This window comes from Lissotriton helveticus, chromosome 6 (assembly GCF_964261635.1).
Source record: "Lissotriton helveticus chromosome 6, aLisHel1.1, whole genome shotgun sequence".
Classification (NCBI taxonomy): domain Eukaryota; kingdom Metazoa; phylum Chordata; class Amphibia; order Caudata; family Salamandridae; genus Lissotriton; species Lissotriton helveticus.
In genome coordinates this window covers 854,382,965-854,455,053 of record NC_136067.1, presented here as the reverse complement: position 1 = coordinate 854,455,053, position 72,089 = coordinate 854,382,965, and the positions used below count along the sequence as shown (strand labels likewise).

The window sequence follows — 72,089 nt, the reverse complement described above, 5'->3', positions numbered from 1 at the left end:
CTACATAGTGTATTAACAAGTTTGCGAAAACATTCAAATGTGTCCTGTTTTTCATTCCATGATAATGTAGTCCTTTCTCATCTGATGCTTCTAAGTCTCGTTTAGTTTGTCTCAATGCTCTCTCATGTCTTTCTACACTCTGTGTTGTCAGCTCCTCATTGTCAGTATTTACAACTTCAGTAGGGACAATGTTAGTATCTTTACTTACAGCAAAGGGAATGAAAATTGTTAATCCTATCCAGATAACTATCAGCACTACTACACTACATATACACACCTTGCAACACGTCTTAAAACGGCTGCAACTAGGACTACCATTCACTGTTGAATCAGACATTTTAGCTCAGTAGGAGTGTTCTCACCCCTCTTTTTTACTTTTTACACAACTAGCTTACTTTGTGCAAATTCACGGTGGCTCGTCTTCCTCTTCAGCTGAGTACTCTGGGACAGGTTCTCCGTCGCTTACGTCAGTTATATCAAGATCTTCAAGTTCTTCCAAAACCAGTGTCCATTCAGGAGACTTGTACTTTTTGTTTTGTCTTTTTATTCGCTCACTCCTTCTTTTGGAAGAGTCTTCTTCTTGTTCTGCTATTCGAGCACTTCTTCTTGCTTCTGCACGTTTTTCTTCCACTGTCTTTATCCTTAGTCTCAGTCTTTTTACAAACCTAGGCTCAAGGTTGTTTCTTTTCTTTAGTCTCTTAGTCGGTACTTTGACTTCACTTTCTTTTCTTATTCTCTTGTTCTCTTTATCTTGTGGTAATTCTTCTCCACTTTCTTCTTCTACTTCCCTTATCTGACTAGTTCCAGGGCTAGCATCAAATTTTTCTGCCTGGTTGCTAATCTGGCCTTGCTCAGGAATATTTTGTTTTTGGCTTTCAATTGTCTCTGTTTCTGTTTCCTGAACCCGTTTTTCTAACCCTATCTGATCCTGTTCAAGCACTTCGATCTCTTGATTTTCTTCTGCTCGAACTATTACTCTATGTCTAGTCTGTCCCTTATCCACATCAGGAGTTAGCGGAGGAGTATCAAACACTTGCTCTGTATCCTGCACTTGTTCAGTATCGGGTACTTGTTCAGTATCGGGTATTTGTTCAGTCTTATTCACTTGATCTGTATCAATCACGTGCTCTGTCCCTGTCTGACCTTCTCCTTCCTCAGTTTTGATTTGAATCTCAAGTGGCTGAGGATCTTCGCCTGTGCCTTGCTTTTCCTGACTAGTCCACTCTCTACCTTCACTAAGTCGTTCTCTTGTTCTGATAGGATCTTCGGTCAGATCAATCATCGGTATCCATTCTTCTGGCCATATGCTTGGCAGCTCGTCTTCAGCTACTCCTGGCTCAGTTTCCTGGACCTCTTCAGCAGGCTGGTTTCTTGGCAGTTCGCAGTCAACTACTCCTGGGCCAACGTCTGCTGTTCCTGCAACCTGACTGGTGCTGTGCTGCTCGTTGTCAGTTGCTACTGGTCGGACTCCTTCAGGGTCCTCTGCTGATTGCCCTGGTTCTTCAAATCCTTTGTCTGGCAATACCTTCTGGGTGTGTCCAGCGTGGATCCACTGGGGAACACCTGCGACTTTCACTGCAGTGGTTGTCACCAGGATTACTTGGCGTTTCTTTCCCCACCTTGGTGCCAGACAGCTTGATCGAGTGTGCTTCTTTATTTTGACCCAGTCTCCTGGAACCAAGTTGTGGAGAGGAGTCGTTGGATTAAGGATGCCGTCGTCTCCAATCTGGCGAGAGATAGAACGCACTTGGTCACCCAATCTTCTGCAGTATTCAAGCACCAAATCATCAGTAATACTCAACAGTTTGCTTCCTGGCACCCATGCTTGTCTCATCACTCTTCCCATAATGATTTCATGGGGACTTAGGCCTGTCTTGCGGTCTGGAACACTTCTCAGTCCCATCAGGACCAGGGGCAGGGCCTTCACCCAGGTCATGCCAGTAGCATCTGTCAGTTTTGCTAGTCTGTTTTTGATAGTTCCATTTACTTGTTCCACTATTCCAGAAGCCTCTGGGTGGTATGCACAATGGAGTTTCTGCCTTATTCCAAAGGCCTTACAGAGTTCAGCCAGTATGTCATTCTGGAAATGTCCACCCTTATCTGATTCAATAATGCATGGTATTCCGAACCTAGGTATCAGTTCTTTTAGTAAACACTTCGCTACTGTCAGTGCGTCATTTTGAGGAGTAGGGTAAGCTTCTACCCATTTTGAAAATACGCAAACAATGACAAGGACATATCGTTTCCCTTCACAACGGGGCATGGTGATGAAATCAACCTGTATCTTTATAAAGGGACCCCCTGATCTCCCAATCTTGCTCAGTTCAACCATTGTCCTCTTGCCTGGGTTCATCTGTTGACATGACAGGCACCTCTGGCAGAGGGACTCTGCTACCTTCCTGAACTTTTTACTGTACCAAGTCTGTTGAAATACCAGAATCATGGCATCCCTACCAATGTGTGATCCTTCATGTATTAATCTTGCCATTGTGCCAAGCAAGTGTCGGGGTAACACAGGCATACCAGTTGGGCCCAAGATGACACCATCCACACGTCTCGGTCTACATCCATCCTCCTTCCATTTCTCTCTTTCTTGCCAAGGAGCCGACTCCTGCCACTCTCTCACCTCATCCCATGTAGGCACTTCCTCAAACACCTGAAGCTGGCAGCTGGTTCCTGGCCCCCCTCGTTTTGGATTTACAATATACCGATCTTTGGCACACCATTGAGCCACTCGATCAGCATAATCGTTTCCCAGAGATACTCTGTCCATGCTCCTTTGATGAGCAGTACATTTTACCACTGCCAGTTCTTTGGGCAACTGGATGGCCTCTAAAAGGTCATGAACAACTTTTGCATTCCGAATGGGAGTACCTGAGGAAGTCATGAATTCCCTTTGTAGCCATAATTGGCCAAAGTCATGCACAACGCCATAACAGTACTGACTGTCAGTATACACTGTTATGCGTAAATCCTTCCCAATTTTGCAAGCCATTATCATGGCTATCAATTCGGCTACTTGTGCAGACTTGATGTTATATAGGTAACCTGCTTGTTCAATTTTTGTGAAAGACACTACTGCATAAGCAGCACTCAAGCCTCCTAATTCATGTCTTAGGCAGGAACCATCCACAAATAGTTCTTTATCATGCTCAGGCAATGGTACTTCTTTTATGTCTGGGCGTGGCTTGGTACTGAACTCTGTCAGATCAATACAATCATGTTCATCATCATCCCCACCTTCCATTTCCAAGGGGTCGGGGAGTAAGGTGGCAGGGTTCAGAATACCGCACCTAACAATGCTCACATTTGCTGCACCCACAAGAATCCTCTCGTATTTAGTCAGCCGACTAGGGGTGAGATACTGTGTCTTAGTTCTGGTCAATAAAATTACCACTCCATGTGAAACATACACGGTCACAGGATGTCCCATGACAATGGACTCACTCTGCTCCAAACTTGCACAGGTAGCAGCTACTGCTTTCAGACAGCCTGGTAACCCAGCAGCTACTGGGTCCAATGTGGCAGAGAAATAAGCCACAGGCCTTCTGGTCGTGCCATGTTCTTGAGTCAGGACTGACAATGCGCAATTATCGCGAGTGTCACAGAATAGTGCAAACTCTTTGGAATAATCTGGCATTCCCAACGCAGGGGCTGTACACAGACAGTTTTTCAATCTTGTGAAAGCCATTAGACTTTCATCGTCCCACTGTACAACATCTGGCATTCCTCTCGTGGTCATTTTTATCAAGGGCCTGGCTAAGGCTGCAAATCCCAGAATCCACTGCCTGCAGTACCCTAATACACCCAGGAACATTCTGACTTCTTTTTGAGTACGGGGCAACTGCATTTTTTGAATTATTCTCACTCTTTCTGAAGTGACTTTTCTGACACCCTTTTCTATCTGGTGTCCTAGATATTTCACTGATTTTGCACAGAACTGTAGTTTGTCAGGGGCCACTTTATGCCCTTTCTCACACAGGTGATTTAGGAGGGCAATGGTGTCAACTACACAGTCCCTGTGACTTTTAGACGCCAGTAGAAGGTCGTCTATGTACTGCACTAACACAGAGTTCCCAGGCAAGGTCAAAGTCTCTAGACATTTTTTCAAGATCTGATTAAAGATAGAGGGACTCTCTGTATACCCTTGAGGGACCCTGTTCCAACAATACACGTGACCCTCGAAAGCAAATGAGAAAAGAAATTTGCTGTCGGGGTGCAGGGGTATCGAAAAGAATGCATGACACAAATCAATCACAGTGAACCACTCAGCATCCCAAGGAATCTGGTACAGAATTACTGCAGGGTTCGGGACAATAGGGCAGCAAGGAACTACAATTTTGTTAACCTTTCTCAGGTCCTGCACTACCCTATACTTGCCACTAGGCTTTTTGATGCCCATAATCGGTGAGTTGCATGGGCTGCTCATCACTTCCTGTATGATGTTTCCTTCCAATAGTTTTTGTATTTCCAGAGTGACACCTGCTTTCACTTCAGCATTCATTCGGTAGGGCCTAGTGTTAGGATATACTGCATTGTCCTTGATGGCTATTTGTATGGGGTCCACATCTTTCATCAACCCCACATCCTTTCCAGTGAAATCCCACACCTCTGGCTTTACAGCTTCCTGTAGTTCTTGGGGCAAGTCCTGCAGGGTCAATCTTTTAATTTCTGAGTCAGGTCTAAGCAACAATAATTTATAAATGCCGTCTTCATCTGGGGTCTGTATTTCAACACCTTTTGGTGTGCAAAAGATGGTACAGTTCATTTTGCACAACAAATCACGTCCCAGTAAATTCACTGGACTGGTGTCACAGACGACAAATCTATGCATCTGTTTAAAATTTCCAATTGAAATCTCCATTGGTTCGGTAACAGGAGTACTAATCAATTGATTAGATACACCCACTACTTGGATATTTTCTCCCGAGAGGGGTAGGTTTGGAACGTCCACTGTTCTTACAGTAGAACGGGTAGCGCCAGTGTCCAACAAAAAGGTGACATCATTTCCGTCAACCTTTCCTTCAATATATGGTCCAGACTGGTCTACCGGCAAGGAAGCGCCAAGTACGCACTCCTCGTCCTCCCCTCTCAGGCCCCGTCAGTCCTGATCATTACAAAGGAAGGTATCATTCAGCAGATACTGCGAAGTTGCTGTATTTCTGTTCTCCCCGCTTTCCCAAACCTCTATCTCTTCATTTTCTGCCTGTCTTCCCCTGTATACCTGTTTGGGTGCTCGAGGCACCTGAACTGTTTTTACCTGGGGTTGAGTCTTTCTTGGTCTTTCTTTCTGCGTCTGTGGAATTAAATCAGGAGTTTTCTCATTAACATCGACTAATTGGGGACACTCGTTTCGCCAGTGTCCAATTTCGCCGCACTGATGGCAGGGAAATTTTTTCATAGCCTCTTCCCTGCTAAATTTGGGCCGGGGCTTTCCTCCACCCCCTCCCCCAGGACTTTTGTTCTCAGCATTTTTAACCATGTTACTCAATTGTTTTTCCTGTTGTTCTGCGAGCTTCACCTGAGCCCACATAACCTTCTCCTTAAGGGCCTTTTTCTTTTCTGCCATCTCGTCCTCGCAGTACTTAGCGTACCGCAGGACCTCATCCATTTTCTTAGTATGCCAACAGATTTTATTGTCTTTTATCCACTGACAAATTTCAGGTCTTAAACCATTTACAAACCTGTAAATAAAGTGCGTCATATCCTTCAGGTCGATGTTGTCAATACCACTGTATGTTTTAAATACCTGCAATAACCTCTCATAGAAAGAGTGCACTGTCTCGTCCCTTTCCTGTGTTGTTCTATCTATTTTTGTCCAATCAGTTTCCTTAGCGGGCACCTTTTCTTTCAAGTGCTGAATTACCTGCTCATATTTTCGCATGACTTCCTTTGATGGCTCCCCTGTTTCCTTGTTTCTGGGATACTCTTCACTGGGCCAATCTATGTTTATTTTACACTGGGTCCATAAATCTACTGGAACCACAATGTCGAAAAACCCATCCAGGTCTTTCCACAGACATTTCTGTACCTTCACGAACCTCTCCACCTGCCGGTACCAGTCAACTGGTTTCTCTCGTAATTTTGGAAAATCGTTCGTGAAGGACACAATATCCTGCCTAGACCAGGGGACATGCACATATTTCCCCCCTGGAACTTCGCGCATGGGGCATAACTGCTCAGGTTTTTCTACCTCTCTTAAAGCAAACTCGGGAGTCACTTGTCGGGAGCGAACCTCTTCCCTCTTTTTCGCCCACCTGCTTCTCCATCTTTCCACATCTCCCCATTTCTGCAGTACCCCCATTAATTCTTTAATCTGCAACTTCTTCCCTGCCACATTCAGGTGTTCTATGTCTTTGTCTGAGAAGTCTGCTCTGTACGGTTTCTGTAAGGGCTTGGATTTTGAGATATCTACCCCCATACTAACTGCTGTTTCGGTCAGTTTTTCGTGGAGCACTCTGGTGTTCCTTGTAAAGCTTTTACATATGAACGACAATTCTTCTTCAGAGTAGGTATTCAATCGATCCAACCCCACATTTCCTGCCATTAATTCTTCTATTTCAACCCTCAGCTTGTAAAGGTCTAAAGGCTTTGTTTGCGGAGTCTGCTTTTCTAATTCACGACTCCAACTCTCAATTTCATCCGGAGTTACCAGAGAGACATTCCTAGTACCTGTTGCTGTCTCTAATTTAATTTCTTTTGTATTAAAAGGGTTATACCTCTGCTGTATTCCCTTTCCAGTCTGTTTGTTTGGCAATTCCAAAAACGCAACTTCAGACTCGCATTCACTGGACTGATCATCTATGATGATTGGTTCCTGTCTCGGGGTTGCTATGACTGGGGTCATGACTGGAGTAATCGGATTTCCCTGACCATTTCCGTATAACGGGACCACCGGTCCAATAGTTACTGGAATAGTCAATGCCTCAGGACTGGTATTTATCTGAGAAATTTTCTGAATTATTTCTGTTCTTTGTCTAGCTAGAGCCTCTTGCTCCTTTTCCACTAGTACCCTCCTTAGAGTTGTGTCATGTAATATCTGTGGGGTCAATGGAGGAGTAAAACTCGGGGCAGTAGGATGCGTTTCACTTGGTCCTCCCCCATAATTTGGTTTCGGGAATAAAGTTCCAGTATTAAAGGACCTGCGCTCTTCCCTATATGGAGGTTGAACAAAAGGCAGTCCTGAATTCGAGGGTTTCTCTTCGCTTTCATACAAGGGTCTGGGAAAAAAGGTTTTCGTACGTGAATATTTTTCTTCCTGACTTGCGGGCACTTTGGGATATATGTCCCTTGTTTCCGTCAGTTCGGGTTTTTCAGGATAGGGCAATACTTGACCACCCCCTCCCAGTCCCAGGGACCTGTCTTCTTCCTTTAGGAAGTGGCGTCGGGGAACATCTCCTACACTGGAAGGTCGGGTTCCCTCATTGTAAGGTGGCGGACTTCTGGTACAGATGTCATCTATTAGTTCATCATCTGAATCCCCCAGGGCCCCCCAATGCTTACATTTTTCAGTACTTTTCTCACCCGCTCCAATGTTATGACATGCCGGCATCATGGGAAACAGACCCTCAACAATCATGCTCTGCCTCCACTGTTTCATCCTTTTATCCCTGGATTCCTGTTTCTGCCTGGGGTACCACTTGGTCAAACCCTTGTCCATTCGGGGTCTTTCTCTTTCAAAAGCCTCAATCTCCCATTCCTCTAATGCCTCATACTGCGTTAGTCTTGGTCTGGGATGCAGTTCATTCATTCGGGTTCTTAAATTAAATAAAATCCTACCATTGAAAGTACCATCTAACGGAAAAGCCAATACTCCGTCATCCTTTGTATACTTCACCCAATTTTCCAGCCACACACAGGTATTGTACCCTCGGTCAAACATCATGAATGAGGCGGGAGTATTGGGTGCTGGGACAAGAACACCTTCCCTAGATTTAATCGGTTTGTCCGTTTTAAAATAATTTTTCACCTTACTTACAAGGGACATTTTTCTCTTGGTTCCGTACATAATATCGTATCTGTTAGCCTTCCACTGATCCCTTTCAAACCCTAGATGCCTTGGATCAGGTCGCGTCTCTGTAGTCCGCGAGTGCCACATACGACTTCTGCGCTAACTTTGTTTACAAACTACCTCCAATCAGAATACGCTTCAGAAAATTCGTGCAACCAATGGGTGCGCGACACAAAATAAGCTCCGCCAATGGGTGCGCGGCCCCTTCGTGAGACAGTTCCCACGCTCCGGCGCTCACCCCTCCTTTACAATTTCAGCTCCGCTACCCGCCCGCTGCGTCTACCAATCCCAGCGCGGCACAGAGTGACGTCAGAGGCGCTTCGCGACTGACTCCCTCCCTTCACAAGGTAACGGAAACTTTCTTTCTTTTAAAGTGCTCAGTGCTTGGTTATTTTACAACAAATACACATTCGCCACAGTGCTCAAGTGTCTAGACAGAGTAAGAATTCTTTTACAGCAAGTAAACTACTTCCATTTACTTTTCACTCGCTGCGGGCAGATCTCTTCCGCCTACCCTTCACTCTAGCATCGGTGAACCTGTTATTCCCCTAAACTCATCCACTTCTTTCCGGGATATATTCCGAGTTTTAAGGTTTCTCAGCGGACCCCTCTGCTTTCACGCTAGCTCCGAGGACCCTGCTACTCTTCCGATGTGACCCTTACTAGGTTACGCCACTATGGGAATTTAGCCAATGAACCCCGTTACTGTCATTTATTCACACATGTATTCAGAAAACCCTAGTTAGTGCTTCCCGGTTATCCTAACCTGCACCTAACTTTCCTCGAACCTGTGACCTCAGGACAATGGATTCTATTCACCACTTGCCCTTTCAATTCCCCGGGGAGTTCGGACAACACTTAACTAAACGATTGACAATTGCATGGATTAGTACATATAACAATATAAGAACAAGAAAAATAACAATACAGCAATTCATGAATTTCAGCAGCGTATTCACAAGAGAGTGATCAGTTCCCTCAGAACAGCCGCTCTTATAGCAGCATTAATATAATAGCAGCTTCCGACTTAACTAGTCCAACTAATCCTGCCTAACCTTTAGCTAGTCCCTAACCATCCTCTAGCTACCAGAAAACTGATAGAGCGCGCGAGGCCACCCGACCAACAGTTTTCGCCGTTTCCGGCTTCAGGGCCCATATACTTTCCAAATCACCATATACATCGATCAGGTGACTTCACGAGCTCTATCAAGTTGGTGTGTGTGTTTCCTGCTACCAATTTTCGGTGCACCCGACTTACCATCCACCGATGCGGGTGCCTAATGACCACAATGAATCAGGGAGCTAGCTGTAAAGGAAAGGCAGCAAAATACAAACCCAACCAATAACATTCAAATACTGTTTAAATGACCACGGACAACTGGAAGTTTTAAAATGTTTATCTAAATTCAATATTTTCTTGCATGAGGTACAGTAAAATAAGGCAATCAATAACCAAGATAACGTAAATCACATAGGCAGAAAGAAATAATGACAGAGTAATCATCAAGGTACTAAAATAAATGTAACGAGAAAATACTATGTAAGTCAGTATTATCTAGACAGGGATAGACTAAGTGTGTGTGACTATAGAAGAGCTTATAATGAATAACACGCTTCACTTAAGGTGAAGGGGCCTTTGAACAACCTAGGCAATGAAGTTCTAGACCATATCAGAAAATGACACACTGCTATGCAAAATATGATTTCTAACAAATGAGAAGACATAGGAATAACTTTGCAAAATTATAAATGACTGTTCAATAGTTGCGGAAAGGCATGGAAATATAACATATGCAATGTTGAACTTTATTTAAGCAAAAGTTAGAAATTCAGAAGGTGCAAGAATTTCAAGAGGTTCAGAGTAATATTTACCTAGAAAAGGTGTGGAAACCAAACCCTGGCCACGGGTCAGTTAAGGACAGGAAACCCTCAAGGAAGGATACCCTCAAAGGACAGCAAGTGCAGAATGGACACCCAGGACAGGACAGGATACCCTCGGAAAACGAATCAGGACAGGACCCTCAGGACAGGACAGCAAACCCTCAGGACAGGACCCTCTTCAGGACAGGACCGGAACCCACAGTTCGGAAGCAACGCCTGCGCTCCACCCGCTCTGCAGCTATCGATCAAGACCCCGATTGGGTCAGCGAACTCCCAGCTAAGTGCCTTGCCAGCACTTTAAGGTTCAGTAGAACCTTAGTCTATGGTCAAATTCGGACAGAGTGCTCCGCAGCGCTCTGTATCTTCAGTCACCTATTGAGTGCGTTGGGTCAGTGACAGGTCAGCCAAACCAGACAAGTCGGACGGTTCACTAGGTGAACCCAGGGTAGATATACAGTTTGGGGACAGTGTACCACCCCCCAATGTTGCAAAGTGTCAGAATCCCTCAATTTCAATTGGTCCTAAGGTAGGGTTTGGGTAACACACCAATCACAATACGCGAATTGAAGCCTTCATTAACATATTTGGGTACCGCCTAGCAGATTTGGGGTTCCCATGAGCTAACAGTAGCGCAATATAACAATGTATCACATAAGGAGCCACATTCGCTGTTCTCGCAGGGCAGAGGTGACTTTCTCAGGAGCATCTCGCCCATCAGTGCCAGCTGGCTATGTTCCATCAGCCAAGGTCCCTCGTGCTGCCGAATGTCGCACAGGCGCAGAAGGGACCTCCAATATGGCTCTCCTCTCACTCAGACCCCCATTTCCCGCGGTACATGAAAAGTAAGCGAAAACAAATTAATACATAATAATGTCATTATGAAAACACATCACAGGGTTTGTACTTTTAACTCATCATCAAGAAATAAACTTAATTGCATTAAATGTTAGCTACATTGACACGGACACAAGAGCAGTGGCACGAGCTGTACCACATGATAAGCACAGCTATGAATTACGCATGCGCATAACTTTCCCTCCACTTCTGCAGACGCGTCAGGACACGTGAGTGTGGCTGACGCATGCGCAGTAACTAAAATACAAGCGACGGCCATTTAAAGGACACGGATTAATTTCATTAGAAATACACATAGGCAAGCGTCATAAACTTTATTCAAACTTAATATAAATGTTAGTAAGACGTACATTTATTACCTTGTTATACATAAACGAGGTTCTTGATTTCGGCAAGCCGCAAAATATGCGAAGCTTTGCTTCATCAGTAGAACGTGTTAAGCTACTGGATTGTTTTGCACAAAGCTTTTTAATAACCTCTTCACACATGGAGAAACTTTTAAATGATTATTCTGTGGTTCCCTGAAACCCCCAATAGTAGCTATCTGTGCTGCCAATGTGGCTGGAGCCAACCCATTTTCACAATCTATCTCCTAAGAAATCCAAACATATAAACTGATTATCAAAGACGGGTTCCAAATTGTTTCCTGAACGCTATTTCCTGAATTGTGTCCAATTTTTATTGTAGGCAGAAAAGGTAGCTGGCTTCCTAGATGCTTGAATGTATAATGTCATCTTGCTTCAACAACATAGGTTTTATAGATTTACTGTTTCAATTTCCAGGCCAGTATAAATGAAGTATCTTCAGAGAATTGTCAGGAAACTGAGGGTACCTTACAAGAGACAGAAACAATGGAAGGTCGAAACAGGGGTATCCAACCTTTTTTTAATGGGAACTATGCATGTTCCTTGAAGATTATCCGACGCTACTAATATTATTTGTGATGTAAAGGTGAGCACATCAAAAAGGAGTACAATAACGGCCACCCCATACAGGATTACCATCAATGATCATCTCAGGACCTTAGACATGGTTGCCAGAAGCAATGTAAAAGAGGCTTTATCAATGTGGAATGTAATACATAACAGCCGCAGCTCCAATCCCACTGCAACCATGGTAATAATATTTGTAATAAGTCCCCCCAACACCACATGATTTATCAGTCAAATATGAGCTTTAAATATATTTTGAAATTCAATTTTGTTTCCAAACATCAGCTTATAAATTCTGAAAATACACACATTTTCACCTTTAAAACATACTTTTCAATTTTGGTATACATATATCAATACAACCAAGCAAAAGCTTCTAATTTAATTTAATTTAATTTGTGCAATAGCTGTACTTCCCTTGGATATAGGCAGCTCTCAAGGACATAAGGTGAGTTTTGGCCTCCTGGAAAATGTTGGTCGCTATCACAATTATGGATTTTACCCTTGTAAGCCCCTAACAATTTATATAAGTTCTGGTGACCTGATTGTCTGTAATTACAATGGCTTGTGTTTTTGTCTGTGAGGAAAGCCCCTGTAGAGCTCTCCATACTGATGTGCGTTCTCCCCAACTGGAGGACAGGAGAGATTATATTTGAAACCAGGTTCCCTGAATTTTCCATCCCTCTAGAGTGGTTCCTCAATCCCGCTGACTCACAACTCTAGTTAGAAGTGGGAGAACTAGGTCAACATGAGGGTGAAGGATACTCCTCTATAAAGAGACTGTGGAACTAGCCACTAATCTCTTGAATCAAAGTTCCCGATAAAAGAACTACAGTTTGTTGTTCTGAGTGTCTTGAGCTCAGTGACAATGAAGGGAATGAACCAAGGGCTTTAGATGGTGGCAAACCCAAGGAACTACACCTGTTGCAGTTGCCCTGAGACCTTCAGCTTTCAGTAACAGCCTGTCAGGAGCCTGCAGGTGAAATAGAAAACGGTTAACATTATCCTGTAGGATTGTCGTTTTGTTCTCTGGCAAAAGGACCTTGTCTGGTACTAAACTGACTAGAGCTCCTATGAATAGTCTATCTTTGCCTGGATGAAGGTTTCATTTTCAAACTTCAAGATTAGTCTCAGGCTTTAGAGAGAGTTGCTCACCCTCTTGACATCAGTCTGACATTTAGAAAATGGTGAAGAAATGAACCACTCAACTAGCTATGGGAGGATATGAATACCTTCCAAATACAAAAGTGCTACCAAAGGAGACAGTGGGCTTGATTCACAAAGGTGAATTTCCACTTTTGTAAGTTTATGATTTTTTACTATTCACAAAGGTATTTTACAAGAAGTATTGTTTTAGCTACTGAGTCTCAGCACATTAAAAAATAGGACATGTCGATCTTGAAAGGGGGATGCAAATGTTGAAACAGGGAAGTAAGAAAGAAATTGGAGATAGATGTTGATGGAAGTTGAGAATGAAAGATAAAAGAAGGGGAGAGTAAGAAAGATTAAAAAAACAGGAAGAGGAAGCAAATCTATTAAATAGGAAGCAAGTGAGTGTGACTGAGAAGAAAGCCAACCAATGGTAAGCAGCGGACTAGTCCATAGCCTAATGTGATTTTTGATATTGGGCATAATAAGGGCCATGTCACGTAGTGCAGCATTGCAAGTCACTTTGCTGGGCTGTAGTGCGTGACAGGGAAAGGTCAGGAATGTACCATATTTAAGGCAAACTGTGCACTTCTGTCCTTTCTCCATCATTAGTGCACAATAGGCTGCCTATCACCAATGCAGACTCACTTGTACCATGGTGCAAGGGTGCCTGTGTTGCATGAAGTGTTGTTGTTGTGCAAGAAAGGACATTTCCTGCACAAAAAGATATTTCTCCTTGTTGCGTCTTTTCTACAGAGGCGTACCTTTTTGGCACATTGCTAGATTTAGCCGTTATTGTAAATCTGGGAATGCACTACAATTCATGTATGTTGCTTGGGAAAACTCAAGCAACACCCATGGAAACGCCTCCCTGCGCAAAGTAATGCAATCCAGTGATTTGCGATTGCATTACATAACTCAAGATTTATGAAGCCACGCAAGGTGGCCTTGCGTTGCTTTATAAATCTCATTTTTCATTTGCGTTGCTCTTGCACCACTTTGCTTGGTGCAAGAGCAACGCAAAGGAGCTCATAAATATTAAACCTTTGTGAAAACAGAGGTGCTTATTTACAAGCCCCTTGCTCCGCTGGTGCATCACTTTTCATGTGATAAAAAGAGATGCACCGGAAAGCGACTGGTAAATAAACCGCAGAGAACTGAAATCTGTCTCTTAGAGAGACCTAAAAAGAATAAAGGACATGGAAAGAGAAAAAGATAGGGGGAGTCGAAATACATACAAATGAGGTTAGAGAGTTAAAGATAGAGGAAGAGGAAGACAAACAGAGCATAGGAGATCTATGTGATCTTTTTTGGTACCCATTTATTATTTGCATGCTTAAAACATATTTTGGACATCGGCTGACAACTGAGATATATGTAAATGTTTGTTTAATCCCATACTCACTTACTACTACTGTGCGGCTACACCGTGGTCATGAGTGCGGCACTGGCTACAGACAAAATAATCATTTGCAGCACAGGTGGCTCACAGTTCATCTAGGGCGTAGTGTAAAATGACAAAGAACGTATGACCAGCAACAATGTACCATTTACATTGACACTGAAGAGTGTAGTGACAGTTTCTGTAGTATCATAATGTGTGTTTCTGCTGTGAGTCACAGCACACATCCTACATGTGTTGTTTTGAAAGCTTACCTCTCAGAAACATATTCACACTTTCGGATCTAGCCTGTGGCACCTCAGATTTACTCCATTTTTCGTACTACAGAGAACTCAATTTAAAATTCCTACAATTATATATCTTTCAAAAGTATCCCATTTCAACCACTTTAGTAACAAGCTGTGTTTTTGAATTTCTGGAAATGTTCATTTAAATACAAACTCCATCCGCAACTAACACTTGATAGAAAGCCTTCACATATAACTTACACCAGATCATCGCCATGATCTTCACCGCTCTGTGTTTGGACCGGTGCAGTGCTTAATTTGAGCCTGTGGTTTCCGTTGCTTGGCACAGTCACTTAATTGTCAGCACCGGGGCCTGTGACAGTCTGCCACAAGGTGGCACTGTCTGGATAATTCAGAAATTACCACAACAACAATTAATTATTAGCTCAATATACATTAAAAATTATTATTACTTGCCACCCAAACCATTCTTATAGCGTTGGGGGCCTGAAACAGTCCGAACTGCCACACTTGTAGGAGTGTAGATGTTCGTTTTTGTGTTGTTACTATAATTGGCGGCGCTGGCAGGGTCAATGTGTGCTACAAGGTGCAGTTGTCTCCTGACGAGACCCCTGGCACTTATTTTTTAGCAAATTAAGCACTGGACTGGTGTGCACCAGAGCACCAAGGTGTGGTGTGTATCGCCGCCTACCTGACCCAGGATATTCAAAAGAACTGATTAAACACCATCAATCCACCAGAGCATTCCGATATTGCTCTTATGATTTGATCTAAGCAGAAGAATAATGAACACCCCTGAGGCCCCTGTGGTGCAGGGGCACCACCAAACCCTCCAGCCCCTCTAAACCTTCAGGGGGCCCCCATTTAGCCCAAAGTCAATTAATATCTGTGAGATATGGGATATTAAGGGCCTCTCTTCATATTTTGCTGGGTGGCCTCATCATTTTCCGTGACGCCACTGGATCTAAGTGCCTAAAGTCGGAAGGGAAGGCCTTGCCAGTTCAAGTGGCTAAGTTGTGGTATAAGCTTCAAACAAGTCTGAGGCTACAGAAGGATATTCTCTGTTTAAGAAAACCCCTCGGAAATACCTTTTCCGAAGGTGGTTCATAAGCGAGTCCTCCCCTTTGGCCCTCCTTCGGTGATCAGGGGCCTAAAAAAAATATTTAATTTGCAAAACATAAAAAAGGAATTTCCAGGGCCCACATGTTTATCAGAAGCCTGCTTCCGACACTGCCTAATGTCAGAATTGCAGAATACCAAAGCTGTCTAGTCTTGATTCCATCTCAGAACTCTTTCACCAACCACCATGCACGCCCCACCCCTTGAACTCATTCTTGTAGGTTCTTTTTCATCCCTGCTTTCTGCCTTTGTCTCTGTTTTCCTGTATTTCTCTTCTTCTTTCATTCCACCTTTTCTTCCTTTCTCTCTCTTCTTCTGGGTCAAAGTTGATGATTAAAAATAAGTCTTGGTACCCAAAAAGAGTGCTGGTGGGCTAGGGTGACTAAGGGCCCGATGTAGGTAACCAAATACCGGTCGGTAACGGCCGATTTCGGCCGTTACCGACCGGTATTTGGTTTTTGATATGTAGGGGGCCTAAAATTTACAGAATCTGTAAATTAACCGATTCAGTAAATTTACCAATTCGGTAAATACCAAAACGGTAAATTTACCGAATCGGTAAATCTAGATGTAAATTTCCCGAATCGGTAAATCTAGATGTAGGTGGCACTGAAAACAGTGCCACAGGCCCTTAAGAATTCGTTATTTACCACAAACTACTATTTGGTGGTAAATAACGAATTCCTGTGTACATGCACATCTGTGCATGTACACCTGTGCCATGTGGCACACATACATGCCCTAAGGGCATGTATGTGTGTCACATGGCACACAAGCCAGAATCAGGGGTGCAACAGAGTGTCAAAGTGACACCCTGTCCCCCTTGACAATTCGGCAATTTTACCGAATCGGTATTTACCGATACGGTAATTGACATTGATTCCTATGGGCCCCGAGGCCTATAGGAATTAATGGCAATTACCGAATCGGTAAATACCGATTTGGTAATTACCGAATCATACCGATTCGGTAAAAATTACCAAATTATTTCCTACATCACATTTACCGAATCTAGAATACCGAATCGGTAAAATTCGGTATTCTAGAGTTGGTAAATGAGATTTACCTACATCGGGCCCCTGGTTCCCTGAATTTGATGGGGCAGTCTCAGATTTCATCATCCCTTCCGGCAGATGTCACTTAATTCAGCCTATGTCCCCGTTTTTAGAGAGGGTCAACTGATTACAGAGGGAGGCAGGTTTTTAAGTGTTCCAATGCAGGATTAGTTATGTTATGCTAAGAAATTTGTAAAGCGCATGGCTGTCCCGGCAAAGGGACGTCCCAGCACTAATTGCCAGGAAACAGGGTGGGAGAGGAAGCTACTGATCGCTAGGTGGTGGTGGTGACCCAAATCCCTTGGTGGAGTGCCCAAGACCAATCTCCATGCTTGCAGGCTAGAGATTAAGAATGGAAATCTGAACTCCTCTAAGATGCCATCGAGTCCATAAGAAGAAAAGGGTACTTAGATGCAGTAACAATATTTCTGGGTTTATTCTATCTACTCGCAGATTCTTTATTGACCCTCCGACCTCCTCGTTTGATGGAGATCCCAAATTATTCTTGGTACAGCCCCCGTCTATCAATGTCAGTCCGTCTACTGGTTACTAAGGTGGGAAAAATGGATCTAAACTGGCACTTGGGATTGTTATCTGGGCGAGGAATCTGCAGACAGATAAGAGTATCCACCTGGGGGATCATTGCCACGGGTAAGTAATTTTTTTTTTCCATCTTTGTCATCGATAAAACGATTTCAAGTAATATACATTAATCTACATTAACTCTAAAATAAATCTTGATTGATTCATTTACTCACATTCTGTCAACTCTTTTGGTGATTTTCTTATTAATGAAGAGAGAATACTGAAATGTATGTCTAGGGCGAAGGTTCCTTCCCTGTGGTCCAGGGGCCCATAGGGGTCCGTGAACCTACTCAGGGGGTCTGAGACTGCTTAGAAAATGAAATATTAGCAGATTAATAAAGTGTATGTGAGAAAAGGTGAAAATGTACAATATGATAAATGTTTTAAAGATTCTTTCATTGTGAAGGAATTTGAAATTGGAGACTGAAAATGAAGTTGCTATCTTCAGATTGATTTGCGAGAGCAGGGCAAGTGCACAACGCTCTTACAGTGTTTCTTTACAATTTCAAGACTTGCCTGATTTTAAATTGTGGGCCACTTTTGTATTTACCTACCTGGTTCGGTATGGGGTCCCCTTTTACTTGGGTGCCAGGGGCCTATTTTTGTCCCAGCCCGACCCTGTATGCCTCACACGTCCACCATGTTTCGTGCCTGTATTATATGAATCGTATGTGTTTCTATTTATGGCCCCGACCCCTGTCTCTCAGCCTGACCTCGCCCCGGGTTGTTCAGATGTTTCTGTTCAAGAGGCTGCGGCGCTAACCTCACTTGAGCTCCTACAAGGTGCACGTGCGGTCGCGTGGACTGGGAGGGATTCCGCGCACAAGCCGTCCTCGATTCTCCGGCAGCCGTCTCAGTCAGGAAAGATTTAATTTCGAACAGGCCCTATTTCCCAGAATCCTTAAGGCGTTGCTGTGCACTAGGAGATTTAGAAGTTTTGCCATCCAAATAAAATGTGTAAAATAGGCACCACGTGGCCCTGCTGAGGTTTGAAGTATGCAAACTGTTTGAAGTGGTTTTCTAATCTGCTTGATGTTTTTGCATACTGTATTGAGACACGGAAAAGAATGAAGAAATAACCTAATAACTTAATGCAAACAACCCTATTCACAAAATAACGGAGAGAAAATCGTTATACTAAAGTAAAACTTTATTGACTAACAAACACTCTGCATTGACAAACAAACAATCAGAAAAGACCAGAATTTGATGGACACTGACGGTGGACATGCAACAAAGTTGGACTCAGCAAATTTATGCGGAATGTCGGACACATGAGTCTAAGGTAAGGATGACATCTGTTCATCTGTGACATTATAGTGAAACTTTTTCACCAACCTCCTTCGCCTTTCCGTTCGCCTTACCAGCGATGAGATTGTAAAATGGCAACAGATGTTGTGTTTCAAATAAATTAATTGCATGTGAAGAAAAAATCCGTCCGCCTCATAATGAATTCCAAACAAACTTAAGTGCAAACATCAACACAGCTGAAGTCCCCCAGAAACATTTAACTGTGAAAAAGGCCATCCCGCCTCTCTTTTGCAGTCAGGTTTATGTACAGTACAAAGTGAACACCCACGCAAACGAGTTACACGATCAGTAACCCTTACACCCATGTAGCGCAATCAATATTCCAGCAGAAAAAGCAATTCTTCTAAATTTCTCACAGTAATCACCCAAGTGAGTCTGCTTACAGTACTAAAAACTCTATCGAACAAGCATCAGTGTATTACTTCTTACTAAAGAGAAGCCACTGACGCCAGGAATGGCATTACTGCTACTTAAAGAAAACCAAAGAAAAAAAATCCCTAACCATAATCTGACTATGAGACAATATTCCACATTGGGCACATTGACAACATGTTAAAAAATAAAAAAAAAACACAGTTTTACATTGGCTTCCCTACCTGACTAAATAATAGCAAGTAAACACTATGGTCGGTCACAGATTGCAAAATATCCAGGTGGCATGTCTGTCCTTGCCCCATGTCAGTTGCACATGCTACATACAGGTTCAGCGTCACTGGAGAGCCATTGCAATGCATTGTCTTGAGCGGTACGTTGATCCAGCCATTCTGCTCAATATGGATTCGTCCAATATGGAAGTCCAGCATGATAAAATGGCTGCCGTCATGTGACCAGGGGGAATGCAGTCTGTGCTTCTTAAGGCTTCCCATATGGAGGATGTCCAGAAAGACTTTGTTCGAATCAGATCATCGCTATCAGAGTGTGTGGTGTCAAAGACGGAATCCAAGGGCACGCATTGAGGCAAAAGTCATTGCAGGGACGCGAAGTTGCTGGCATTCCACCAACATATAGAAAGTCAATTCACCTAGAAGGAAAATCTGATTTTGCTACATGTCAACAATGCCAGGCCAGATTCTTGTAAAGTAACATACACATTGAAAAGTACAGATTATGGTTACACACAATCATTGTGAATTTCAATATAACTCAAAGATGCTCAACTCAAAAGTGCAAATCTCAAGAACGGAATGTTTATAACTGGTAAAGTTGTCAGATCTATAGGATTATCCACTTGATGCAAACTATAATCTTTAGGGCTGATGCTTTCAGAGCAGAAATATTGAGCGATGCTTGATGTCTCATCCCGGCTCCCTTTTGAGCCAGTCTGTGCCACAAAATTACAGCGATCTCAGCACCTCTGAGACCAGCACTCTCATCAGCATTCCCAGTCATTAAATATTTTAAGATCAAAATCATACTCAGGTCATTAAAATACAGCCTAGCTGGTGCATCTTGTGCAAGTGGCTTTTCTCCACCGCTGGCCCAATAAAAAAGTTATTTTTAGGCATTTGCTGAAGGCTGCACTAGAAGGTTTCTGCCTGGCTGTGGTCTTTCCTCACAGGGGGCCGTGGATAATGTCACTTTGCTGCTTCCACAACTGATGAGTCTAATGGTTATAACCATCTATGTAAGGCATGTCAGGCATGTCACAGGGCAATCTGAAGGCTATCGAGGCATGTCCCCATTACTGATTCAGGCCATCAAGAGAGCTCTCTCTCTTTCAATAAGATTCCCTTGTTCTAATTAATGTGTAGGATATCTGGTCCCAGAATAATCTGCATAGCAGTGAATTTCAGAGACTCCTGTGTCTTGTATGTTTTAAAGGTACCATCCCCTCCCAATTATCATATACATGCTATATAATACTCATCTTCACCCTATTTCTTGTCAGACAAAGACATTTAGAAACTCTGGAGTTATGGTTTTCCCCGGGGTTCTAACACAATCTGATCAGCTAAATTGAATTAGAACCCAAGTACCCTGGTTTCACTCAACTTCATAGTCACCCGACCCTGTCTCTTATCTTCTGTGGACCTTGAGCCACCATATTCAAGGGTGCTTAGGAAAAGGGTCATACAGTGAAAGCAAGGCCATATCCACTGCTGTGTTGTTACCCCCCAACCCTTCACCCCGGGACATCTTAAGGATTTTGGGGACCCTGGGCCAAATGTTTTTGGGGGGGCCCTGTGCGGAATAGCTTTGAATTTAAGATATAATTTCAGTCCTTTCATGCACTGTTTGGCCAGGTCAATGATTGTGCACAGCCACCCTTATTCAAATGTTAAATGTGTTTACATCTAATATTCAAGGATTGTGATGAATAATATTGATGCGAATAATCTATGTGACACCCACCTATTTCTCATATATGAGGTCCTGTTTTGATCTAAAAGAAACTTTTGTATGGATGTTGCATTAAACATAAACACAAGATTTCTCTGCAAAATGTTCTTAATAGACTCTCACCCAACACACATATTAAAAATAAATTAGTTGTAAACAGTATCTAGAACCATCTGTTTAAGAATTATTAAAGGTCACAAGGACAAGACTTTCTGCAGAACAGAGCTGACTCTGTTCTGCAGGGGGCCCTCTGAAAGGCTGGGGCCCTGGGCCAAAGCCCACTTTGCCCATGCCTTAAATCGTCTCTGCCTTCACCTCTAAATGGAGGGATGCTATCCAGGGATTGACATGATGTTTGAAACCCAATTATCTCTTTGCAAGTTGAGGATAGATTGGTCTAACAAAATGCCATGCTTCTTTCAAGAGAGAATTTTTCAGACATGTCTCCCTCTTTGCATCGTGTTCAAAAACAATTTAGTGGGGTCATCTATGAGAAACAAGAGGTCTCTGTCCTCCTGACTTTCTGGGCAGATATGAGAAAGGCACAGGAACTTAAATCTCTCAAGTCTGAAAGTCAAAGTTTCTAAACTTTGGCATCAGACTTTAAACTGTAATGGCACTGGTTTGAGAACCCGGCTAGGAGCTGGACAGATCCCCTAGTGGTCTAGTAAACTTGCCAAGGCTTGTTGGTTGGTAACTGGCATATTTAATGTACGGAACTGACACTACACTCCTACTATGGTATGTGCACAACATCTCATTTTAAAAGAACAGGACTTATTCTTTGCTAGAACTTGTCATTTTAATTAACCCGCTCCTGTCTAGACTGGTGGTACAATGGAAGTCTTACATCATTGCAGGACACTGTTTAAATTTTAAATCCGACCAAAAAACTTTGAACGCTAGAGTAGAAAAGAAGGCCACGGTGAATGCTACCAGCTCAGAAACAACATGCTTCAAATTGACAGACAAGAGTACAGAGATGTCTTCACTCAAAATGGCGGCTGCTGCTTCTTTCGGGAAAATATCGCGACGCTTTATTCTAACTTTGAGTCATCACGGAAAAAAGCATGTGAGCTGGTGTGTCACGTGCCATAATGTTTTCCTAGAAATGCTTAAGATGCAGGATGTACAAAGCCGAAGGTAATCACTGCCCCTTCCTAGTATCCCGCACAGCTTTACATTCCACCAGACACTGAAATGGGAGGCCTCTATTTCCTCTTTTCGCCTGGTTTGCGTATCATTAGGCTCTGGAGCGGAGAGCCCCTCTGTGTGCAGTTAATCACTTCCCAACATATGGAAGTCGTTTTGTACCCTTACTTTGAAAGTGGTTTGCTGCCTTTCATCCTGACGATAGTTCTTTCAATGTCTTGTGATACTGGACACTCTTCACGAGCACCCTAAGCCCAGAATCCCACACACTCAGCTCTACAGCATTTCTACAACAATGGGAGAAATGGGCATTGTCTTGTCTTGAGTCATTTTAGTGTTTACTCTCTTTAATTCGTTACTGCAAAACAAATGTGTACCTCCCAAAACACAAACAAAAGTTCTGTAGTGTCTTTGCAACGGGTCTCCTTGCTGAGACTGTTCAGTACCACGCTCACTGGATCAGACCAAGGCGTCCTCTGACCCAGTATTTTTCACTGCTAGGCTTGTAGGCGCGAGGGTCTATATCTCCAGGTCGTCCGGTCGAGGCCTACTGCTGGCGTGGCTGCTGGCTCGGCTTGGTGGACGGTGGTCAATGATGGCCATGGGCTGGAGCTCATGCCCAGGAGATATTTTTTTTGTATTTTGACCATCATCAGGAAAGTCAAAGGGCTGAGCGTGAGAGTTAGAGATGGTGCTGCCGGCCTGCCCCAATCTGTTCTGCTCCGCGCTGTAGTTGGCCCAGTTCTGTTCACTGGCCTGCTTGTTGTAATTGCGGCAGGACGAAGCATTCCTGTCACTGGTGACAAGCTTGTACCCTGGAGGGGACATGGGAGACAAAGGGGCAGTGGGTGAAGAGCAGCCATTGAAATAAGTGTACTTTTGGGTTCCACAGTCTTTGACGGGGCTCACCACGGCACTGGCAACAGAGTAGGGATCGCTCCTCCCTTTGATGCGATCCTTGACACTTTTGAAGCAGACATAGAACAGTTCGATGATGTTTAAGCCAAGGGATACAAGAGATACCACCAGCATGAACCAGATGAAAATTGTCTTCTCGGTGGGCCTTGAGAGGAAGCAGTCCACTTTATGTGGGCAGGGTTCTCTTTCGCATTCGTAAATGGCACTCAGACTAAAGCCATAAATGTACCACTGGATGAGTAGAAATCCCACCTCGAATATAGATTTCAAGAAGATGCTTGCAATGTAGGTGTGCAACAGCCCCCCACGCATCTTAACCTTGCCATGCACTTCCAGGCCATATTTGAATTTCTTAATTTCAATCTGCCTAAGGCGAAGGTTTATATCAGCTTCATCGTTCTGGATCATTTTGAGCTCCTCACTCTTCCTGTTGAGCTTCTCCTCCTTCCGCATCAAATAGAAGACATGAGCTAGGTACGCCAGGGTCGGCGTCGAGACGAAGATGATCTGCAGCACCCAGAACCGCACATGGGAGATGGGAAACGACTTGTCGTAGCAGACGTTCTCACAACCGGGTTGCTGAGTGTTGCAGCGGAAGGCAGACTGCTCGTCTCCCCAGGCGGACTCCACTGCGGTGCCCAGGAGCAGGATCCGGAATATGAAGAGCACAGAGAGCCATACCTTCCCTCCAGCCGTAGAGTAGGCCTGAACCTTGTCAAGGAGCTTCCCCAAGGCACTCCAGTCACCCATCCTTGCCAAATGCTTCCTACAAGAACAATGAAAATGTGGTACAGTCAATATTTTACACATTTAAAAGTATAACAGGAAAAAGAAGTAGGCGAAGGAATGATTCGGAAGACAGTGGAATAGGAAATTTGGTGAACATTTACACTGTAGAAATGTTTGAGCTTCAGATGTTAGATACACTGGTTATAGCAAAGCCAAAAGCCTTGGATGCAAATGCTGTATAATCATTGCCTGCAAGATGAGCAATAAGTTCCTTTTGCAAAGAGACCTTGTGTTTACAATTATTTCACTTACCTGTTTCAGTTTTTCAAAAATAATAGCAAGCGAATTAGCATATAGTATGTGTACATTACTATGGGCCTTATTATGAGTACGGCGGTGCTGGAACCGCCATACTCACGGTGGCGGTGGGACTGCCACAAGACCGCCGTCTCCGCCAGAATCCCGCGGTGGTGGTGGTGTGGAAAGTGGTTGATTATGCTGGCGGTGCCGATGGCTGCACCGCCAAGCATATTACGACCTGCATTTCCACCGCCCATTTGATGGCGGGGACCCCACCATGAAAGGTATGGTGGAAATGCAGGTATCTGGGCAAATCTGCCTATGGAGTTGTGTCCCCCTACAATTGCACCTTCATGCATGCACTCTGTGGCATGCACATCACGGTGCATGCCACACATTGCGCATACGTGCTGTAGGCTCTCTCACAGCATCGGTATGCTGTTTAGGCTCTCCTATGAGTCTAACATACCTGCCGCCATGACACCGCCGTCGCACCGCATGCCCGTCCTGGATTTAACTCATAATCCAGCGGGCAGGTTCACCACAGGCTTGGTGGTTTTCCTGGGACCGTAGCAGAGGAGGTCCTGCAGGAATATTGCCAAACTCGTAAGTAGGCCCTAAGTCACAACGAAAGGTTCACCAGGCCATGGTTAACCATTGTCCTAACAGTAACCAGAGGTTGTTCTCTTTCTGAAAAATGTAATTGTAATTGTTTCAAACCTTTCCAGAGAATATTCCATAATGAGTTGCAGACGTATGAATGTCCTCACATTTAGCTGCTATGTGTTATCCTTTAAGTATATGAAGTAGTACTCCTGAAGCAAAAGGCATTTAGGAGTAGGTGAAATACTGCTCTTGGAGATAAATGCTTTTACAAGTATGGGAGTGAGAACTCCAGGAGAAAAAGGGCATTGATGAGTATGTTAAGTAGTACTCCTGGAGCACAAGGAATTTCTGAGTATTTGCCATCGTGCTCTGCAGTAACATGCATTTATGAGTATGTGAAGTAGTACTTCTGGAGTAAAAGGCATTTAAAAGGGTGTGAAGTAGTACTCCTGGAGTACAACTTGATGCACTCATGCATGTCTTCGTGAATTGCCCCTTTTGGGTTTGGTTCTACCTTTTAGTAGCAGTGAGATCCAATTTTAAGGTCCCAAGACTCAGAATCGCTGATGTTTATTACATTTAAGGTGTGTGTGTACAACCACTTACTCGTCAAGTCTATGGAACTATAGTGTGTGACAGAGAATATATTTCACAGTTTTTTCTGCATCCAAACTGGTGTGGCTCCTGAGAGGCAGATTGGCTCCAGAGACATTGACAGATATGGACATTGGGTGACACAGGGAAACAGAAGGAGACACTGGAAGACACAAGACAGCAAAGAAGGACATTGAGTAACAAAGCGAGAAACTAGGTGACACAAGCGGTCGAACTGCATTAAAAAAAGTATGGGAACCATGATGCTGCATGCAGTGGGATGGGGTTAGTGAGCGTTGGGGTGGAGTCAAAGGTGTGGCTAAAAGAAAAATTATTCTGTAAATTGTTTTTGGTCTTTCACTGTAAGGTAGCTACATATAAAATAACATGCAGCTTTAATTACAAAAAAATAAAATATCTTGTTAGTAGGAAATGCACTATTGTGCATTATGAAACCTCTATTCATTAAGGCACTGCAGAGGTCTGTGTATGTAACTAGAGAGCCATATAATTAATTCTTGGTTGTTGCAGTGCAGAATAGTGACTTGTGTATTTTTAGTGCTGTGAGGTCACAGCCTGTGACAGAAAGCACTCTGAATATGTAAGACATTATTTTGAACTTATATTACACACAATATAAAATAGACATCCAATAAAATGTGCAAAACGGTTTAAGATGAAATGGTGCTTTCAAGATATAGATTTTAGCAATACCAAGACTGTACATAATGTCATTTTTACATTATCCTCCCTTCAACACCTTCAGGCGTAGTAAGCACTATATAAATAGAATTACAATTAAACGCACGCACTTCACAGCTCAGTTGTTAACTCTTTCAACTACCACTCAAAAAGAATAAATCTTTGTCGCTTCAAGTGATTCAATCAATTAAAGCCAATATAGACTCCCAAGTGCCCTTTATATTTGCAGATTACCCTCTACATTTGCAGATTAAGGTCCTCCTTATGGTGTAGGTCGGAAAGCATTCTGACTAACTCATTGTCGGAATCGGTTCCGACCGACTCAGGGTCAGTAAGTCCGATCGACCGATTACGTGTTTCCAAAGACCGTTCGTCAGACTCGCATTTACTTAAATGGGAGCATGTGTTCCGACCAACAACACAGGCTCCCATTGAAAATGGGGTGGTTGCGGAAAGTCTTGCACCCTGTCGCAGGGCCCCCATGGTGCCTGCCACATTGTTCATGGTTGGAAAGATGGGTACCATGGGTACCACTACAGGCCACAACAAGAGGCCTCGTGGTAAAGGGGGTCATGCATCGGGTCCCCAAAGTCAGTTTCCGACAGCCGTTTCATGTCAGACAGACCAATTCGGAAAGGCTGTACGTCCGTCGGAAACGCAGTCCGTCGACCTGTACGATTCGGCTCCGACCGACTTGGAGTCCCCAAATACCGGTCGGGACCGAGTCGGAAAGACCGAATGGTTACCTTCTGTTGTAATCGGTCGGTCAGAAATGTTTCCAAATCGCTCAAAAGCATGGGTTCCGACACGGGTTAGGAATATCCAAATGCCGTTTGGAGGCTTTCCGCCCGATATCGCAATGAGGCCTTAACTTGTGGTGCACATTTGCATTTCTTTCAGGCAAGCAGGGACCCTATCAGGAAGGCTTGTTTAGCTGTCTGCCTGGCTTTGGCTGCACAGCACAGGAGACTAACTGAATGACACTTCAACTAAAGCATTTAACCTCATGGATGCTGAAGACCTCCCTCTCCTGTGCTGGGCCATAATGTTAATGGGTGTGGTCATGACGAGCTCAGCTCGTCATGAGCACCCTAGAGGTATATGCATCGAAAGGGTTAAACTATCAGAATTAACCGTCCCGGTACAGTTGTCTTTCTACAAAAAGTAGGGAGATGGTTTTTCACAAATCAAAAAAGTATGGATATGTCGTGCCCCTCTGATCCCGCCAATGACAACACAAGATATGGGCTCAGAGGGACACTGGTTGAGAAAGAGGGTCTGGCATAAATGCACTTATATATTGAGCGATGTGGAAATAGCAAGACACAGTCACTAGAAAATGCAGGGAGGCAAGGACGTCTAAGAATGGAAAAAATTAAGATACTGACAGAGCCTCATAAAAATCCACCAGGAGACATACAATATACGGGGAGAAACAGGGAGAGAAGAGGGTCAGATACTGAGTATCAGGAAAACACTGAAATATGCTCAGAATCCCTTGGAGATACTGGAAAATCCAGACACAACGAGCAGGGGTGAGACAAAGATATTGGAAAACTCAGGGAGACTTGGACACAGAGGTAGAGACATTGAGAGACACAAGGAGACAATCAGAGAGAGAGAGACATGGAAAGATCTGGGTCTGGAGAGACAACACAGGGAGAGTGGAGATATTCTTTCACGGGGAAACCGTGGGAAGAACACTCAGACACAGGGAGAAACATTGTGAGATATTGAGAAATATGAAGTGACGCAAAAAGATATGGGGAGGCAAAGGTCCTGCGTTGGGATCCAGAAGATACTGCACAGCACAAAGAGCAATGTAATGTGAGACAGTGCTTAATTTGTAAAACAATAAATGCCAGGGCCTAAAGTTCAGCTCCGTGGCCCACGACAGGAATTATGAATATCGAGGGGTCGAATTCCTGCCTGTTCTTGATTCCACCTCATGCCTCTCTCATTCCCCACCACTGTCACTTTATCTCACTTTTAAGGGTTTTTTTCAGCCCTGCTTTCTCCCTTTGCCACTGGTTTTCTGTCTCTCTTTCCCTCTTTTGTGTGTTTCTCTCTCTTGCTCGGGGTAGAAGTCTGATGAACAAAAAAAAGTGGCGGTACCCAAAAAAATGAGTGCCATGGGGCACCCTAGCAAGCACCGGCTCAAATTAAGCACTGCTGTGAGACATAAAAGACACAGAGACACATGGGTTGATACTGGGAATACAAGATGAGACTCCGGGTCATGCTCATTTTTCAGATAGACGAAGATAGATATTGGGCCCAGCCAGACACACGGACGCCTACTGGTCCCAGAATCTAACACCGCACTAGGATGTGGAAGCATTGACGGACACACAGGGGGGAAGGCTCTGATTGCATCACCCTTCAGTCACATGCAAAGCTTTCACAGGATATGAATCTGCCTGTGCCATACAGGCCCAAGGGGGGATTTCGTTTTGTATTTACGCCACTTATGCAGCTCTGAGTCTGGATTCTCATTTAGTGAACATTTACTACTGACTACATATTCTTGGCATAAATTGATGAGGTCCAAAATATTCCTAGTTGTTTACCTCACGTTCAGTACATTTGTAAAACTTGCAGCTTTGTCAAGCATTTCCTGCTGGGTAGTCTGTGTTCTTTTTGGACATCCTGATATGTTTCACAGGAGTAATAACTTCTCCAGTTTCCTCTTCTCCACTCCCACCCACGTGCGCCATCCTTTTCGGCACTGCGAGAACGTCACAATATTTTTTCACTAGGGACCCAGCTGTGACTAGGAAGTGTATGCAGAAAGGCAGCTTAGTTTAGCCAATGGAATCCTGTAGGGGTTGCCCGTGTGGCACAGCCGTGCTCACATCTGGGGTCATTAAACATAGAAGATGCACATACCAGAATATTATTGCTTTAGGATGTGGAATTTTAAAACCAAGCTCCTTCTCGACGTCTGACGTCGACTGGCTTCTGTAACCAGGTCCACTTAACAACACTAACAGAACTGCGTGTTTTACGACCAGACGTTTAGGCCGCGCTGCCTCTGTGCACGATTGTGAAATGAACCGTGCGTATGTCTCACAGAAGTCCGAAGCAGCAGCGTCGCGAGGGCATCTCTGCTAAATGCAACGCTGTTAAAAATAAAAATAAAACAAAAAGCAGAAAAAAAAGGCACAGACTGTTTATCACTTTTAAGACAATGCTTTCCAGGGCAACCATTTCCGTGACAAGCAGGGAATACGCAGGGGTCAGTGTAGGACTGTTCTGTGTGTATTTATAGATATATTTCAGGCTTGTCTTTGAGTTTTAGAAGCCATGAAGCAAGACTCACCATAGCAGCGCCAGAAAAGAGAGAGAAAATTAAACAAAGACGGTGACCCACTGCCTAGTAGATGAGCGTGCCTCCTGAGAGCAGCCACGCAACCCTCCTGGTTACTCTCAAGTTATTTTAGTTGTAAACTAGGACCTTCCTGTTCATAACAGACCCTCATGACATATCAGCCTATGCAGGATCACACGGTTTATCAGCGTGCTTTACAGGTATGCAGGGGTTTAAGTGCGAAGAAAAAACTGGGGGGTCTCTCAAAGGGGCGTGGTCAATGTACTTAAGGGCGTGGCTCAAAACACGCAAGCTTAAAATCTGTATTTTGCATAGTGTGCCGCCCGACTCATATTTTGCGGTTTCTGTCATTGCATCCAGTTATATGATACAAGTAACCTCATACCTACAACAAGTCATTACTATTGGCTTTGTCAATGGTTGTTAGTTGCATTAGATAAATAAGCAGCCACTATGCCTTGTATATAATATTGAAAAAAGCTTCCACTTAAAGCCATGGTGACACCACGACAATGTTGCTGCTCCTGCGTTTTAAAAAGAGAAGGGAAATCCAGTGAGAAAATTACTCTCGTTAAATGATTTCCCTTCACCCTACAACGCTCACGTGGCATGATGTCATGCCATAACTTCTCCACTAGTGGAAGTGAGCAGTGTGAGCCCGCGCACATCGATGTGCCTGCTGTCACTGCAGTACGGGGAAAAAATGGACCGCCTGTGCCAGGGCACAAAACAGAGCCTGATAGAGACCCGTTTTGAGTCCCTCTTTAAAAAACTGACGTTGCTCAGCACCGGTGAGACCCGGCCCACTTAAATCCCTGCAGGTATGTGTGTGCACATATAGTGAACTCCTGCAGTGCAACCTGATCTTCTTGCATGGTCATGTTTGGGACTTGTACTGAGGCCAAACCAGCTTCTCTGTTCATCCCGGCAGGGTTGTAGAGTGGGATTTTGTGGAGTCATTTGCATCTGGGGCCGTATTACAAACAGTGCCCCAGGGGTGCTAATTTTTGGTTCCTCCTGGGCGCTGTAATACTACAGTAGCGGCTGCAGAGAGTTGAGCAGCACCTTCAGTAATATGGATAGTGCTGGTGCACATACGTTGCCTCATTTGTATGAGGGTGTGGCTAGATGCCAATAACGGAAACACCCTGGGCCATATTTATCAATATTTGATGCAGTGCCAGGCAGCAAGACAACTTGCTGCATTGGGCTGCGTCAAATAGAGAAAGCAGAAATGCACCATATTTACAATGATAGGGTGCATTCATACTCTCTCACTGCGCTGGCGCACAATGTGCTGTCTAGCGCCAAGGCAGGCACTCTTACACCATGGTGCAATGCTGCCTGCATTGCATACAGCCTTGTTTTTGTACAGGAAGGAACATCTTCCTGCCCAAAAAACAATCCACAGAGGATTTTTCCTTTTTCTAAATAGATGTCCTGGTATTTAGAAGAAGGTAGGGCGAGTATTTGAATTACTGCATTTTCTGTCACTTACACATGCACTTCTCTAGTGAAAAATTGACTTAATTAACCATGAAACTGTGATGGATCAGCCTCCTGCAAGCAGCACAGCAGGAGCTCAGCTGCACCCTAAGTGTGTTGCCCCAGCAGAGGGGAGGTGGATATTGGGACTGGAAGGAGGTCCTACAATAGATAAATCACCCTGCGTATTACGGATGTAGGCACAGAGGAAAAGAGGACGTCAAGTGGCACCCTGACTATGGTCTCCCAATAGGTGGTACACAGTCAGTGTCCCCTCCCCAGGGCTCGAGTCGGGGTACCACGCGGGTGGACGGCGTCCCCTCACTTATTTTACCGGGTGGACACCGTCCCCCTTGCCAAACAGCTGGACTTCACTCTTTGCCCTCTCTGGGATGAGATCGGAGCTCACAGGACGCTGCACATGCGCTGGCTTCGCAGATGCAATCGCATCTAAGGGGTGAGCGAGGGGAGGCAATGAGCCCGATGGTGCAAGCCACCTTTCGTGACGCCACTTCCTGTTGTGACGTCACTTCCGGTGACAGCGTCCACCCACATCTTTTTTTAGGACTTGTGCCCTGCCCCTCCCCCCCAGAGAACAGCCCTCTGGAGGGGCATAGAGGGTCCCATTGAGCCCCCCTAGATATCCCTCAGAAGGCAGGTGCAATCAATCTCTGCACCTGCCTTTAGGGAGTCCCCTGTTCTCCTGTTCAAGTGAAGTCATGTGCCCCCTGCACAGTGAAAGAAGGATTGGCTGCTTCAATCAGTCGGTCGCCCTTTCACTCCTTCTCCAGGTGAGTGAGGGACTGCATCTGCCTGCTGGGAGATGTTTTTAGGGGACCCCCTCTTCACCATAATTGTGGCATAAATGAATGTGCCCCGAGTGGGCTGGGTATGCTCAGACGTGAGTCCCAGGCTCTCCACACCACTGGAGTCAAGCTATCCAGGCTGAATGAAGCCTGATAGCCAGAAACCGGTCCTTGGATGCTTGATTCCGGTCTGGGAAAGACATGGCTTGGTAGTTCAGACTGGACTGTTCCCATGAGGCACAGGGTCAGAGCTGATTTGCATATAGCCAGTGTCTAACCCAGGGTGGTGTGGAGTACAAAAAACAATGGATTTAGGCCCAGATCCTTGAACTGGGGTGAATGTATGACATTGTTCTACATTCTGTCCATCAACTGTGTTTTTTGCAATTTTCACCCCGAGTGGGCTGGGTAGGCTCAGACGTGAGTCCCAGGCTCTCCACACCACTGGAGTCTAGCTATCCAGGCTGAATGAAGGCTGATAGCCAGAAACCGGTCCTTGGATGCTTGATTCCGGTCTGGGAAAGACATGGCTTGGTAGTGCAGACTGGACTGTTCCCATGAGGCACAGGGTCAGAGCTGATTTGCATATAGCCAGTGTCTAACCCAGGGTGGTGTGGAGTGCAAAAAAAGATGGATTTAGGCCCAGATCCTTGTACTGGGGTGAATGTATGACATTGTTCTACATTCTGTCCATCAACTGTGTTTTTTGCAATTTTCACCCCGAGTGGGCTGGGTATGCTCAGACGTGAGTCCCAGGCTCTCCACACCCCTGGAGTCAAGTTATCCTGCCTGAATGAAGGCTGATAGCCAGAAACCGGTTCTTGGATGCTTGATTCCGGTCTGGGAAAGACATGGCTTGGTAGTTCGGACTGGACTGTTCCCATGAGGCACAGGGTCAGAGCTGATTTGCATATAGCCAGTGTCTAACCCAGGGTGGTGTGGAGTGCAAAAAAACAATGGATTTAGGCCCAGATCCTTGTACTGGGGTGAATGTATGACATTGTTCTACATTCTGTCCATCAATTGTGTTTTTTGCAATTTTCACCCCGAGTGGGCTGGGTATGCTCAGACGTGAGTCCCAGGCTCTCCACACCACTGGAGTCAAGCTATCCAGGCTGAATGAAGGCTGATAGCCAGAAACCGGTCCTTGGATGCTTGATTCCGGTCTGGGAAAGACATGGCTTGGTAGTTCGGACTGGACTGTTCCCATGAGGCACAGGTTCAGAGCTGATTTGCATATAGCCAGTGTCTAACCCAGGGTGGTGTGGAGTGCAACAAAACGATGTATTTAGGCCCAGATCCTTGTACTGGGGTGAATGTATGACATTGTTCTACATTCTGTCCATCAACTGTGTTTTTTGCAATTTTCACCTCGAGTGGGCTAGGTATGCTCAGACGTGAGTCCCAGGCTCTCCACACCACTGGAGTCAAGCTATCCAGGCTGATGAAGGCTGATAGCCAGAAACCGGTCCTTGGATGCTTGATTCGGGTCTGGGAAAGACATGGCTTGGTAGTTCGGACTGGACTGTTCCCATGAGGCACAGGGTCAGAGCTGATTTGCATATAGCCAGTGTCTAACCCAGGGTGGTGTGGAGTGCAAAAAAACGATGGATTTAGGCCCAGATCCTTGTACTGGGGTGAATGTATGACATTGTTCTACATTCTGTCCATCAACTGTGTTTTTTGCAATAAATGAATGCGCCTCCTGGTGGCCTCTTTGTCTCTGTGCCTATATTGTTTGCATCCCAAAGCAGATGCAAATTGTTTCCGTCATTTGCCTAGAGCTATGCCCCCATGCCAGAAAGGGAATGCCTTCTTAAGGTAGCTCCAAGCGCGAGCACTCTATGTGTCCAGACGCTGTCCGTATTACAGAAGGTGCAACAGAAGCATCTATGGCCCCTTCTTTAATACTAGAATGCCCCAGAGGCGCAGAAAACAGTTGCACATGCCCCTCGGGCCACTGTCTCTTATGCGATCCTTTTTTTTAAATTTTTATTAATAACCTAACAAAACAGCATTGCTATTTAAAGCCACCCAAGCCCATGTTATTCCCTACGCAGGGGTGTAATGCAGGCCCCTGCAGTGCTGAAGGGGAGGGGGGGGCTTATTCTTCAAGGGGCACTCCACTCAAGCTAAAGCCAATCAATATCTTATAGATATGGGACCCGCACTCCCTGCTGCAGGAGGGGGTCCCATCATTATGCATTATGCATTATGCCACTGTATATTATGCCATATCACTGGGAAGGGTCGTTTCCTATCTAATTAACACTGTAACTGAAATTACAGTATGGTGTGCTATGTTACATTATGTTACGATAGGGGAACTGTATAGTGCCGTAACTGAGAGGTCGGCGCATTGTTTGCCGACTTGCATCTTCACTGTCTTGGTTCTGAGCTGGACACTTGACCATGCCCAACTGGTGTGACCGAAATAAGTCAGCAATGGTTGAAGCACTGGAGAGCCAGCAGTGAAAAAGTATTTATTTATTTCCATGTTTTACATAGTGCCCACATGTTGCCAAATAATCGAATCAAAGCACTCAGATACGGCCATAGCACTCAAATGCTTGGGTTGGAAGCCAGGTGTCATCAGCACCGTTTCCTGGACCTGTCAGTGAGCAGAGGATCTGGGTCAGTCCATAAACGAGGAGGTGGGGGTAGTCCGGGGACATAAAGCAGGCCTCAGGACTATATCTGTGACATATGGGAGTTTAAGGGGAAACTTTACATATTTTGCATTACATCAGAGGTGGCCAAAGTGTTGGCGGATGTTCCAAAATGCATCCTTACAGAGGGTCAATTTGAGGGCCTTTTGAAGGCAGGTGGCACAGCAGAACGCTGAGACAGGCTCCCCTTTGCACCCCAGGGAAGCCCTGCGCTAAGATAATTGTGCTTCTATTCCCTAGAGAACAGTCTTCCAGTATGGAACATTTGCAAAAATACATCAAGAGGGTGCAATAAGCATTACATTGTACAAGGAATGCAAGATGCATGGCTTGGGCGAGTCAAATTGCACAGCAGTAGTGGCGTATCTACCATTGGTGCAGCAGGTGCAGTGGCACCGGGTGGCGGGGCCGACTGAATCTCAATAGTTGTTTGATTTTACTGCGTCACCTGCAGTTAGAAGAGCCGTTTTCCGTCCTTGAACCAGGGCATCCTTACTAGCTCCCGCAGGGCAGCCATGTTCTAAGTGTTGTGCTTAGGACAAACTCGTGTGTATTTACCTAGAATGGTTTTTGTTTTTACCTAGAATGGTTTTCCACTTCCAGTCCAATTACTTCGCAGTTGGAGCCTGCCAAATTGACCCAAGAACTTCCCAGAAGAGAGCGGGGCCACGGAGTGCCTGGCGGAATCTGCTGTGTTTGCGCCTTCAGCTGGTCACAGGTTGTGATGACTGCTGAGGCGGAAAGAGGGCCGGGAGAGGTCAGGCGGCTGCTATAATGGCGGCCCTTCAAACACGAGGGGCTTGTTGGGAAGCCAGTGTTCCGTGCCCTCTTTCTGCCTTAGAAACGAATGGCTTAGTGATTGGGCAGCCTTCCTGAGAACCTCGCGCCCTGCCAGGGGCGGCCGAAGCCAAGAGAGAAGCTCTTTGTGCACATGGGCAGGCTGTGCCAGGGCTCCGAGTGGCCTGGTACTGTCAAGCTCTTTAATGCTGCCAGTAGTTGTGCTCAATTAAAGGGCCGGCGCGAGTTCTCCTCATGAAGGCCGCAGAAGCTTCCAGCAGCTTCTGCCTGCGTCAGTTGTTTATTGACCACTCTTCATAGAAAGACTGACGCACTCTGAGTCGCAAGGACTGTACCATTCGAGTTAGACGAAAGGTGTGAAGAAATCTCACTGGGGCAGTCCTAGACTTTCTGTCAATGAACCCTGGGACTTTTCCCTCAGATAGGGCTCATAGTGCGTGCATGTCTGTCAATAGTGTAAAGCAAAACGATTTGAAGAATATGAGGGGATCCAGTGTCCCCTATGGTAAAGATATTCATTGGAATCAGGCAACGGGGGCCCTCTAAACAGGTTGAGGGCCACATGAAGGGTTGAGGACTCCCCTGTGACATAGGGGCTGCAGGGGCTGTGTTACCCCCCTGATGCCAATCCACTCTACCCCTGTGCACACTGCCGCATTCTCACTTTGGCTGCACCTTGACCTCTTCAGTGGAAAAGCCCATTCCATAGTGACTGGTTAAGACTGTGTGTGGGGTTCTAAAGTTAGCTGTGCTTCTTCTCACCCCAGCACCCAGAAATGTCTGATCCCATATGCGACATATTGCATTGCTGGACAACATTTCAACGAATTGATTCAGTTTTAAAACCCGTTCACAGAGAGAGCAACGGGGGTGGTGGATCATCAATTTTGATTGCATGTTCATTGTGGAGTCACCGATCATAACCGCTATTTGACTTGTCACAAAATTTAGCTGGTGTGATGTAAGTTTTCCATTTTAGCCAAGTTTATACTCAAACCCGGTCAACATCCTCTCATAGGCACCATCCAAGCAAGGCAAGATGAGCCAGTGATTGCTGAACAACTTTATGAAATGACCTTTGACTGACAGTCTAGGGAACAAGCCATTACTCTGAACTTGAACTTGTGAAAGTCAAACTTTGGGCACCCCTTAATAAATGTGTGAATACCCACAGCTCCACTTGCGCCTACGTGCTGCAGTATAATCCCCTGACACATAGCAGATGGGGTGTTGTGTTGGTCGAGTTGGGAAGGAGTGTTTTGTGTGCAGTTTAGACAGTTCATGTGCTGTTTGTTTTCTGTAGCATATTAGTGTTTCAATAAGGTGTTATTGCCTAGAACTGTGGATAGTGTTGGAAAGCCCCACACACCTGAACCGTCGCATCTCCTTCCACCAACTACCCAGATACCTCCACTCCGTAAGATGTCTACTCGCACACATCCCACATATACATCGAACCAGATCAAGAGGACAAGCGTTCTCTTAAACTGCTCCCAAATTGAGGAACGGCCTCCTACTCTATCCTCCTCCTCTTTTCTTGAATTCCGCAAGGAGCTGAAGACCTGGCTTTTCAATTAACCAACCTCCGACAGGCAGTGCTAGGGACACGCGCCTGCTCAGCACCAGCATACCCATGTCGGTAAGAGTGAGCATTACAAGTACACATTACATAAGGCCCAGCCAACCGCTGAAAGCCATGCATAAGAGGCAAGCAGGGAAGGGGAATAATATCATAACTCTGATCAAAACATAAATCAAAAGCAGTTCAGTGAAGTTCTTATATTTTTTTTTAACAATTCAAGTTTTTCCTTTCACATGATCAACTGACAAAGAGAAGATGTGTCAGAAGCCGAAAGAACCTTGTCATTTAGCACTGCCAGAGTGGGTGGGTGGTGGACTGCTGCTATCTCTGAAGTTTGCTTGTAGGTAGCAGCAGTGGCGGAAGACGAAAATAGTAGGGCCCTAAACAGAATGAGTTGAAGGTCTCCCAAGATTCCGATCTGTCACAAATACTCATAGTCCTGAGGCTGAATGGGGGACACTGAAGGGTGGAGCACAACGGCACAGCTTGGGCTGTAGGAGCCTACACTACACCCCTGAGAAGCAGAGCACAGCAACAGAAAACTTGTGGCCTGGTTCCAGGGCCACATTCATTGACATTCACTCCATGACCACAGAGGAAAATAGAGTGGAAAAGTTTTGACCCACACCACGTACTCCTTTCTGAGAGGTGCTAAAACTGGTGCCTGAAACGATAGCAGTAAATGCTAAACAACAGTTGATGGACAGAATGCAGAACAATGTCATACATTCACCCGAGTGCAGAGATCTGGGCCTAAACCCATTGTTAGCTGGCCAGTGTCTGCCCACAGGATAGCATCTGTATTTCCCCATGAGATGTGGTACCCTGACATTTTCTTCAACATTGGACAGGATATGCTATTTGTAAATGCAAGATGGAGTCTTCCGGGTTTGGACTGGCCTCCAGACAATCTGGCAGTACCAGGAGGGCTAATCGGATAAATCAGTGTATGGGCTGTTCTGTTGGTTGCTTGTGAGCCTGTTTTATGGCCTGCAGGGATGACTTTGACTGTTTATTTCCGGATGTTACTACAAACATTTCCTGCAGCAGGCACAAAGGTGTGCAGCGTGTCTTTACAAATTCAAAACTGCCCGGATTTGCTGAACATGGGCACCTTCTGCGGCTATCTGATTTGTCAACTGGGGACATTTTTAGGTTGAGCCCGGGCAGCGCATGCGCTGCTCTGCTGGGCATGCTGTATTCGAGTATGGAGTTGAAGCTCCGCCCACTCTATGTCCATATTTTTCATTGGCTTGTGTCATTGTCCTTTGTAAATGCTGACTTCTGATTCATTAATAGGATTGTTAGTCCCTCCTTAGTACTGCCTTGTCTTCATTAGTAACTTCCCATGAGGACTGGCCCTTTTACTTCTGTTGTTACACAATATATCTGTAAGCACTATTTTCTTTAATGAGTTCCTCCTACTGCAAGCACGAAATGCTTCCCTGCACCATTCAGCCTGCCATGCGCGCTTTTACTTTCTGATCAGCCAGGGACAATAGGGCCACTTCTTTGAAATGAATTAGTTCTCTCAAAATCATAGTCAAAGATAGCTTTATTCGATTTTACGTATTACAAATCATAAAAGCAGATACAAAAGACAATAAAAATACATTACAATGAGAATTAGGTCTCTCATTTACAAGAGTTTGAGCTATTGGCATTGTAAATGACAATGCCTTTATTTAAGAGTTAATTATCAAAACATAAATAAAAGGCATTGTCATTTACAATGCCAATAGCCTAAACTCCCGCAAATGTGAGAACCTATTGCTTTTCAAATGCTTGTTATTTTGGTGCGTAGGTCTATTTTCTATCTTTGCCCGACCCTGGTGGTTCCCTAGGCGGGATCCTATTCTTTCCTTACACTGGTAACAGCCCTTCCAGTTCCATTTAAGGCCTGGCACGAGGATCCAGTGAGGGACAAACTGACTATGCTGCGATTCGAACCCGCGACCCTGAGGCAGGCGAAGCGCGCGCCGCTAATTCTGAACACGTGTGGATGACGTGCCCCCTGCTGACGTTCTCGTGCTGCTCCCTGCTGTCATATCCTATGATAAGAGGCAGCTCGCGTCGCCAGGCCTGCTGCTGTTATTCACAAAATAGTACAAAACCTACCCGCTGAGTGGCTGGGCTATCAATCAGCCGCGAAGTCTTCCTTCCTATTCCGCACTTAGCACAGAAACCCAGTTTCCTCTCCCTGGGGCTGAATCATTTTCTTCTTGTGAGGTTCTTGCATGTCGCACTCGAAACTGAGCTTTTGTTTCCATTCCTTTTGCTAACCCAAAAACTGTGTTTACAGCAGTATGTGGCAAAATATCTGAGAGAAGAGCACAGAAAGTGTTCGGCAAGTGAGACTGAAAAACATTCTTGCTTCAGTTTCCTATGTAAAATACATCATCTCTTCGCTTGAGTCAGCGATTTGCAGTGTCTCCAAGCAGCCCTTCCTACCAGCTTTCACTTAATTTGTAGTGTGTAAGGGAGTAAATGTGGGGTGAACCAGGCCTGGCGTGGGCAGGGGACTGTGCGTTGTGGTCATGGGGGTGAATGGGTTGTTCACATTAGGTTGTGTTTCAACAGAAGGTGAGAGAGCTGTCTTTCGGGGTCACGTGCATACATTTGTGTAGTGCTTGAATTGAAATATGAAAGTGCAGGCGCTCCTTGGCCCAGAGCACCTGCCTGCTGCTGAGAAGTGCGGTACTTTCCCATTAAAAGCATTGGAGCAGTGCTGAGAAGTGCGGGAACTATCCCTTCCATATTAAAGAAGTACAGGTACTGAGTACCTGATAGCACCTGCCCATTTAAAGCCCTGCATGCGTGCTGCGTTCAAGGGTTTGTCTTTGTCTTGAGGGTCATGTGTGAGAGGGTGGGGGATCATGAGCAACAGAGGAGGATTGTGCTGGTGTGGGTATGGCTATATGGGGCAAGGGTGGCTTTGTTTGTAGGATAGCTGTGAGTCCTAATACAGTGGGTTGCAGGGGTAGCTACCCTTGTGCAGGGGCACCAGAGCCCAGAGGGGCCCATAAACCCAGATAATTGCAGTATTTTACCACCCCAACAACATTTAGAAGAGCCATTTCCCCTGCTTTCTCATGACATCCTTGCTACACTACTGGTGCGCAGCTGTGTGGGCACGTGAGTAGAGGGTGTTTGAGGAAGGCGAGTGGGCTGTGCATGGTACTGTGCTTGTGGGTCCGTCTTAGAAATGCTGTGTGTGGGGAGGAAGGCTACAAGCATGGAATGGAATGGAACGGAGCGGAATGGAAGCTTGGAATGTCCCCTAAGAGTGTGGGTGTATTTTATGGTCAAATGGGAGTGGTAGATAGTAGGTAAAAGCCAATCACTGAACTCCACTGCATACCACCAACTATGATGTCCGGAATGTCTCTGAACCCCCTTTTTAAGCACCAGTTCTGGTGCGAGCCTACAACAATCCGACCAAGAGTAAAACGCACCCAAGCATAACCTAGCCCCAAGTTTTCCCTCCTCCATCATTAGGAGGGGCAGAACACATGTTTACAAAAAGGTTTTTTTTCACTGCACAGCCCCTTGGCCCAGGTTCCACTGGGCTCACAGGCCTGCCCCTCCCCGTGATGGGCATGTGCTCAGGGATGGAACCTGCTTTCAGTCACGTGACTGACACTTCCTGGTGCAGGCCTTTCAGTCTCTGTTTGTGGAATGCCTCTGCAATGCGCATTTTTTAATGTAAATATCGAATGGAATAGTTTAACACCCATCCACAAAGCACTTGAATACGGTGAGGTATAGAAGGCGCTATAAAAACGTCAATATAATGTCAGAGTTCCTAAAAGAGTGAAATGTCACCCATAACTCCAAACACACAACATCTTCAACCTCCAGTTACAAAGAATTGCACAATACCTTTGCATGAGTTAAAATTGAAAAATGCAAGACATGGCCTGGAAACAGCATGACAATCTGTAACCCTCATGCATGACTAAAGTACTAACACTGGGCTCCCACAGGGTAGCGTGGCACCCATGCATAAAGTGCTAAAACGGGGGCAGTGAGTGCCATTTAAATAGTCATACCATAGTATAACTGCACACTCAGTGGCGGGGGAGGTAAAGCTCACAGCAACCTTCTTCGGGACATATTTACAAGCCCCTTGCACCGCCGGTGCGTCACTTTTAATATGTAAATAAGCGCCTTTGTGCGCATTATTGTGATCAGATGACAGAGAAAATGTGGCATCAATGGGAGACATGGCCAGGCATGTTTTAATCCATGCTGCCCTTGAAAAGCTGTGTGTGTGTTATTGATTTGTGCATAACTCACTGAAAACCTGGAATAAAGGAGTCTCATTTGACTGTCACGTGGAAGGCGTTATTCTTTCAGAAAATATGTTATTTAAAAAAAGAGTACACTGCGAATCGAAAAGCACCTTAAGGGGCTTGCAATTGTATGAAGATTTCCGTGAAATAAAGAACATGCTGATCCTGAAATCCCATGAGATTAGCTCAAGAGCAACTATTTTGCAGTCTCTCGTTGGGGGCAGCTTGGCCTGTTGTAAACCCTCCTAATGTACAGTGGCAGAGCAAGGGTGTCACTGTCCCTAATAAAGGCAGCTGTCTGGGCCCAACTGGCCTCCCAATTAGGTAGCAACTATACATTAATGTACTGATCAGAGCCATTGGAATTACACATTTTTTTCCACATCATTATAGATTTGCCGCATTTGCCACATAATCCATCATGGGATGCATAATCTCCAAATTTTAACACACACACAAAAAAAAATCTAGGTCGAATGGATCAAAAGTTACTTAAACGCGTCGATGTGTTGCCATGCAGTAGGAGGCCCTTCACAAAATTTGAATGGTCACCTTCCTGTTGCTTTTTTGCTGTATTTGGATGGGCAGACTAGAAGTGATGAGGTTAAACATTTGACCAGATAGTGTTAACATGTTTAAAAATTCGAAAAAGGTGAGTTAATATTATCACAAAAAGTGATGCATTACCCCACATAATTTGCCTTTTCTTGCCGCATGATTTAGTCAATCCTGCCACATAATTTGGTCCTTCCCTTTCCCATATATGCAGTGACCCTGGTTGAGATTATAATTCATTTATGGAATGGTCTGTGATGCCTGAGAGACGCGGGTCGGACCAGGCTTCTGCAGGTTTGTGACAGGTAACTACAATTGCCCAACTCACTAGTACTTATTTTAATAACTACAGCAGGGGAAATTGTATTGCAGATTTCTGCAGCGAGTGCATTTTTACTGGGAGGTTTGGCGCCCTCTGGTGGGCTCTGGATGGAGCAAACCTTGAGACGCTCACAGTGTCATTGGACGGTCACGCCTGCACGTCTGGAAACACAGAGCCCGCACCCTGGGCATATTCTGGGGGTTCTACGCCGCCAAACCAGTTCACGGAGTGTGGCATCCAAACGCAGGCACAACCATCTACTCTTAGACCTAGCAGCGGAATATTTAATAATAACAATTGCTCTCAGCCCGGAGAGCGAGGGACACTGGCGCTTTGTGGAAGACGGTGCTCCCCGCTGCAGATACCTGCTCAGAACAATTCTCATTTCAGACGTTTCACAAATTGAACAGTTGAGTGGCCCATCAAGGCGCAAAAGTACAGCTGCAGACTACAGTGTGCATCAGGCACATTGACACACTGAGCTATCTCACTGTTACCTCATGACCAAAAACGCACAAATGGCGAATAAAGTTCCTAGCCTTTACTTAAGGCCCTTAAGTGGAGTATGGCTTGAGAAAGGACAGTGCTTTCCACCAGCAACGACAGCGAACCAGGGGGCCCCAAAGCCCCCTCGGTACAAGGGGATGGACACCCTTCAGGGGGTCCGCATTCAGTCTCAGGGTTATGAATATCTGTGACTGACATTTGGTAGTCGCACCCACATTAACCCCCCTCCCCCACCCCCCCACCCCACCCACACACGCACACACACAACCCCAAAAACATTTTCTGCCGGGGTGGGCTCGCATCACTTTAAATTACACCCCAGCAGCGAGCAGTCACCAGGCAATAACCTTGACGTATGTGAGGCGTGCGAGACTAGGCGTTGTGTGAGGTGTCATACGATGAGTCAAGGGGAAAGCAGGGCTCTGACCCAAAACGGACTGACTCCGAATCACAGCCCTAACCACTATTCCGGAACTTCCTTCCACATCAACAATCACTGGACCAAAGAGGGGATATTGTCATTGATTGGCCAATATCCCATCCAATACCACTGGACAAAAGCGTGACTAAGAGTCTTTGATTGGTCAATATCCGATCCAGTGAATCAATGGAAATTCCAATAGACGCCACATAAACCATTTCCCATGTGTAAAGCTAGTGACAACGTGTTTTTCCGATGGCCCTTGAATATTACCCATCTCCATGGTCGGTCGATCTGTCTGTCTGTCTAACTATCTGCCTGCCTAACTATCTATCTATCCATTCGCTAATATAGTGCCTTGCGCGCCTGCACGTCCAGGTAATTCATGTCGCTCTAGGCAGAAGTGAGGGACTGATGGCTAGCTTAAAGAAGAGGCAGGCATATCTTTTTAGATCAGAAGGTTTCTGAGTGTAGGGGACTGTCTCCAAACAGAGTGTCCCATGAGGGTTATTCCACATTCTTGGGGAAGGCATAAAGACATAGCGCCTTCCGCTCTACTGAGGTGTGTGACTGGGCTGGAAAATTCGTTGGGCATAAACTAGTGTCTGTCTGGAGGTCATGTTTCTCTCAGATGGAGCGTGTCGTGCACTCTCCCGTGGTTCTGAGACCCGGGCTTGTACTATTTTATCTACGATCTTCGCGAAGGTTCTAGGTTTACAAAGTCAGGTCCGGGCTCTTGTTTCCACTAAATCCGTCGGAATCCATGTAGCCCCGCATCATGGTGTAGGAGTTAAACAGCCACTGCTCAATTCACAGCTGAGATCGGGGCAGGGCCAGTTCAGCCCTTCATGCTTCAGGGGTCGATTAAGAGGATATCGAAGAGTTAAGTAATTTACAACGTTACGGGCCTGCAATGCTGTGTTGGAAACAACACTGGTTCTCAGGAGTTCCATTGGGGTGAAAGCACTCCCGAGCAGAACGCACACCCGGAGTCATTGTCGACAGATATGTGCTGTCAAGTGCTCAGTATGCAGAGGGGCACACATTGCAATGCACATCGCGCGAGGTGGGGGAAAGTGCAGCAGCATGTAATACCCTGCCTCGAGTGCTGCGAGGAGGGCCTGGGGTCCAGAGAACGGATGTGAGTGTAAGTCACAGGCGTTGAGACAAAGCGCCTGCTGAGGCGCTATATGCGGCGTTGCCTACATATGAAGCAAAAAGAAGAAAAAAAACAGCCCATGCTGTTGGGGCACGTGGTCCGATGCTTACGTTTTGTAAGTGAGGAAGTCAGACACCTTAGTTAAGAATCCATGCAGCTCCAATTGAACACACCGTGTGGCCCTGGGCTAAGTAGTAATACATTACCCACTCCTCTCCCTGCTAAAATTCGGACCACCGCAGAAATACACCGAAACGTTTTTAAACCGAGAGTTACGTTCTGACATAAAAACGGCACTGCGCACGTTGCACACTCACAAAATCGGTATCTCAGTGCACAGTGCACCGGTTCCGGTGCGAACTGAGATTCGCGCGTTGTGTTCAACATGGCTGTTGTGTAAAGCCTTCTTCGAGCTGTTATATAATAGAACGGGGGGGGGCAGGGGGTAACTGACATGGATTGACAGGAAAGTAAAACTGTTTGCCCAGTCTGGCCCTTTGGCTGGACCGGTGCCAAGAAGCTAGACTCCACATATCTTTCAATGGGACCACCTCACGCTCCATGGGGCTACCTCAATCGTCCAACGAGGCAGGTGTCCCGTGGACCTGAACGGGTTACCTTACCCTCCTTGGAATCACGTACGTCACTGACCCACCGACAGAGGTGTATTCAATGGTACTTCCTCACGCTCCTTGGAATCACCTCATTCACCCATCACGTGAGGGGGGTCGCCAAAGATCTCCACTGGTAGCACTTCGCCCACGGTGGTGCTACCTCACCTCCCTGAATGTTCTCATCCTCACAGGAGGCCGACTGACCCTTTAGAGTTCACTTAGCCATGATGGTGAAGTCACTTCAGGGGTTAAGTGGCAGCCCTGCTCGCACCATATACCGAGGAGGCGTGTGAGGGACGTATTTAATCATTATGAAGCCTCTTAAGGGTGAATGTAAATTGTGTTGACCTTTAAAGGTGAGAGGTCGAGTCACCCTGATGAGATAAACACTTGTGAGTTGTAGGTCACACTCGCGTGCATACATCTGCAGCTAGTGCACAATCCTCTGAGCTGTCTCAAAGAAATGTCAATAAAAAGGTGAAAAAGTTAAAGTGCGAGTCTTTGCTCAACTGAAAAAGGATGCGATATGTCTTGTATATCCTGACAAAACTTCCCTAAAAAAGTGGAGCAACAGTGCATAGACAGTCCATTTTAAAGCGGCCACCCACTGAATTTCGATGAACCTCTCGCACGCTGAATGAAACTCGATTGATGCTCCCAGAGGCCACCGTCATCGAAATATTCCTCACTCGAAGAAAAATTGTCAGAGTGGCACCCACTGCCTCAGTTTTTCCGCTTAATTTTTTTTCCAAATAGTATCCGGCAGTCCTGGGCAGCCCAGAGTCCGACAGGTCCTCACCGCGGCCGGGAGTCTCACTTCCAAGTCTCACCTCAGGCACAAAGCCACTCACAGGCTGAGGCAGGTGCCCGGCACTACAGGGACGGCGAAGCCCTCAGCTGATGTTGCGCACGTGCCAGCAGTGGAGAGCCTGCCACTCACAGAAAAGTTCAAGAAAGTTTTGCCGCTGAGGATAAAAGGCGTGAAACCTACCTTGACGGCCAACTGTGGCGCCGGGGGCAGGCGCTCTACTCCGGAGCTGCCTCTGTGCGCTTTAAAGGTCCGCCTTGTGTGCGCCTTCCTCCCTCCTCCTGCTCGGAGAAGTTCTAAAGCCGCTGAAAGTTTATTTCCTTGGAGCGCACTCTGACAGAGGCTTTTAAAAAGTTTCCGAGCAGCGGCTCCGCCTTGGTCTTATGGGGGCCGGGCAGAGCTGGAGAGGGAGGGGAGTGCGGGCAAGGGGCGGGTGGAGGGGTACACGGGAGGAGAGGGGGAGGAAGGTGGGACAGCAGGGAGCATCACGGGGAAACTACAAGGCGAAAGCTGTGTGGTTTCTGCTCTGCTCGCTAATGGGACACAGCGAGTGTTGCAGGGCACGAAGAGAGGCCAGAATGCTCCATAGCAGGGGAGACATTTCAGTGAGTCAGACCACCAAGGGCAGAGGTTGTACATCCAGGCCAGGCCACCAGCAAAGGCAGGTAGAGTTGTGTCTTTGAAGCCATAGCGCGAGGTGGGATGTTTCACTTTAAGAAACAAGATAGAACAAAAGTCAAAGATATAGAACACAATTCTTCCATATGGCCCACTCGGATTCAGGTACAAGGTGTGACATTCAATCAAAACAAACACAAGGAGATGATGGACGGAGCGCTGAAACTTTTCAGACACTCACCCCCAGTAACAGATCTGGGTTGAATCCATTATCATTCTTTAGCTCATTTGCTACTTCAGTTCAGACCAAGCCATATGCCAATCAGTCTTGACCCTGTGCCTCATGGGAACAGTCCAGCCCGAACTGCTAAGCCAGGTCTTCCCTGAGCAGCAAACAAGCATCCTGGGACCGGTTTCTGGGTAGCACCCTTAATCAGCCAGGCTAGCTTGAATCCAGTGGCAAAGTGAGCAAAGGTCCCACGTCTGGGCATACCCTGCCAATTTAGGGCAAACAAAGTAATCAAAACGTTTGAGTCTCTTGCTGGTTAGACCAGTGACACAGGGGCTCCCATTACGAGTTCATCGAACTTGGTGGGGTATTTACCATTCTTGATAAATAGTATTAGCCCAGGTGGGGATTTTACTGTTTACCCCACAAGGTAGATACAGCCTCCTCAGAATTTCTAAAAGGAAAATGGAGCATAACATGTGGAGTTGGTTTTTAAACACACCACATTATGCGCCTTGTGCATTTTTCTTGAACTTTCCCCCAATACATTTCTGCAGATATGACCTACCGGAAACTATCAAGCAAAAAGTATGAGGATCTGATAGTTATCACTAAACTCGTAACTCCGATCTAAATAGGTAACACACTGGATCTATTTGGGATAATAATTGGAGAGAACAAGGTGAAAGTGGGGGTAGCCACGCCACCCTTGGATTGGTGGAACCTAACAAAATACGTCAACAAAGGAGAGTGCAGTTCCTAAAGTGAGGCTGGAAGGGGAAGGGGAAAAGACAGGTCTTTTTTCATGTTGCCGTCACACACCACAAGAGGTGTCATGCTTCATCATTGGGCCTTGCTCTTCGTCGGGCCGGCTCTGCAATGCCCGATGGGCTCACCGTAAATGGGGCTGTTTGGCGGATATCTATAGCACCATTCTCCACCTCTAAAGCCTACCGTCCAAGAGGCTAAGTCTCAGCATCAATGGATTCACAGCACCACCGTCTGCCCCTAAAACCCATAGCCCAGCGAATAATATCTTAGGAATGGCACAGGGCTCTTAGCACCATCCATATGCTCCAAAACTGCTGCCGAACAAGTTTGTTCTCAGCAGCAAAACAGGGCTCATAGCGCCTTCCTCTGCCTGTAAAGCCTACTGCCCTACAGGCTCAGTCTCCGAGGCAGCTCACGACTTATAGCATCATTACCTCCTCGTCCGTCTTCCTCGCCACAGTATAAACACATGAGCCTCCGGCTCCCACAGAAACTCCAAGCACAACTTTTCTCGTTCTAGTCTCCCTCTCCCTCCTCCAAGATGGCCCCCAGTGGCTACAGCCAATCCCATAAAGGGATACAGAAACCAGCAAAACGACCTGTTTTTTTATTTCTGCACTTCTCCGAGTGCTGTCTGCCTGATGTACAGGTAAGTGGGGGCTGGGGTCTTGCTGGAGCAGCCCCTTATGTCCTTTTGGTATATGGAAGGGGGGAAGTTAGTTGTGTGTTGCTTCACTTTTCCTTTTTGTTTAATGTTTATTTCCCCCCTTCTGTTGCCGTGCGCGCTCCAGGTCCTGCTCTAATGGAGTTGGTGGAGCGTTGCATCGGCGGGTTTGCATGGGACTCGCTTGAGGTTGGGGCCATGCCTGAGGTTCCTGCTGAGCGGGATGAGCATGTGTGTGCGCCCCTTGTCGACCGCGCGTCCTGCTTAGCGGACATAGCGCGGTCGGATGGTTTCTTTGGCCGGTTACATACGTGCTTACCTTGTGAGCGCTTCGGTTCACTGTGGCTGCGGGTGGCGCGTTTGTCTCGCGCTGATGTTGGTCATGCTGATAGGGGCCAGGGCTTTTATTGGGGCGTGCGCGCGGGTCTCCCGCAGTCTTTATTGCTCATTTGTGGGCGTGCTGTGGGAGGTTTACATGGTTGCTTAGCAACCTCCGGTCTCTTTTCCCGGTCAGGTGTTTCAGGGGATTGCCTGTGTTTTTTTTCACTAGTGTGTGGCTATCATGGACGGTGGTTCATCCAGTTCGGCTGATCCTGATTCACTGGAGGATTCTGGTTCTGGGGTGGCAATTCCTTCTATGGAATTGTTACAGAGAATGATTAATTTTGCTGTGGCTACTGCTTTGCAGGATAAGGTGCTGGTTCCTCCTGATAAAAGGGTGAGGCATGATGGCGCTCCTGCTGTTGACTCTGAGACTGAGGAGGATGTTGACATCAAGGGTCGTTTTGTGCAGGGTGCCGACCTTAAGGAGGTGCTGAGTCACATTCGCAAAAACTTGGTTTACCCTGACTCTGTTGTGCCTCTGGACGATGATTTATTTTCTCAGTATCAGCGTCCTGAGCCTGAATCTTTGCCTCTGCATTCTTCTGTGTTGAAAGTTTTGGAGACGGAGTGGAAGGATGTGGACAAGGGATCTTTTCCACATTTTTTGAATAAACGCTATCCTCTGCAGGACTTTGCTGTAAAATTCCCTTCCTCTGTTAAGGTTGATTCCTTGATGGCCAGTATGTCCTCTCATGGGACTGTTGTTTCGGAGGATTCCTCTCCTGCTGACCCTGTGGATCGTAAGGTGGATGGTGCGGTGAAGCACACTTTTGCGGCTGCTAATTTTTCCGTCCGGGCTGCGGCCTATTCATCTTACGCAATACAGTCCTTGCTTAAGGATTTTTAATCTTTGGCTGAATTGTTGGACCAGGGGGAGAATGTGTCTTCTACTCTGGCGATAATGGAGCAGCAGGTTCGACTGCTTTCTGATGTTTCTTTTGATTCATTGGGGGAAGCGGCTTCTGTGGCTGGGTCTTCTGTCGCTGCGAGACGTCAGTTGTGGCTCCGCTCCTGGAAAGCTGATGCTGCACAGACGGGTCTCCTGATTAAGATCCCTTTTTCTGGGGTTAAGCTGTTTGGTTCCCCTTTGGATGACATGATGAAGAAGACGGCAGAAGACCGTAAGCTCCTTGCTCCTGAACGTTCTGGTCGCTTCCGTGCCTTTAGTTCCCAGAGGGCTTTTGGTCATTCTCGGAGGGGCCGTGCTGGTCAGCCCTTTCATGGGAGGGGGCGTGGCCCGGGTGCTCCTTCCGTTGACAAGTCCCGGTGCTTCTGCCTCCTCCGCTCCCACTTCAAAATCCTGACTGGATCGCTCCTGGGGTGGGTCCGGTTGGGGGTCGCCTCACTTGCTTCATGGACTCTTGGCGCAAGACTGTGTCAGATCAGTGGGTGCTTCAGGTGGTGTCCGAGGGTATACGTCTTGGATTTACCCAGACTCCCCCAGACTGTTTCAGGTCCACTCCTTGTCCCAGGGACGCTCTAAAGTGGGTGGCGCTTTTGGAAGGTATCGAGTCCCTTGTTGTGAAGAAGGCCCTGATTCCTGTGCCCGAAGATCAGTTGGGGTTGGGTGTTTATTCCATTATCTTCCTGGTGACCAAACGCACAGGGGATCTCAGACCTGTAATGGATTTGAAATAAGTGAATACCTTCGTTCCTCATCAAAAATTCAAAATGGTTTCGCTTCAGGTGATCCTTCCTCTGGTGTCTCAGGGGGATTTTCTGGCCTCAATAGACTTGAGGGATGCTTATCTACATGTGCCTGTTCACCCGGACTCTCAGAAGTTTCTACGATTCTGCGTCCTGGGTCATCACTATCAGTTCCAGGTATTGCCTTTTGGCCTCTGCTCTTCGCCCAGGGTTTTCACTAAGATTCTGGCTCCTATTATTGGCCATTTACATGGGGAGGGAATTAGTGATTTTCCTTATCTGGACGATATTTTGATTTCTGCTTCTTCTCTTTTGAAGGCGGAGTTGCATGTCCGGATGGTGTGCCATGTCCTGGAGCATCACAGATTCCTGGTTAATGTTCCGAAGTCCTCCCTGGTTCCTGCGCAGGAATTGACTTACATTGGGGCTCTGTTCAGGACTCAGTTGGGGATGGTGATCCTGCCCCCTGCTCGGATTCTGTCCCTGATGTTCCCTGTTGTTGGGGCCTTCTCATCCTGTGAGTCTGTGGTTGCGGGTTCAGGGGCTGATGTCTGCATCTTTATTGAGCGTACCATGGGCTCGCCTTCATATGTATCAAGTCGTGTCCCACATTTTGTTGCATTGGGACCCCTATTCCCTAGATATGAGTGTTTTGATCCCTGTGTCCTCTGCGGTTCGGGTAGTCCTGAAATTGTGGTTGGACGAGGCTCATCTGTCCCGGGGTCACCCATTTCTGGTTGTTCCATCTCAGGTTCTCACTACAGATGCCAGCCTGCTGGGTTGGGGTGCTACTCTGGGGGATTCAACGACTCAAGGGGTTTGGCCTCGGTCTGTGTTGTCTTGTTCTTCCAACTACAAGGAGCTGAAGGCCGTTCTGTTGGGTCTGTTGGCCTTCTCGGATCTTCTTCAGGGTCGCCATGTGCAGGTCCGGACGGACAATCAGTTGGTGATGTCCTATGTCAACCATCAAGGGGGGTGCAGGGTTCGTTCCCTCAGTTGCCTCAGCCGTCTGATTTGTTCTTGGGCAGAGGTGAACCTGGCGTCCCTGTCTGCGATTTACCCCCCTGGTCAGGAGAACACTGTGGCGGATTGTCTGAGCCGGGTGTTTCCATCCATGGGGTCTTTGTCCCTGACGCCCTTGATGTTCGGGAGGTTGAGGAGGATGTTTGGGTCTCCGATTGTAGACCTCTTTGCTTCCCAGTCCAATGCCAAGATCCGCTGCTTTTGCACGATTATGCCTTGCCGGGATGCTTGGAAGGTGGACGCTCTGTCATTCCTTTGGCCGAAGGGCCTGTTGTATGCTTTTCCTCCTGTTCCCCTGATTCCGGCAGTCTTGCAGAAGATCAAGAGGGAGGGGTCATTTGTCCTTCTGGTTGTTTCGGGGTGGTGCCGTTGCCCTTGGTATCCCCTATTGTTGGAATTGGCGGTTTCTCTGGGATGGGCCTTGCCGTTCGTGCTTTACCCTCTGTTGGGCCCTCTTCTTCCTCTGCCTGTGTTCCGGTCCCTGGGTCTGCGGGCCTGGCTCTTGAGAGGGATTCGCTGATGCATGAGGGTGTTCTTTGGCTGTTGCTGGTGTCATTCAGCAGTCCCAGAGGCCTTCTACGCTAAAGTCCTACACTAAACATTGGGATAATTTTGCTTCTTGGTGTGTTGGTCGCGGGCTATCGATGGCTACTTTGGACCCAGCTCGCATTCTTGATTTTTTTGAATGATGGGTTTGAGTTGGGCGTAGCCATTTCTACTCTCCGTGCACAGTGGGCCGCCATTCGGGCATTTCATGTCCTTCCTTTGGTTTCGGTGTCTCCTTTGGTGGCACGGCTTTTTAAGTCTCTGTCTTTCCAACGTCCCCGTCCTATCCTGTGTCCTCCTACTTGGGACCTTCCTTTGGTGTTGCGTTCCTTGCAAATGGCTCCTTTCGAGCCTTTGGAATCGGTGGACTTGAAGTTTTTAACGCTCAAGGTCGTGTTTCTTGTGGCTATTGCTTCTGCCAGGCGTATTGGGGAGTTGGGGGCTTTCCTGAGGTCTGCTCCATTTTTGGTTATTTTGTTGGATCGGGTGGTCTTGCGCCCTCATCCTACATTTGTGCCTAAAGTGGATTCATTTTTTCACCGGTCTGCTGAGGTGGTACTTCCGGTTCTGTGCCCTAATCCTTCCTCGGCTGAGGATTGCCTTTTACACCTCTTGGATGTTCGTCGTGCCTTGTTGATTTATTTGTCACGCACTTCTTCCTTCTGTAAGGTGGACAATTTATTTGTCAATTTTGGTTTGTCCCGTCAGGGCTTGAAGCCTTCCCTTTCCACGGTCAGTCGTTGGATTAAGGAGGCCATTTTGTTGGCATATGGTTCTGTTTCTGAGGTTCCCTCTCTTCATGTTTAGGGTCGGTCCACCAGGTCTGTTGCTGTGTCGTGGGCTGCTTTCAAGGTGGTCTCCATGGAGGATGTTTGCAGGGCTGCCACTTGGTCGTCCCCTCATACCTTCATGTCACATTACCTCCTTCAGGTTGGGAGTGGGGGTTCTGTTTCCTTTGCCTCTTCAGTACTAACTGCTGGTATTCCTTGAGGTGTTTCTTTTTGGTTTCTCTGCCTCTTGTTAATAAACTGTGTTTTACTACATTCGTGTTGTGGACTGTTTTCCTTGCATGAAGCTGAATTGCTTTGGTATCGGCTAATGTGTTTATACTGTGGCGAGGAAGACGGACGAGGAGGTAATGCCCCGGTTACTTACCGGTAATCTTCATTACTCCGAGTCCTTGTCTTCCTCGCCACAGTATAGTTTCCCTTCCCTCCCGGCCCTGGTGGTGGCTTCATGTCTGCGTCTTGGTTTTTCAGGTTGTTTTGCTGGTTTCTGTATCCCTTTATGGGATTGGCTGTAGCCACTGGGGGCCATCTTGGAGGAGGGAGAGGGAGACTAGAACGAGAAAATTTGTGCTTGGAGTTTCTGTGGGAGCCGGAGGTTTATGTGTTTATACTGTGGCGAGGAAGACAAGGACTCGGAGTAATGAAGATTACCGGTAAGTAACCGGGGCATTCTCTGCCTCTGAAGCCTCCTTCTCAGCTGGCTAGCCAGCCCAATCACAACAACACTGGGCCCATAACACAATTCTCTGCCTATAAAACTACTGACCAATGGCTCAATCTGAGAAGCAGCACAGGACCAATACAAATATACTCTAATTAAAACCTATTGCCCAGCCAACTCTGTCTCAGTAGGAGCAGAGGGCCAATAGCAAAACCTTCTGCCTCTAAAACAGACTGCCCAGCTGGCTTATACACAAGGCTCCTAGCATGATGCTCCTGCTCTTAAAACTAGTCTGAATTAGTAAGTTCTTTAGCTCTTCAAGCGCGAAACATCTCTTTGCTGACTTAGATGAGCTTGAACTTACTCCAGGGCAAGACATCTGCTAGAGCAGCCGACCTTGAAGCTGGGGAACCAGGTTTGAGTCTGGTAAGAGGCTCAAACATCCTGTGATTCTGGTCAAATCACTTAGGGCTCGATGTAGGTCGCCAAATACCGATCGGTAAAGGCCGATTTTGTCCGTTACTGACCGGTATTTGGGATTGGACATGTAGGAGGCCTGAATTGTACCGAATCGGTAAATTTACTGATTCGGTAAAATACCGAATCGGTAAAGTTACCGAATCGGTAAATCAAGATGTAGGTGGCACTTTAAACAGTGCCACAGGCCATTACCGATTCATAATTTACCACCAAATAATATTTGGTGGTAAATTATAAATTTCTGTGTACATGCACATCTGTGCATGTACACCGGTGCCATGTGGCACACATACATGCCCTAAGGGCATGTATGTGTGTCACATTGCACACAAGCCAGAATCTGGGGTGCAACAGGGTGTCAAAGTGACACCCTGTTCCCCTTGTAAATTCAGTAATTTTACCGAATCGGTATTTACCGATTCGGTAATTGCCATTGATTCCAATGGGCCTCAAGGCCCATAGGGATCAATGGCAATTACCGAATCTGTAAATACCGATTTGGTAATTACCGATTTTTACCGATTCAGTAATTGAATCGGTAAAAATACCTAAATCCCGATTGCCAGTTCTTAAATACCGAATCGGTATGATTCGGTATTTAAGAATCGGTAATCTGGGATTACCTACATCGGGCCCTCAATCTCCATGTGCCTAAATAAAAAAAAAAGTTTAAAAAAGAAAAGAAAAAAATGAAGTTGTCACCTGTAATGCAACTGGTGCTCAAGTAAAAGATCCTGATACATTCAGGTCGATTTATATAAAACTGCAAAAAACAAACAAAAAGAAAAAAGCACTTTGTCTAATCCTGGGAATATTACTTTATTTCCAGAATCGCAGGTCCCTATCTGCAAATGTCACTGCACTGCATTGTGCGAAATGGAGAGCTGGATAGCAGGACTGCGACACATCTAGTAAGATATGGCGCTTCAGCCGTCTTCCCATGCTCTGGCACACTTTCTAGCTCCCCAGCGTCATGCACACGTCTGGTGTCTGTGTGAGTCTTGCTTAGGTTTTATACAGAAAGGACACATTTGCAGTACAAAATACTATGCTTAAGCTTACCTTTAAACTTTTCTCACCTTGCATGTTTGCTGTACATACAGTGTACCTGCCACAATATTTTTCGGTGGAAACCCTCTCTACAAATGTAAAGAGATAGAGGCTTTGCATTAAAAACTATAGGTGGTCACGTGGTAACATCCATGTATCACCCATGGGGTGCCACTTTGTTATGTTATGTTATTAGCACTTATATCGCAATGTGGAAAAGTAAATTTTGCCATGTTCTGTGTCCCTACGCCTCATCCATCATATGTTATGTGTGCATGACCAATATGCATATGTTATTCCCCATGTCCGATTAATGACGCAATTCCAGTTGTGTCCACCTTTAGTATGCTAGTTTCCAGTCCTCGTGAATACTACGAATATCAGGCCTATGTAAAGTTATGTTGCCACGGTTCTCAGTGTGCACGTTATTCCATTATAAAGTCCCCGTTTCTAGGCCTCAACAGGGCCCGGACATCAGATTCAGCTCCTGTCTCCTGAAAGCCTCGCTGAGGAGCGATACAGCCCCCACCTGTATCCTCGACCCTTCACTTACTTCCTGCCTCGCAGTGCCCGGTGCAGCTTGGCTCTGCCTCTGAGTCTGCCAAAAGTATGTTATGATTCCAGCTATCAGTTCAGTCCTCCTTCTCTGCATTCCTGAGCTACTGAACTGCATCAATAGTTTCCGTCATTGTCTAGCCTTTTCGGCTCCACGTTAGAGAAATACTGTATTAATGGTCATTTAATATTCTTCATCACGCACTACATGTAGAATAATGCATGGTCCAGTCTTAGAATCAAGTTAGCTTTTCCCCTCATGACTTCTAGTTTATATCAACATGTTCCCTAAACATCAGATACCAGATAGGGTTTAGGTACATGTCGCTCCGACCCTCCAGACTCTAGTCTCTGCTCCTAGCACAGAGTTCGTAGCCCCCAGCTTCTCCTAGTAATACGTCATTGCCAGTTTTCGCGCACCATTAGGTTAGAGGTCCCGGCTCCTTAGGTAGCCCCCTCCAATGTTTCCGCCCATTCATGACATATTCTGTTACGTTTGCACCACATGCCTAAGTATACTCCCAGTTACACCTCTTTTTACTGTTATCTTTCGCGACTGCTACGCGTCACGCCTTCTGCTCCACCCACTGCTACGCCTACTGCAATGTAATGCTATGTGTTTGCGCTATGTATATAAGTTGATGGATTGTTATTAAAAGTTAGCGCGCTCATCCCAGATCAAGCCCCGGCAGCTGCTGGGCCCCAGTTGTCCTGCTGGGCCCTGTCACCTCTGTTCTATGCAGGTTGTCCTGATCCTGTCCTTATGCTGTAATAAACCTGCAGAAACTCCTACTACCTCGAATCTTGACTCTTATTTTATTGAGCTATCTGTTATTCATTCATTAATCCAAAAATAGATCCGGTATTATTTATTTATATACCACATAATGGCGCCCGAACAGGGACTTGCCCTTTCCCCACGCGTCGGTGAAGCCACGCCGACCCCCTGACCCTCTGCAGCCGTGACGGAACCATACCGGCCACGTGCAGATATTTCTGCTTCAAGTATCCCTCAGGCCCACGGAGGAGACGGAGGAGGCGGTCCAGCATCCGAACGAGACGGTGGAGGAACGCGGCGAGTCCCGACCAGAGCCCAAGCCGAGAGTCCAAGGTCCGAGGTATCCGGAGGCCCACCCGTAACTGAAGTCCGAAGTCCGAAGTTCGTCGTCGTAGCAGTCCAGTCCCGTCCGAGGCCTTCCGTTCCGTGCTGCCCGGTGAGTACCATTGCTGGGGTAGTATCTAGACAGGACCAATCTAAATTGACTCCTGGTCCGTGGGTTGGTGGTGCCCAGACTCACAAACGAAGTGTTCACCTAGGTGGATACGGGTCTTGATGCGTCCCTTTATGGGACCGGTATGTTCCGTACTGTTACAGCAGTGCATCCAGTAATTCTAGTCTGTTCCGTTCTCGAGAAATTCTGTTCTGTTTCTGTTCTCAGTATTCCAGGTAATATTCTGTTCGAACTGTCATTTATAATGTTGTTTAATGTCTTTCCAATGTCGTGGTATGCCTGAATTGTTTTCCTAATTGTTATTGTTTTTCGTGTATTGTATTGTGTTCCGATTCAAGTTTACAATGCCGCTCTTTTCCAAGTTACGTCAGATAAAAACTAGAAAGGGTCTGTTAGAGGAAGCGGTTCCTGTCCCGCCCAGGGACAGTCCAGGTCACTTTATGTATCAGAAACATGGCATAAGCGCCATAATGTATCTAGACTTATGGGTAGAGTATACCAAACAGTTAGAAGAAAAGTATAGATGGCCCGTATCGGGTACATGGGATGCCGAATGTATCATGCGAGTAGAAGAAGCATTATGGAAAAAGAAAGCCAGACAGTCACAGAAAGATGCCATCGAGTTATGGCGTAAAGAAGCTCATAGAAGAACGGAAAAGGAAGTCAGAAAGTCAGAGTTAAGTAGAGAATCCCAGGAACGAGCCCAAGAAAGAGAATTAATCGAGATAGGTGAACAAGTCAAAGCCGAACAGTCAGACAGACAGAGGCATGCCCTCATTAAGGGTATGTATCCTCTTCTTGCCGAGGGCTTGCCAAAAGCGACCCCAGAGGCATCCAGTAATTTCCCGCCACCATTAGTTCCGACCAAGCTACGTCATAAACCGACCGCAGCTGATATTTTTATTTCGTCCTATTTGGACGACACAGTCCCAGAATATGCAAATCCTGTTCGCGCTCCGCCAGTCCCTGTAAATCAGGCACTTCCCGCTCTTCCAGACACCGGAGTACCTGCTACGGTACCCCCGGTCCAGCCAGCGTTTCAACTTCCCGCTCCGCCACGAAGAATGTCAGTCGACGATTCTAGTCTAGGGGCCGCAGGAGGAGGTCCTCCTCAAACCCCGCCGCCACACAAGCGTTTAACGTTAGCCGAATTACATGCACAAGCATCACAGCGTACGCCTAGATATCAGTCTGTTGCAGAAATCAGACAAGCCCTTGCCGAATGTTGCTATGATCCGGTCCCAGGCGAGGATAATATGGTTTTATATTCATTCCGCGTAAGAAAGGTGGCCGAGTATCTAGTCACCTTACCGAATATGAAAGAAGATCTAGACAGAATATATCGTTTCATCCGTACAGGGGATGATCCAGAAAGTATTGGCGAGATTATGTCTCAAAGGAAAGCCGAGATCCAGCTCATGATATTAAAGTTCCTGATCAATTGTCTAATAAGAGAACAAGATTACCCGTCCAAAGATTCTGCCGAAATGAGAATCCTGACAAGGTGGAGTGATAATATAGCCGAGGGTAAGCACAAGACCGTCGGTGCTATGGAGAGTATGTATAAGAAAATCCGTAAAGAAATAATAAAGATACACGAACAGCGTAAAGCAGCACAAGTAAGCGAGAAAGAAAGTATCTCTGATCCTGAAGAGGAAGACGAGAATTCCGCCAGAATAGCGTATGTAGGAAAATCTAGATTTCCAGATCGCCATTTACGTCTAGAACACAAGTCTATTTTCCATCATCAAGCACCAGAACAAGGTTCTCTAGAACAAGTATTTCAAGCTACCGATCACATTCTGAAATCACGAGTCGGTTACAGTGAATTAAGTACTATGCATGAACAAGAACTAGCCCGATCAGCAGTCCGATGGATTACTGATTCTACCACTTTTCCAGACGAAATAGTGGCACAAATGTTTCTGAAACTGCCCCCAGCCGAGCAACGACTGGTGGGTACGTATATGATCCAGCACCTTATTACTCTGTATGAGGGTCAGCACTCTGATCCAGGTCCGTTACATGATATCCTGAACGAGTTACTCCAGTACAAATGGAGAGGTCTAGGTACCGATTTAATTAGTGTCATTCTAGAACAGCGCCACAAATATAGAACGTTCCTGAACCCGCATTTTGTTCATGTCTCACCCCCAGAAAGTAAACCATTCTACATAGACAGACAGAATCCGTTACGAGAGGTCCACCCAGTCCAAGGGGCGGGTGGCGTAATGCAACGAGTGTTTGTATACACTCCAATATCAAAGATGGAACTTCTTGAAATGAAGAAATTAATTCCCTGTCATGACAAAGATCCAGCAGGGTTCCATAGAGAATTAAAAGACATGCTCCGTATGGGAGAATACACTTACCCAGATATCATTAAAATGTTAAAGGTCCTGTTACCCGCAGGGGTGTATGAAAAGTTAAAGGAAAAGGAATGGGAGGTGGGAGAGAAAAAGATCGATTGGGCAGCTCTAGAAGCTGAAGACAAGGCACGAGTACCAGGTACCGGTCTTGGAGATAAATGTAAAGAATTACCAGAATTATTGATTCAAGTTTTACCCAGATTATTGACAACGAGAAAAGAAGACTGGGATGCAATCTCAGCCTGTAAACAGAAACAAGATGAAGATATTAGTGATTTTTATTCTAGATTTGAGAAATGTTTCAGTATCAACAGTGGTCTCAAGACAAGTAGTGAGTCATACCCTCACCTTTTCGTTACTAAATTAGTCGAGAATTCAAGTCCACAAATTAAAAACCGAGTTTTGAAAGTCGAAAGCACCTGGCAAGCTAATACCCCGTCCCAGATGCTCCAGATGCTCCAGTATCACCAGAATAGAATCAGGGAAGAGCAAGAACACGAAAGAAAACATATGAAAGACACGAAAATGAAAGTGCTAGTTGCACAATCTGTTCCTCAAGACAGTCAGAAGAGGGGTCCGAATCAAGCCAGTCATCCTGCAGCTCCCGTTAAAGGGAACTGCAATTATTGTAAACAGCCAGGTCATTTTATAAACGAGTGTGCAGTTCTGAAACATAATATAGCTACTGGTAAGACCAAAGAAAGACCACGTCCGCCTAGACAAGAACAAGTTTCACAGATTCCTCAGTCACAGAATGCACAACAGACAGTTACAGTACCGCAGCCTATTGCTGCAACACAGCACGTTACATCGCAGATGTACCAGTATGCACAGTCTGAGTATCCAGAGTACCAGCCATATTCATGAAACAGCCTAGAGAGGGAGGTAGGCTTGCCTCTCATCGAGATACCTGTAGATCAAGAAGGTCCCTATGTTCACAGTCAAGTATTAGGGAAAGACAGAAAGTTTTTGATCGATACAGGGGCAAGTAGGACCACAATTAGTCACGCCGAAGTTCCAGGGGCTCCGCTCTCAGGCTCAAGAAATGTTTCCCTTGGATTTTCAGGAAAGCCAATAGTTAATGAGATATCTAAGCCAGTCACTCTAGAAGTAGGTCCATTGTCCCGCACTACTGATCTGTTACTTACTAAGTCATGTCCAGAAAATCTGTTAGGCATTAAAACACTGAAAGAGTTAGGTGCAGTCATTTGCTGTTCCCCAGAGGGAATACGTCTGTTCCTACGTGACTTTAAGGGTCACTATGTATTACGAGATTTTGATTCAAGATTGTCTAAAGTTCCACAGCATTTATGGGCGCAAGGTCCAACTGATGTAGGTTACATGCAAATCACACCCCATCGTGTGACTCTCAAACCAGGTGTAGTGTTACCCCGAATCAGACAGTACAGATTGCCACCTGAGGCTGTAGCAGCCTTATCCAAAATTATTGACGAGCTCATGGCTCAAGGAGTAGTTGTAGAAACTGACTCCAATGTATGCAATTCTCCGATCATTCCAGTCATGAAACGTACTGATCCAAATGCACCCCCAGTATATCGATTAGTGATTGATTTACGAGAGCTTAATAAATGTATTATTCCTCAGTACCCAGTTGTCCCAGATATTTCTTCCCTACTAACAGCCATTGATTCCGAAGCCATGTTCTTCACTGTCATTGACCTCAAGAATGCATTTTTTAGTGTTCCTATTCATCCAGACAGCCAGTTTCTTTTCGGATTTTGTTTAAATGGAAGGAGCTATATGTTTACACGCGCTCCTCAAGGTTTCACAGAAAGTCCTAGTATTTACAGTCAAGCACTCAAGAGACAACTAGACAATATTCACATGCCAACTGACACTGCCCTGCTCCAGTATGTCGATGATCTACTGATCACAGCCCGTTCTGAACGTGACTGCGAGCGAGCATCCCTTACAGTTTTGTATTTTCTAGCCGAGATGGGGCACAAGGTGTCACCTTCGAAGCTTCAATTCTGTGTCCAGCAAGTGGTATACCTAGGACACTTGCTGTCCAAGAGGGGTAGGCAGTTGACACCAGACCGTATCCAGTTAATAGCGAGTCTTCCCCAGCCCAGAACCCAGAAGGAGGTACGTGCCTTTATCGGCCTTACTTCTTATTGTAGACAATGGATTCCCCAGTATGCATTTCTAGCCAAGCCACTGATACAGTTAACGACACAGGAGGCAGCCGTATCGACTGTCCTCCCTTGGACATCTGACCATACACTTAGTTTCAATGAGTTAAAGAAAGCCCTATGTCAAGCTCCAGTTCTAGCTACACCGAACTACAGTAAGCCTTTTACACTTTTCGTTACTGAACGCGAAGGTACAGCATTATCTGTTCTCACACAAGATCAAGCAGGACAATACAAGCCCTGTGCTTATTTTTCGAGCACATTAGATCCAGTCGCCCAGGCGTTGCCTGCGTGCCTCAAGTCAGTTGCAGCCACAACACTAGCTATCAGACAAAGTGATTCCATAGTTTTAGGACACTCCCTGACAGTACAAGTCCCACATTCAGTAGAAGTTCTTTTAAACCGAACACAAACACAGCACTTGACAATTGCACGTTTAACAGGTTATGAATTGACACTGTTCCAGCCACACATAGACATTAGATGCTGCAACGTTCTGAATCCTGCTACACTGTTACCATCAGTTAATTCAAATCCAGACCCACATGATTGTGTGGAAGTAGTTAACATTACGACAAAGCCAAGACAAGACCTGACAGACATTCCGTTACCAGATCCTGACCTGACACTTTATGTGGATGGTTCATGTATGAGAACTAGTACAGGAGAACTAGTCGCCGCGTATGCAGTAACTACTGACACCGAAGTTATTGAAACACACCGTATTGATACCCTGTCCGCTCAAGCAGCAGAGCTAGTCGCTCTGACACAAGCTTGTATACATGCCAAGAACCTGAAAGTTAATGTTTACACAGATTCACGTTACGCATTCGGAGTTGTACACGACTTCGGAGTGCTCTGGCAGGAGAGAGGTTTCATGACTTCTCATGGAACCAAGATTCAGCATGGTCTCCTTATTCAAGCCCTGTTAGATGCCATACATTTACCGACATCTATTGCTATCATGAAATGCAAAGCACATACGAAAGTCACTGACATTATTTCCCAAGGTAATGATCTAGCAGACCGCACAGCCAAGCTTACAGCACAGACTCCAGACATTCCAGTTAACCTGACACATATTCCAGATCCGACTACATGTATGACAGTTAAGGACCCTACTCAAGACGTCATAGATATACAGTTACATGCTACTCCCGATGAAATCAAGAAATGGTATGAACAAGGAGGGGTCCAGACAGATCAAGGATGGTTAACGAAGGGTAGAGCCACATGGTTTCTCCCCGATTCTATGGTTCAAGTCATTATCAACACCGCACATAGTCCAGCACATTTAGGAGAAAAAGCTATGTTAGACAGTATCCAGAACATTTGGTTCAACAAGCATTTACGAGCTGCAGCCAAGCAGAAAGTCCGTACCTGTATGATATGTTGTCAGTTTAATCCAGGTAAAAGTGTCCCGGTGGAACAAGGTGGTTTCCAGCCCCCTGACCACCCTTTTGAGGTCCTCCAGATGGATTATATTCAGATGGAGCGATGTCGAGGTTTCAAGTATGTCCTTGTAGTAGTATGCGCTTTGTCCAGGTGGACAGAAGCATATCCAGTCCCAGATTACACAGCCGCGACCACTGCCAAGCAGTTGGTTCGTGAATTCTTCCCTAGATACGGACTCCCTAGAGTCGTATATTCTGATAACGGTCAGCCATTCTCATCCGAACTCATGAGGCACGTTTCCCTGTTGTTAGGGTACCAGTGGAAGTTTCATTGTGTACGCCATCCTGAAGCAGCCGGTCTCGTAGAGAGACATAATCAGACCCTGAAAATCCGTATTGCCAAAGTCTGTAAAGAAAAAGGTGTGGACTGGCTAGTAGCTCTGCCAGTTGCTCTGTTTTATATGCGCATGGTTGCACATTCCAGATCAGGTCTGTCCCCGTATGAGGTCGTATTCGGCCGCCCCCCTAACATGTGGGGTACTCCTAGACCCCGAAGTATTACCGATGTTTCATGTAATATGCTGACAGATTACCTAGCTTCCTTGATGTCTGCCCTCAACTCATGTCGTTCACAGGTTGCTGCCGCATTTCCAGACAATACCGAGGTGGCACCGCACGAGATCGTTCCAGGCTCCCTAGTGATGATCAGAAATTTTGACAGATCAAGTCCGCTGGAACCACGTTGGAAGGAGCCACGTCAGGTCCTCCTCACCACCCGTACAGCCGTCAAGTTGGAAGGCAGAAAAGGATGGATCCACCTTTCTCATATTAAACTTTTCAAAGGATTGAAACCCGTTTCTAAAAACATTTCCCAGGATTTGAAGGACTGCCAGAATATTGCTCTCAAGGACTGTCCCGCACAAGACATTATTACAACCCCTCCCTTGTTAGAGAAAACTCCGCAACAGGAGTATAAGTTAAAGCTCAGGTCTAGTAAAATAAGTCAGTCAGTTTGATTGTATAAGTCCTCCCCTAGGTGAAACGGTTAGACTGTTTCTGACATGTATAAAATAGACCCCCATAGTGAGAGAGTCAGTCGAAGTTCAATTCAATGTATCGTTTTTCTGAGTTTCGTATTATTCATCAGCATAATGATTTCCTGCACCAGCTATGCATTCTATCTGTATTTTCCAGTTCCTCATGTAAATATGTCTGCTAATGCTACAGTAGAGCACACGTTTAGTGATCTGCCTCCCCACGAATATTCATACCGCCTCGCTATGCGCAACAACACATTTATCCGTATGTTACATTATTCACACCAGACCAGCAATGCCACTAATTGTTGGGTGTGTGGGCGACTCCCCCCTTTTCAGACATCAAAGGGAGTTCTGCCACTTTTTCCTTATCCATTCTCACATAATGGTTCGTGTGGAGCATGGTCCACGTTAACGTCATCCTCAACAGATATGTCTTTTCTTAACAGTACATGTTTTTCAGACAAGCAAGGTTTCCCCCACAGAACAGGTTTAGATCTAGAAAATGAAGTTTATAATTTAGGTAATTATTCGTCGAATTTTATGGTCCTGAATGTTCAGTCTGATACTACTCCAGACTTACCTGCTATTTCAGTACTACCTGTCAAAGGCGAATTATGTGTCCGTAATTATGGTTCCATACACGTAGGACATAGTGAATGTATTACTGTTATCCAGTATAGTGACAGTAGGAAATCTGTTTTCAAAGCTTCACGTCATTCTTATTTTATTTGTGGTCAGACCGCATATGTTCGTCTGCCCCTCGATTGGGAGGGAACCTGTTACATTGCTTTCCTACTGCCACCTGTTTTCCTAGCCCCATCTGATTATCACAGAAACACACATCTAGTACACATTAGACATAGAAGGGAGTCCCCAATTGTCGATTATACTGAAACTACTCTAGAACAGTATACAGATTTCAATAAAGGTTTCTTCTTCTTTGTAGGACCTGTCCAGAATAGTAAACTGATCCGTAGGTTAACAAGAACCCTTGAAGCTGTAGTAAATGAGACTGCCTCTGCTCTAGGTAACCTAACCGAAGAACAATCTGCTATGAGATTTGTCGTTTTGCAAAAACGTCTCGTCCTTGACGTCATACTGGCCGATAGGGGCGGGGCCTGTAGAGTCATCGGATCTAGTTGCTGCATTTTCATTCCAAATAACGCGCCGTCTGTTTATTCAGCTATAACCAGACTCCATAAAATTGCCCATCTGTTACACCAAGATCCAGGCACCTGGACATGGTCCGGTTGGTTCTGGAATATAATTTCCGCATGGGGATGGAAAGTCCTGTCTTTTCTAGGTATTGCAGTAGCGATCATATTTAGCTGCTGCCTCTGTATACAATGTGGCCCTGCGATTTGCGGCATTTGTGCTACCTCTTGTATTCCTAGTCCCAAGCCCCGTTCTAAATCCCGTTCCAAGACAATTCGAGACGAGCAAATGATACTGTATGAAATGATAGATGGTATCATGAAAATTGATGTTTCCTGATGGAAACGTAGTGACAAGGAGGGAATGTGGAAAAGTAAATTTTGCCATGTTCTGTGTCCCTACGCCTCATCCATCATATGTTATGTGTGCATGACCAATATGCATATGTTATTCCCCATGTCCGATTAATGACGCAATTCCAGTTGTGTCCACCTTTAGTATGCTAGTTTCCAGTCCTCGTGAATACTACGAATATCAGGCCTATGTAAAGTTATGTTGCCACGGTTCTCAGTGTGCACGTTATTCCATTATAAAGTCCCCGTTTCTAGGCCTCAACAGGGCCCGGACATCAGATTCAGCTCCTGTCTCCTGAAAGCCTCGCTGAGGAGCGATACAGCCCCCACCTGTATCCTCGACCCTTCACTTACTTCCTGCCTCGCAGTGCCCGGTGCAGCTTGGCTCTGCCTCTGAGTCTGCCAAAAGTATGTTATGATTCCAGCTATCAGTTCAGTCCTCCTTCTCTGCATTCCTGAGCTACTGAACTGCATCAATAGTTTCCGTCATTGTCTAGCCTTTTCGGCTCCACGTTAGAGAAATACTGTATTAATGGTCATTTAATATTCTTCATCACGCACTACATGTAGAATAATGCATGGTCCAGTCTTAGAATCAAGTTAGCTTTTCCCCTCATGACTTCTAGTTTATATCAACATGTTCCCTAAACATCAGATACCAGATAGGGTTTAGGTACATGTCGCTCCGACCCTCCAGACTCTAGTCTCTGCTCCTAGCACAGAGTTCGTAGCCCCCAGCTTCTCCTAGTAATACGTCATTGCCAGTTTTCGCGCACCATTAGGTTAGAGGTCCCGGCTCCTTAGGTAGCCCCTCCAATGTTTCCGCCCATTCATGACATATTCTGTTACGTTTGCACCACATGCCTAAGTATACTCCCAGTTACACCTCTTTTTACTGTTATCTTTCGCGACTGCTACGCGTCACGCCTTCTGCTCCACCCACTGCTACGCCTACTGCAATGTAATGCTATGTGTTTGCGCTATGTATATAAGTTGATGGATTGTTATTAAAAGTTAGCGCGCTCATCCCAGATCAAGCCCCGGCAGCTGCTGGGCCCCAGTTGTCCTGCTGGGCCCTGTCACCTCTGTTCTATGCAGGTTGTCCTGATCCTGTCCTTATGCTGTAATAAACCTGCAGAAACTCCTACTACCTCGAATCTTGACTCTTATTTTATTGAGCTATCTGTTATTCATTCATTAATCCAAAAATAGATCCGGTATTATTTATTTATATACCACAGCGCACGGATACTTGATGCAAAATAATGCAAAGCAGATCAAAGGGTTGCTTAGCATTACTTTTAGTCAGCTTTCCAAAGCAAAGAAACAAGTGAACACTTTGGTTCTAAGGGAGTGCCATGGGGCCGTGTTACAGAAAGTACCCCTGCAGTCCAAAGGGCGTTTGTGCCCGCTTGGCGCGTACCTGGGGCCTTTTGGTATTACAGAAGGGGCCACAGACACTTGTGCTGCCCCTTCTGTAATATCTATATCGCTGGCGCACTTAACACGCCAGTGCTATCTGTAGGGGTTGTTTCCTCATTTGCATGGGGGCATGCCCCATGCAAATGAGGGAATCATGTTGCCTCTGCGAGCACGCCGTATTACTGATGCGGGCGCAGAGGCAAAAAGACCCTCAGGAGGTGCACCTCTTACGTGGCACATTGTTAGTGCGCCCCCTGATGGGAGCCCTCTGGTGGGGGTGGGAAAGGGGGTCCTATGGTCCCCCCAAACATTCCCTTGCAGGCGGGTGCAGTCGCTGTCTGTCCCCGCCAGCAAGGGGATCTCTAATCCCCTTCAAAAGTGCAGGCGGGTTGCACTGTGAAAACATGGAACGGCATTCATCGTAATAGGGCGCATTTTCATTGTTTATGCCGGGGGCACCTATTTAAAGGTGCACGCAGCGCAGACAATGAAAATACACCTTCTATGTAATGTGGCTCCTGGAGTTTAGTCTGAAGGACCTCTGGGTAATTATTTTCTAATTATTGGCTGTATCCCTTCTTTTAAAGGACAGTGGCTGAGAATCTCTTGGGATAATGTCTAATAACGCACGGTCTGCCATCTTCATGGGATCACTTTAACATTAGATGTCAGAATTTTTGATTAAAAGAGTAAATCATGGGTGTGATCAGCACAAAGAGAGGGTTGCTTAATCCACTGAATCATTCCACCCAGCTCCAGATGTTCAAATATTGTCCAGCCATTCTGTTGGTGGAAATATCCGTACAGGTGTTAACGTCTTCTAAGAACTATAGATTATTATTATACAGTTCTTAATTTGCAAAAAATTTTTTTTATTTCTTTAGAAGAAGCCTGTAGCTTGCCCTTTAAATGGGCAGCTTGTTAAATACCACACTCTCTGCCTCTTTATCTGAACCTGCAAGTTCTTTTTTACCCGTGCTTTCTCCCTTTGTCACTGTTTTTCCATCTTTCTCCTCCTCTTTTTGTCCAGTGTTTTTCTCTCTCTTGCTCTGTATCAAAGTCTTTTGAGAAAAAATAAGTGCTAGTCTCCAAAAATGAGTGCCAGTGGGCTGCACCTGCAACCACTGGCTCAAATTAGGCACAGTATTTATTATTTGGTAGCAACCATTCCGAAGCCGTATTAAAAAAGGAACCAATAAGTGCTACTGTAGGGAATGGAGGGGGACAAATGATCATCATATCTATCATACAAATGGGTGGAATGCTGAATGTGGCTGACAATGTGACTGGAATGGAATCTTCAAAAATGATACTAATCCTATAGGTCTGTTCTCAAGTAGATTGTGAAGTTTTATAACAGAAAAACTGCGAGGACACATCTCAGCTACAGCTGAACCTGACCATATATTCAGCCAAGTTTCCACTCTACACAGAATATCTAACTTTTTACTTAATATGAGTTCACATAACTCTCTGGCTTTAGGACATTTATGGAAGTAGATTGAATTATAGTTGCATTTTATTTTTAGTGTCTTTCTATTCCCTGATTAAGGATAAGACAGCCCAGGCTCCTAGTCAATAAAATTAGGACTGTGCGTTCTTTTTTTTTTTTTTTTACATGAGTGAAATTTCGCATGCACGCTGATTATTGTAATCTGAGTATCACAGGCATTTTTAGTTTTTCTAATACCTGGGCTTACAGCATACTTTTCTCTTATTGGAGAGCAGGGGCCGTATTACAATAAGTTCCCCAGTGGGCGCAATGGGCGTGTGCGCCCGCTTTACGTGTCCCCGGTGCACTTTGGTATTAAAGAAGGGGGTACAGACGCTTGTGCGTCCCCTTCTAAAATTCCAATAGCGCTGGTGCACTTATAGCGCCAACGCTACCTTCAGAGGGTGTTCCATCATTTGCATAGGGGCGTGCCCTATGCAAATGAGAGAATTCCTTTGACTCTGCACCCGCTCCATATTACAGATGCAGGTGCAGAGTCAAAGCAGCCCTCAGGAGGCGCACTGACAGTGTACCATTTAAAAGGTGGCACACTGTTAGTGCACCTCCTGAGAGCAGCCCTCTGCAGGGGGTATAGGGGGTCCCATAGACCCCCCAGACGTCCCCCTGCAGATGGCTCCAGTCACTGACTGCACCCGTCTGCAAGGGGATCTCTATTACCCTGTAAAAGTGAAGGCGGGTGCTGCCCGCACTGTGAAAACACAGAGCAGCTGCTCCATGTTTTCACATGTATGCGCTGCCCCCAGGGCCACGTGAGTTCGCGGCTGCCCTGGGGGCAGCACATACATCATAACTAGGGCTCCCGGTTTTATGGTATTTATTTTTTTGACATTTCCATCTGTATTTAGCCATATTTATTTTTTGTCAACTTTATCTGCATTTATCTGTATTTATTATGGACTTTGTTAAAAAATAAAGCTGAAAATTTGTATATTTCCACATTTATTTCACTAAAAAATATGCAGTGAAACGTGAATGTTTGCCAGGTTTTAGTGATATGAACACCTGCAGAATATAAATCACTTCACTTATATGAAAATATGCACATTTCAGTATCGGCCTTGTGCATAGCTACTGCTGTTTAAGCCTCTTTATCTAAATTCCTTTTTTTAACCCCCTTACCTATCAATCCACCAGTTATTGGGCTGGCAGACATGGCAAAGTGTATTTAGAATCACTCAAAAAGGACCTAATTTCCGTTTTTTATCCACATTTACAAATAAATACAGACCGGAAATTAAATGGTTTTCTGTCTGTATTTATGAAATGAAATGAAAACCGTTTTATTAAGCGCTAACAGCTGCCCTGAGGCGTCTAGGCGCTAAAAAACTACCATCAGTACTCTAAGAGGAAAAGAGGAAGAGCAGGGGGACCCTATTGGTTAAAAAGAAAGGTTTTAAGCTGCTTGCGAAAACTCGACAAGTTGGAGTCTGCTCTGAGATGAAGTGGTAAGGTGTTCCATAATTTCGGGGCTTTATAAGCGAAGGATCGACCTCCCGCCCTTGCTCTATAAATCCTCGGGACTTGAGCTAAGAAGGCATGTGAAGAGCGGAGGGCTTTGGTAGGTTGATATGGCGATACCAGGGAGTGGCTGATCTCTGGGCGTGATTTCCAATAAGCCTGATGTGCAATGCACAGAGATTTAAATTTGACTCTCTCTTTGATGGGGAGCCAGTGTAATGTTCTTAGGCCAGGTTGTATTGAGGTTCTGCGTGGGGTGCCAAGCAGTGTGCGAGCTGCACAGTTTTGAGTGCGCTGCAGTTTTTGTAGAGTGTACTCCGGCGCCCCCAGGTACAGAGCATTGTTAAAATCAAGGCGAGATTGAATTAAGCCTTGTATGACTATCTGTCTGGCCTCAAAGGGCAGGAGTGGAAGGATTTTTTTTTACCATCCTCAAGAGGCCAAAACAGGTCCCAGAGACTTTAGTTGCCTGCGTGTCGAAGGTCAATGATTTGTCCATCCACACCCCTAGGATTTTGATGTTGTCTCTCGGGGTGGGGGCTGTGCCCATGCTCAGAGGCCATAACAGCTCCAGGGTGGAAGGAGCTGAAGGGCCAAGGAGCATTAGCTCCATTTTATCATCATTGAGCTTCAGACACAACTTAGTCATCCAACTCTTGACCTGTTCCAAGCAAGTTGTTAAGTTGGACTGCGGTAGCGGGTTGCTCTTTTGCACAAGAGAGACCACTAGCTGGGTGTCGTCCGCATAGGTAACGATGTTGATGCCATACGGACGCACAATTCCAGCCAGCGGTCTCATATAGGCATTAAAGAGAGTAGGGCTCAGTGAAGAGCCCTGCGGAACCCCACATCCCAGAGGCTTGCTTGAAGAGACCGATGTGCCTTCAAAGACCTGGAAGGTTCGGTCAGATAGAAAAGACCTGAACCAAGCCAGGGCTTCTCCCGAAATTCCCATCTCGAGGAGGCGGTTTAAGAGTATTTTATGATTAACCGTATCAAAGGCGGCGCTCAGATCAAGGAGGATCACTGCCACTGACCCTCCCTGATCGAGTATACGCCTTGTCTCTTCTGTCACAGCCAGCAAAGCTGTCTCCGTGCCGTGTTTTGGGCGGAAGCCTGTCTGGGAAGTGTCGAGCAGATGGTTGTGCTCAAAGAACTGAGTTAAGATGGTGTTAATATATTTCTCTATGGTCTTGGTTGCCCAGGGAAGCAGCGATATCGGACGATAGTTGTTAGAGTTCGTTGGATCAAGAGTGGGTTTTTTCAACAATGCTCGGACCATGGCATGTTTCCAAGCCTGTGGCACTATCCCACTTGTAATGGACGAGTTCAACAACTCCACCAGAGTGGGAAGAATGATTTTATTGGCTTGAATCAGCGTATCAGGGGGGGCAGGATCGCAGGGTGAACCTGTTTTAATTTGATTTATTAAGGACTCAAGAGTGTCGAGATGTAGCAAAGGAAAATGGTCCAGATGGTTGTTATGGGAGGAGGCCTCTGGCTTGATCGGAGAGTCGATTTCTTGCGAGGGCAGTTCTGCTTCCAGGTCAGGAAAGGAAAGATAAATTGTATTTACTTTCTGAAAGAAAGCATTAGCCAGTTCATCACATCGAGAGGTGGAGTTGTCATTACCTGTAGATGGAGATGGCAGCCTAGTCAATGTTTTTACGATCTGATAAATTTCTTTAGGCTTGGATTTGGCCGATTTGATTTTTTTCGTGTAGTGTGTAGATTGTCTGATTTTTATTGCATTTTTATAATTCCTAATGGCTTCCCTATAAGTCGCTTTATCTGTAGAATCTTAGGATAGGCGCCATTTCCTTTCTAGTCTTTTGCAGAAACGTTTTTTTCCCTGAGCTCTTCAGAAAACCAGGGCGCTGTTTTTTGTTTCCTTTTTGTGCCAAAGGCTCGCAAGGGAAGTACGGAGTCCAAAGAACTCGTTATCCAGTTGTTAAATAGCCTGTTATTGGCACAAGGATCAGAGGAAAATAGAGGATTGGTGGCAGTAAGACTGCTCGTCCATTTGTCTATATTGAGCTTTGACCAGTTTCGGGTTGTATGTGGAGCGGGAGTAGAAGGTAAAAAATTGGGAGTGGACCAGATTAACGGGATCAGAAAATGATCAGTCCAGGGTAGATGGCTGATACTACCCACCTTTAGAAGTTTGCTATTACTAAATACTGGGTCCAGGAGATGACCCTTGATGTGTGTTGGACCTAGGACCAGTTGCTTTAATTGAATAGCGGCTAAGCTGGCTGTAACTCCTGTGGCAGTAGTGTCTAGCATATTGTCGAAATGAATGTTAAAATCTCCCAGTAGTGTAAAATTCGAGGGTGAAGTAACTAATTCTGCCACAACAGATGGAAGATCCATTTGAAATTTTTTTATCGGCCCAGGGGGGCGGTAAATGAGAATGCCCGAGAGACTGTTGTTGGGTGTAAATTCAATGACAAAGGGGAGACTTTCACAGTCCGCAATGGACTCCGTCAGGCAGCGACATACGTAGGTGTCTTTATAAATGATAGCTAGCCCTCCACCTTTGCCCTGTGGACGATCTAAACGGGCTATCTGGTAGCCAGGAATGATAGCTTGTACTACATCGAACTGGGAATCTTGAGTGAGCTACGTTTCCGTTAAAAAAACCACATCCGGCATATGTTCCTTCAACAACAAGGACATCTCTAAGCTGTGTTTAGAGAGAGATCGGCAGTTGAGGAGAAGCATGTGATAGTCCTTAGGGCCCAGATGGGTGGAAGGATTAATTAGTTCAAGCTTACAATGAGGGCAAGACTGAGGAATGTCCAAAGGGGGGTAATGATGAGAGCAGCAAGATGGTATGGGGGGACGCGATCGGAGCAGGGAGTCCTTACTATATACTAGCCTCTGTTGCTGGAGACAACCAGGGTGGGTGGCCCCTGGTCCCGGTCGGGCGCAGACGGGCGCAGACGGGCGCAGACGGGCTTGCTGCGCGGACGTGGAGACATGTGGAATTTATAGGGTGACGAGGAGGGTGGGAGGCGTCCTGCAGCTAGACTGCTAACCCCTTAGCCCTCTCAAAATGCCGGCTCTAACTGGCTGTAAGCCCTGTCTCTGTCCTCAGCGCCAGCCCCTACTCGGCTGTGCCGGAATCGGTGTTGGGTGTTTTTAGCAGACTGAACAATTTGTCCTTAAGATTCCCACAAGTAAGTAAGCTACTTGTGAGACAAACGGCGAAATTAAAATTACGTAATAACACACAGTTAAAAAAGTGATAACAGATAGAGCAGTAAAGCCCCCGGCTTCCGCCTCAGGGGTGAAAAACAGCACGATAGTAATCAACGCGCTGTAGATTGTGGCGGATTTA

At 45.9% G+C, this 72,089-nt stretch overlaps 1 protein-coding gene across 1 annotated transcript; it reads right to left on the bottom strand.

Annotated features, from left to right (window-relative positions):
• Positions 1-18,369: 18,369 nt before the first annotated feature.
• Positions 18,370-45,553, bottom strand: GJA1 (gap junction protein alpha 1). Its single transcript, XM_078648469.1, has 2 exons — positions 45,425-45,553; positions 18,370-23,724 (listed from the first exon to the last, which is right to left on the bottom strand). The coding sequence occupies exon 2, from the start codon at positions 23,706-23,708 to the stop codon at positions 22,560-22,562; it is 1,149 nt and encodes a 382-aa protein (XP_078504595.1). The 5' UTR covers positions 23,709-23,724; positions 45,425-45,553; the 3' UTR covers positions 18,370-22,559.
• Between the last annotated feature and the right edge of the window lie 26,536 nt (positions 45,554-72,089).

What these genes read in the sequence shown, in the direction of transcription:
- GJA1 (XM_078648469.1), bottom strand. Translation starts at nt 23,708, where the DNA reads ATGGGTGACTGGAGTGCCTTGGGGAAGCTCCTTGACAAGGTTCAGGCC.